Genomic DNA, 72,089 nt, shown 5'->3' with positions numbered 1-72,089 from the left:
TGCTCCACTCCTTATGAACAACTGCTAGAAGGAAACTTGTGAAAGCAAGAGACAGAGTTTTCCTGGCTACTGGTCCACATTGTGATAGTTGCTTCTGGAACACATCAGCAATGTAAACCTCAGCACTTTCAGAACAAAATGTAAAACATTCTTCCATTGACCTCGCTTTCCCACAATAACACCACATAAAATAACAGAGCAAGGAAAAAAAGTACAGGGAGCTTTATGAGTGCACTTTAATAAATCAATAGGGGGTTTAGATACCACAGTGGTAGCTGCTGTATAAATATCCAGACAGGAAAATCCTGTCCTGGAAAATTAGAATAGGCAATTCCTGAACCTGTTATTGTCCAGTTTCACTTGATGTAGGAGAAAGTCAGTGTTACTTTTTCCCCACTGGCAGAAAAAGTCCTGATGTCTAGCTCTCAACTGTTATAAATAAATATATCTCTGTGTCACTGGTGCTAGCTTGATCTATACCACCCAAGGTGTTGCCTCTGTGATCCAGCCAAGGGAAGAACCACAAGTTGCTTGTATTTCTGATCATGAACAGATATAGAAAGAGCACAGTAGAGTTGAAACAATCTTTCATGTCTCGATGTAAGTGAAGAAATCATAGGAAAATAGGCAAATGGTGTGAAAGATAGACAAGGATTATTTCTGAGTTCCATAGAAACATTCCGAGTTGTTTTACAGAGTTGATGAGTTCTCCTTTTTTACCGTTTTTTTTTTTTTTTTTTTTTTTTGTTGTTGTTGTTGTTGTGTTGGTTTTTTGTTTGTTTTTTTGTTTATTTGTTGGTTTGGTTTTTTTTTGGTTGGTTGGTTGGTTTGGTTGTTTTGGGTTTTTTTTTAACATCTTACACTGATGTTCTTCATTATCCTCTTCTGGGAGCATACTGCATATGTAGCTAAATTAACTGGTTATGGGCTAAGACCTAAGGACTGATTATCACATAAGGTCTACAAAACCCATCTCAGGCAGAGTACAGCAAAACTACTGCATTTCTAATGCATCTTCTCATTACTGTACAATGCCCTCTTTCAACTTTGTGAAGGAGAGGTGAAATGAATGCATCTACATATGCAAACTCAGAAAAACAGCCTTTCCTTATAAAAAGGGGTCAAGATTAAGATGAGGAGAGGGGATTCTAGGAAGGCAATGTGATAAGGAAGACCACTGAAGTGAGGGAAAACAGAATGTGAAACATGGAGCATAGAATGGTGTAGGGAAGATAAGGCTGCAAACAGGCAAGACAAAGTGGTGTGGGAATGACAAAAGCCAGTTACAGTGTGATGGAGCAAGGACAAGGATTCTTACAACCAAGTGGGTTATAATGTCAGGAAGGCACTAAGAGAATCACACTAGAAAACAGAACAGCAATAGTAGTTGCCAGTAAAGGAAGCTGTGAAGAATTAAATATAATTGAAAGTAGAAATAGAGCTGCAATGAATGAAAGGGGGAAAGAAATTAAAATTATACAGAAGGTCTCAGGCTATTTGTTAGCCAAAGTCCATCTTTTCAGGCTGAAAGATGGAAGGACAGAAAGATCTAATCTTGGGCTTAATTACCATTGTCATAGCTAATGAATTATTAACAAGTAAATTAAGAAATGGAGTAAATCCTTTCTCTGTTTCAGCCAGCTCCCACTTCTGACAGTCATCAGTGAAATTTAAACTTGTTTTTACAATTCCTTTCCCTTCCCTTATGCAGTGGCACACTGTGGTTTAATGGTTTTCTTAAATTTGTTCAAAACTCTCCCATGGGTCCTTCTGGGTGGAATTCTCCCACCACAATCTTTCACTTAACGAAGGACTTGTGGGAAAGCTGTGCTGATGATATACCCACAGCAGCTGCTCCAGTCCTTCCAGAGACCAGCCCAGGCTTAAAGATCATCATTGTTACTATGAATTTATTTGAAGCTAGTGCCCTAAAGGCGAGCTTAATGATGTCAATAAGTGGGTGTTACCCACAGATCACAATGAATTTTGTTTTCTTGCTCGGAGCATGTCCCATCCAGTTTATTCTGGAACATGGAAGGGACACTCAACTAGGACCCTACTTTCAAAACTTCTGCCATAAGTTCATCTAAAACTGCCAAAAGTCAACAAACTAGTGCAATACCCTTATCACATTTTGAAACACAACTGTTCATAACATTGTTCTAATCTCAGCTGTGGGCACCACATAACCCTCTGTCTTTTGGGTGATGTTTCTACATAATTTTCCAGTCAGAGGACACAATGACAGTCCCTTTCTTCATGCCTCTAAGAAAAAAGTAGATGACATCTTTCAGGGTCTCAGGAGATAAGAGGGGAGCATACAATTATTTTCTTCTCCCACATTTCTATTGCATGATGGACAAAGTCTCAGTCACATGACATAAGACTGAGAAATCCCATCCCATCCCCTGCATCTCCAGCCACAATCTGGTTATTGATCCTGCAGAAGGTAAGGAAACAGATTATAATTTTTATTTTTTTTAAATAGAGAAAAATAAATAAAGCAGAAAAAACCCCACAGACTCCACTGATCTTTTTAGAAGTTTCCCAGAAGAGAACTTTTTATCTAAACACCAAAAATGTTCAACTGAAATAAATATTTTCTGTCTACATTTCATTCTGCTCATTTTAGTTAAAACCACTTTTCAACTGGTGTTTTCAACAAACATTTACTGATTATTTTTGGCTTATCTGTAGGGCTGCATATTCCTGCTGCCATAAGCCTGGTATATACATTATGTGTGCTTGGCAAATGTTTTTCATTGAAAAAATACACAGAAGATATCATTCAACTGGTCCTTGAGGTAATTCAGGCAGAAAAAAAGAGAAATCTGCAGAGTCTACTACACAAAGGCAACCAGAATAGACCACAAAGAAAAAGAAGATGCACAGCCAGATTTAGGAAAGATGTTAAACATGAGGAGCTTCTGGTGGATGCATAAATATGACATAATTAACCCAGAATAAGATCAGCACTTATGGATCAGCAAACACCAAAGAGAAGAATCAGAGAGTCTGCTGCTTCTCTGTTTAGCCTGCTGGGATCTGTTGCAGCTTGTGAATGCTATGTGTTTACTTCAAAAGGGGAGAACACAGCCCTGGAGCAGTCACTATCTGATTATGCTGACCTGAAACAAAGCATTGCTGTTGTCAGCTCCAACTGTTTTGTATTTTGCTTTTCTCCTTGCCAGCTTTGAGAGCAGCTGTTTTCTCTCTTCCCTGGTGTAAATCAGGAGCAGCATCAGTCAACATAATGCCATTTCTCCGTCCATCATGTGGTAAAGATCTAATACATTCTTCCTCCTGGGATAGCAAAATGCAGCCAAGAGTATATGTTGGCCTTGTTTTCCTTGCTTTTATACTAGCGTATGACTGTTAACATAAGAATTATTCTTTTTATGAGTAGCAGCTCCCATCTAGATGAAAATAAAGAAGAATCAGCCCTGTATGGTGCATCTTTTACGTAAGCACTCTCATGTGAAAGTAATTGAGAAATAGAGTAGGCAGACATGGATTTAGGGATTCAGGATCTAGGAATATGTTTCTTGGGTATCAATGAGACTGCTGATATTGATAGCAGCTACGGGGGCTAGCTTAATCTGGGATTGAGGAGGAGACTTCTCTGCTGAAAGCCAAGCAGAGCTGACCGTGTCCTCAGGCCCTCCTGCAAATTGGCTAATCAGTGAAATCTCATAGCTTACTCAAATGCATACATTCTGCAGCCCAGGTAAAGCTCTCTCAGACAACTGGCACTAGTCTGCAGCTCTAGTACAAAATTAACACCATATTAAACACCTCTGCATACTGCCATAATGCATAAGAATGCGTCTTCTGGCTTGGAAGACTTGAAAAATCTAAAGCTTGAAATTTATCCTTTCTGAACTGATTTCACATCATGGTATCAAGTCCAATCTGATCTTTGTCAGTTTCTCCAGTGCGACTTGAGAACTTTTCAGGGGCAGCCAATTTCTGTCCAGCTTCAATACTCATTTACAGCTGGCTGAGGGAGGTCAGCCCATCTCCTATGCATTAGCTAGTATACATATACATATACAGCTAAGAGTAAGGATATAAAATGAAAAGACAAGTATTGACCAACTCAGCTAACCTTCCTGCCATCCATCTTGTATCAGGGTGACAGAAGACCTAGTGTGCACCAGAAGACCCAACACTGGATGATGCGAGCTGTCTCCTGCTCTGTCACACATATTCTGCTCTTGCTTTTGTCTCTTTCCTGACCCCTTCTCATGGGATGAGGCCCTGCTGCTTGCATCACCTCCATCGCAGGTGGGTTGGCAGCTTGCTGTGCGGAGCAGACACGAGAGGGCAGCGCTGCTTAAGGCATGGGCGCATTATGTTATTGTGGGCAGCTTGGGCAGAATGGGCAGCATGAGTAGAATGGGCAGAATGCACAGAATGGGCAGCAGGCACTGATGGAGAGAGACCTCAGCTCTCCCTGTAGCGGGGACACTTGCTGCTCTCCCCAGGCAGAATCATGAGGTGTATACACTGCACCAAATTGCAACACCATAATTTCTTTGCACATCAAAGAGCTGCTCTTGCAAGGAACCTGTTGTACGCGATCTGATGTGGTACAGAAAAGATCTCATTTTAGGGATGGCTGAGATAAAGAAACCAGTAATGGGAGCACATCACTTATTTTTGCAGTGAGGGGAAGCTAGCAGATGGTTTCTCCGTGAGCCACACACTGATCCCGCTATTCTTCATGGTATCCACGTAATCTGAAAAGGGAACAACATTCGTAAGTGTTAAAAGATATTCAGTATAGTCAAATTTAATACTGGCTGCAAAGAGTAATGCAATTATCTTGCACTACTGTCTGACTGGGTAATAGAATGGCTGAGAAAATTTAATTTCTACTAATAAAGAGTAATGCACATGTGCAAAAATAACACTAATTGAACATACTGATGGCTTCAAATAATCTTTGTATAACTGTACTTCATTCACGCATTCTGAATAGTATGTTCAATTCTGATCACACTGTCTTGGAAAGGATATACTAGAACTGGAAGTAGAGAGAAGGTGGTAAAGATAAAGACATGAAACACCCTCTAGAAAATGAAAAGAAACAGTTATGTTAGATATAACAGAGATCTATGGAATCAGGAATGGTGTGAAGAAAGTGAGGAGGGCAAATAATTCAACTTTTCCTGGTACAGTATCTGCAAAAACCCAAGGAAATGATCAGACAGGAAATGTAAAAGTTGGGGAATTTTATTGCTTGTTCTGGTTGGCTGGTTTTGGTTTATATTTGTTTGGGTCTTCTTTTTCTATACTGCACTTTGAACTATGAAGCTCTGCCACAGGATTTTCCAGCAGTCAAGAACTATACATGAGTTCAAAGAGTAGATTAGACATCCATGGAAGTCTGCACATCAAGAAGCTATTAAACATAGCAGCCCATATGTGGTTGCCAGCCCAGCATCCTTACAATATTTATTGCTGGAAAGTGGAAGGTTGTCCCAGGGAATCACGATGCCCTCTTCTCACACCCATAGGTTGTTCTTACACTCTTCTGGGCATCTGCTGTAGCCACTATTGGAAACAATGTCCCGATAAATGTTTGTCCTGATCCATATCTTACATCTCTGTGTTATGGGGACAAAAAATCTGACTAGACTAGTATATTAATTTATCCTGGATCCTGCTGTTTTGCTTCCCACAGAAATCATCTGGTCCTGCAAAATCCTATGACCAACTATAACTATAATTTGCATAAATGATCATAGTAATTTGCATACAGTTGCTTCCTTTGCTTCCTTCTCTCAGGGACTGACAATCTGTTCCCACTGCAGTAAGTTTGGGATTGGCTTAACACCTCGCTCTCTGAATTATATAATTTCACTTCTCTTCTGTATCATTTATTTCTTACATTATATCATACTTCTTTTAAGGCTGAGCCTAGTCCCCACCTTACCGCAGCTTCAAGTCTTGTTTTATAGGTATTTCAATAGTCCTTACAAGGTGTAGTAACATCAGCAGAAAGGATTAAGAACTGTTTATCCTTCTGATATAAATCAAAGCTTTCTTTAACTCAAAACTGTAAAATACTTACAAACAAGATGTGAAAATGTTGGGTATGAGGCAAATATTCTCTTGCTTAATCTACCCTTTTGTTTTTTAAATTGCCTTAAAATTACTCAAATGAAATTTTTAGGAAAATGAACATGGCAGGCATATTAGGTCTTTTAAGCCACTTCTCTCCATAAAAAATACAACTTCCCAGTTCAAGTGGAAAATATATGCAAACTAGATCTAGACCCTATTTCAGTTTATATTTAACTGCCAGTAAAACAAAACAAAGAATTTTTTAATGGAGCACTACCAAGATTACTGCAAACAAACAGACCATTATTGGTCTGTTCTTTAAGGTCCATAGAAGGTTGAGGAGGATCAGATCACAGATCTGTCTTTACATCAAGATGTGGCTAGTCTTTCCTCTGTGACTGCTGTCTTTTACTCAGCATGATTTTAGACCTCTAATACCAAGATTACAGAACTTGTCCCAAACAATCTGATAAAATCCTATAATAGGCTGAATTCCAAACTGAAAACTCTATGATTAGAGCTACCTGTGTTTTCTTGCTGCACACCACTATTAAGAAGACTTTACCAGGAACATGGATACCAACACTCAACTGAAGATTAAAAGCTCCTGTCATAGAAGACTGCTCTGGATCACTGCAGCTATTTTCTGGTCATCAAACACCCATCATAGAGAAGATAAAGTCATTTACAGGGGTAGGTAAAATTAAACAGCATTTCAACAATAGCAATAGAACTTTTCTGGCTTCTTTCCTGATGAGAGGAGATTATGTAGTTCATGTGACTTCCATGCACCATAAATATTTGTCTGAGCGATATTATGTGAAGTTGTAATTGAGGGATGTACTTTTATTAAATCGCTGTTTCTGTGTTCCCATTCATTCCCTCCCAAAAACACCAGATTTGGGACTTCTGGACTGATTTTTCATTGTTTCAGAGCACACGCAATTGTCTTCAGTGGGACTTCCTTCTATGAATAAGAATATTGTGGATTATATACCCCAAATCCCTCCTCTGCATTCAAGCACCAGTATTGAGACGTGTGCTGGCATAAACCATGCAAAAGAACAGAGCGAGGCTGGATCCACTTCACCAGCAGCATGAGTGAGGCATGAAGTCACTGGTCACACAAGCCTATGAAAATGTATGCAGCAAATACGATTTGGTTAATAGCCAGCTGTATATTTTAACCACCAGGCAACCACTCTCTTCCATTAGAATGTACAGTCATCACCTCTGCAGAGCTAGAGTATCACTAAAAAGAGACCAGCTGAGCTTCCCTTCTGTTTCCTCGAGATGTGTGATGCTGTGAAAATACTACAGGCAGTGTGAGCTGGTGCACGAACAGCGCTCACAGTGCCATGAATTAAAACGTGGCATACATTTGAGCTCATGTCCTACAAGCCATTGCATATAGAAGAAACCCACAATGATAAATGGACTCCCTCTGTGGAAATTTCTGTGGCGAGGGAGAGAATATTAAAACGTAGTAGCACTTTGGGATAGCATGGTCAAAATGGGACAATGATTGGTCAAGAGCAGTATTAGCCACATGAACTGTAGTCTCATTTTAGGTCATCTCCAATCTGTGCTGCATATCTTCTATAGGGTGTTTTTAGTTCATGATAATCACACTCTCTACAGTTCCTTTACTGCTATTATAAAATGCTTTTATGTTGGGTAGATGTGTTATTTATTATGTGCTAGGAGGAAATGAAGTTGGTAGTTCTAAATGTTGAACAGCAGTTGGAGCTGAGCTGCACAGTTCCAGGTCCCAAGAACTCTGTCTCCTGTTTCATAATAATAATAGTGATTTATCCTCTGTGCTATTAAGCTGTTTGAATGACTCCATGCAGATCTTGAGGCCAGCATTTCATTTCTGTCATGTAAGCTGAAGCTATAATAACAAGGGCTGCCTTTCTCCCTTTCTTCTTTCTTTCCTTCTTCTTTCTTTCTTTCTTTCTTTCTTTCTTCTTTCTTTTCTTCTTTCTTTCTTTCTTTCTTCTTTCTTTCTTCTTTCTTTCTTTCTTTCTTTCTTTTCTTTCTTTCTTTCTTTCTTTCTTTCTTTCTTTCTTTCTTCTTTCCTTCTTTCTTTCCTTCTTTCTTTCTTTCTTTCTTTCTTTCTTTCTTTCTTTCTTTCTTTCTTTCTTTCTTCTTTCTTTCTTTCTTTCTTTCTTTCTTTCTCTTTCTTTCTCTTCTTTCTTTCTTTCTTTCTTTCTTTCTTCTTCCTTCCTTCCTTCCTTCCTTCCTTCTTCCTTCCTTCCTTCCTTCCTTCCTTCCTTCCTTCCCTCCTTCCTTCCCTCCTTCCTTCCCTCCTTCCCTCCTTCCTCCTTCCTTCCTCCTTCCTTCCTTCCTTCTTCCTTCCTTCCTTCCTTCCTTCCTTCCTTCCTTCCTTCCTTCCTTCCTTCCTTCCTTCCCTTTCCTTCCTTCTCTTCCTTCCTTCCTTCCTTCCTTCCTTCCTTCCTTCCTTTTTCTTCTTTCTTCTTTCTTTCTCTCTTCCTTTTTCTTTCTTCTTTCTTTCTCTCTTCCTTTTTCTTTCTTCTTTCTTTCTCTCTTTTTCTTTCTTCTTTCTTTTTTTCTCTCTCTCTCTTTCTTCCTTCTCCTTCTTTTTCTTCCTTTCTTTCTTCCTTCCTTCCTTTCCTTGCCTTGCCTTGCTTGCCTTGCCTTGCCTTTCCTCTTCCCTTCCCTTCCCTTCCCTTCCCTTCCCTTCCCTTCCCTTCCCTTCCCTTCCCTTCCCTTCCCTTCTTTTCTTTTCTCTCTTCCCTTCCCTTCTTTTCTTTTCTTTTTCTCCTCTTCTCTTTTCTCTTCTCTTCTCTTCTCTTCTCTTCTCTTCTCTTCTCTTCTCTTCTCTTCTCTTCTCTTCTCTTCTCTTCTCTTCTTCTCTTCTTTTCTTCTCTTCTCTTCTCTTCTTTTCTTCTCTTCTCTTCTCTCTTTTCTTTTCTTTTCTTTTCTTTTCTTTTCTTTTCTTTTCTTTTCTTTTCTTTTCTTTTCTCTTTTCTTTTCTTTTCTTTTCTTTTATTTTATTCTTTTCTTTTCTTTTCTTTTTTTTCTTTTCCTTCTCTTTCTCTTTTCTTTTCTTTTCTTTCTCTTTTCTTTTCTTTTCTTTTCTTTTCTTTTTCTTTTCTTTTTCTTTTCTTTTTCTTCTCTTCATTTTTTTCTTTCTTTTCTTTTTTCTTCTCTTTCTTTTTTTTCTTTAATTATTCTTTCTTTGCTTCCTTCCTTGCTTTCTTCCTTCCTCTCTTTCTCTCCCTCTCCCCCCATGTTAAATGATTCAATATGTCTCATTGTTATATGAAACAATTGCCATATTTGTAGTTCACTGAAACCAATCAAGTTTTAGGCTGCCTCTAACCACACTGCACTGAATTTTTCATGTATATTTGTACCACACTGATGTGATCCTGCCCATCATTTAAACTCCACCTTCTTTTTTTCTCTTTTGGGGACGTATGTTTACCTCAAAAATACAACAAAATTAGCATCTTTCTACAACATTTCTGTGCAAAATTTAGAAAATTTACATAACTCTGAAGTTTTCCAGGGATGCTTCAGACTGTTGTAGTTTTGCCTTGTCTGCCCCAGTAATTTACCGCATTTTACTTTAATAATTTTACTTTAAAATTTAAATTTTAATTTAAACCTCCTTCAGGAAAGTGTCCTTAGTTGGGCACTTGTTACAGCTACATATTTGTTGGCTCATGCCCCTCTTCTAGTGACCCTTTTGAAATTATTATTATGCGTCAATTGAAAACTTATTTTAAAATTGTTTGGGTATATTTAAAATAATAAAACAACCTGGTATAAATTGCGTTCATTTTTGGCAGTACACTAATGCAGCCTCACTGAAATGGGACTTCTTCCTGAATGGCATTTTTTCAGATTGAAATTTTTTAACATATATGTTACACCTATGGTCCCATTCATTTTCTGAGTATTGAAAATCTGTGATGAGGTCAATGGTTTCAAATACAAAATAAGAAATATAAGACAAGACTGCAACTTTAAACTTACCAGTGAAATATTTTGAGTTTAAATTTCCGAATTCACTGAAAAGAAGTTGAAAATTATTAAGTAAGAATAAACCTGGCAGGTTCCCTTCATATTAAGTCTTCTTTAGAATTTAATTATGAAGTGTCCACAGATAATTTATAAACATATCAAGAAAATATGAATAGGTAGGTTAATAAATATTTAACTGCACCAGAGTCAAACTGATTATTGTTATCTATGGTACTAACCAGATCTGGGTGGTGTTTTCTGCATTAGTCCTTTTTATTTTCTGTTTTCTTTTTTTCCCCAGAAAAAGATGAAACTGCTGAACATTGTAAATGTATGATGACATTACAGGGTTTGGTTTTTTTTCTTAAACTATAAAAATGAAGTTCTTAAACAGACCTGAACACAGCATTTTTTACATTTTCCAATGGCTAGAGAAATTTTTTGGTTTCAACATTTATGTATTTCTAAGTCTTTTAAGGTAAAAGATGCTCACATTTGAGCATCAATCAACTCCGTGTACATTGGGTGGGTTTCATCCTAACTTCAGAAGCAGGATTCAGCTGAGATCTAAACAAATCTATATCTCTGTACAAAAGTAAGTTCCTGTTTCAGTAAGGAGAGGTCTGGGGTTTCATTTGGTTGCCCAGACTCCACGAGAAAGATCTCATGGTGATGTCTGGAGATGTGAGTGAGACAGTTTCCCCTTTTGTAAAGATTGTTTTCTCCATAGCTGAGCAATACAGATTACTTCATTCTTTCAATGTATATGCCACCAACTGTGCAATGAAATTCCTTAAATTATGATAAAATTGCTCATTTCCTGAAGTGAACACAACAAACTAACAGACACAGTAATTTTTAGTAGATCTGGATTCAATTCAATTTTCCAGATGTTCGCCTGTAATCAGCTTAGGAACTCAAATCTCAGAACGGTGCTATTCACACAACAGCTGTTGCAAATTTTTCTTTTGAATCACACCAATCTAGGAGTGGATTTGTTTACAGGCAGCCTCAGTGTTACACGAGAAACTGAATGATTACATTAGAAAAAAAATAAATTTCAGAAATTTTCTTCTGACCATTTACGCACTTTTATCATATTATAGCTCCATTTTTAAGGAATTTTTCTCATTAATTGGTAAATCTAGTTTTTTTACCAGTCATTGAATTTTGCCCTTGAATTTAATTTTAAAAAGATTTTTTTTTTTCAGTCAGCTTCCTAATACGAATGTATTGGAAGGAAACAGAAGACTAGTCATTGAAGCTGCATTTGGATTCCATTTTTGTAAGTATTTGCTTAAGCTATCCTGCTTCAAAGAGTATAATTAAGAGACTTGCTCAGTCCAGCAAAGACTAGGACGACCTTTAGTCTGACCCTGTATAGTTCTGACCCTTAAATTATCCCCCTATACATGTATACATATATATACATATATATGTTTGGTTTTATGCAAGCAATTTGTCTAACATTTGCTGCCTAAAAGTGCTTCATCTGAACTCCATCTATAGTCAATGGAGAGAAAGGTAAGATGACTTCTCTTCAGTTTTAAACATATTCTTTGATTCCTTTTGATTCACCTGCATCTGTATAGTGGGTATAGGAGTCTAAAAGCTTAGCTTCAGCTGTCTTCAGACAACTACATCTGGATCAGGTTAATTCCCACTTGGGTTTGTATGACTCAGACTTGCATTTTCTAAAACTTCAATTCCTGCTGCAGCCAGAAATTACTCCCCTCGGGTTTCCAAATCTAGGCTGTCATGTATGAGCAGATGTAGACACCTCAAAATAGTACACAGAAAAACTACTGCTGAACACATATCATGCATGGAAATATGGAGATTATTGTATTTGAGGGATTGTCATGTTTGGTACCAACCCCTGATTTACAGTCATCTCACAACTAAGGATTTACAACTAAAAGTCTAGCTAAATGTGTAGCTAAATGATCAAAGCTTTTTTGTAAGGCAGAAGAATGTTAAGTTTTTGGACATACAAGGAGAATAACACATGGCCCCTGTTAATGGTATAATCCAAGCGATTAACCATGCAAATTCACTTTATCTAGGTATGCAATCTTTGTATGAAGTAATGAAAAAGTTTTACTATCAAGTGTTCTTATCAGAGATTAATGAAGTTAGGTGTATTTTCCAAGCTTCCTGCAAAGTTGGTGCTTGACAACATTGTGTGTCTGGTGATATTCTAATGCAACTGTCATACTAATTCATAGACAAAAGTAAATTAAGTAGAATGTGAAGTGCAGAATCAGGGGAGTTATTGGAAAGGGCTGTATGCAGAGTGAAAAGATAAAGCTATCTGAGCTATAAAGTATCTTTAATTTATCTAAGTCAAAGGTATATGGAATATGACAGTGAATTACTCACATTTGTTAAGATTCTTACTATTTACACTACTAAAACTGTGTGAAATGTAATAACAAAGAAGGTTATTTTAGCATCGTGTGGGTTTTGCTATGTCAGTGTTGAGTATTTCCTCTAGTATTTTTCTAAATTTTTGTGTGACTGGCTGGAAGGTTGAATCTCCTTAAGAGCAAACAATTAATTGACTCATCCCATCTACTTAAACAAGACCATTCTTTTCTCACATTTCAAAGCAGTGAGAACTCTGTTTTTCTAATACATTCAAGCATAATAGTGGCTTTTCCTAAAGGTTAGTAGGGTTTGGGTTTTTTTTTCCGGGACATTTTTCCTGTTTGACAAATTGTGTTATTCAATGTCTTACCTGTTGACCACTTCCTTCTGCTATGTGGAACTACCTAGACTTTTCTAGATTCTTTGTTTCTTCTGTCCTTCAGACCTACGGTTCATTTAGACAGCAATTTTTTGTTCTGTCATATGAGACCACAGAAATTTGGTAAAGGACAAAGACTTCCTGCTTTTTGAATGGATGCTCCTGAATAATCTTCACATGTGGGATTATATATACACACAAGCTTCTACATAGATGTGTGTTACACTGAGAAAAATACAGAAAAATCTGCAGCTGATAATAAGATTCCTCCCATGTCTGCAGAATAAGGCTGAGACTAGAGAAGAAATACACTGCAATTAAATAGACCTGATTAATTTTCACATGGAGAGGTTTTCACCATTGAGGATTTTGGTTACTATTGTTGTGGCTTTAATTTTTAACACATGAAAGTATATAGAAATAACTGGAGCCTGCTTTAAAAAACACTGGAGTAATTAAATGAGACTAACTTGATGAAAGTTATCATAAGCATCGTGGTTTCTGGGTACTGAAGTTCTATCTTACTTTAATAAATCGGTGAGATAAAGGGATGTTAAGCAGAATATGATGCATTCAGTTCAGCAGGCAGTAACTGGAGCAATCAAAACTCATCCAGCATATAAAGAAAACTGTATGGTGTGTGTAATACACATGTTGAACTCACATCATATTCGCTCCATTCAATGAAAGTTGCCTGGAGACATCATCAGTGAAGTAGCTTAGTGTCATTCAGATGTGACATAGCTGACACACATAACCATTTGTGGTTACTGGCAAAGACTCATTACGGCTGCTAGGATGTGCCTATGCCTCACAAGAAGAGGTATTTCTGTCTTCTGTTTTTTTAACTCTTTTCCCCGTTCTTCTACTTCTCTAATTCTCTTCCTATATTTCCATCATCAGATCTCTTCATTTTTTATTATGCTCAAAATCAATCATTTTCGATTTTACCCCATATATTCTGCCTAATATGTTTCCTAAAGAATGTTCCCACATTTTCTTTCTTTCCTTGCATTCTGACCCTGAAGCTGCTTTTCCCACTCCACATCCTGACTTGTTCACAGCCCCACCCCTGACTTCATACGTTTGCTTTTGTGCTGTAGAATGACCATTACAGTATAAACAAACTGTATTATTTGTACAACAGAAATGTTGCTTAGATAGTGAATACAGCTAAGTACAGCAAACTGTGATTACAGTCAGTATCTTCCCTTCCCCTGATTAAATGTTGGAAATGAATGGAGCCAAATGAACCCTTTTTGTCTAAATAAAGCCATGTTAAAAGCACTGATTTATTGAGCATCAGAGTGCCTTGTTTGTAAGATTTAGGGATTGACAGACTTTTGCTGTATCCCACATACTGTTTCTGCCAACTGTGCAAACTCCTGGTTGAAAGCTACAAAACCTAGAATCCTTTTTCTCTGACAGGTCTGCTGAAGGATGGCATACCCTGGAACCCAATTTTTTCAACATGGGATGAACCCATGGCAATGCACTGAGCCTGAAGGGTCTTCATCCTGTTTTTAATTATGAAGTCAAGTCATCAAATAGATAAACTGGCTGAGGTCTCAAATCCTGGAGAATCCCCATCAAGACTGTTCAGCACCTAAAATTTAGTTTGGGTCATTGTCAAAATCCAAATAGTCAAAACTTGCATCAAAGTAGAAATATTGCCACCTGTGGTGTACCCTCATTTAAGATGGCTTGTATTATGTGTGCAAAATGGTTATTTTGTCCATATGGTTGATGTGTGCAGTTACCATCTACAATAACAACTAAGTGGTTAGTGGGTGTAATTTAAGGGCTGAATTGAAAAGTCTCTGACATGAATGAAAACCAAATTCTGACAGGAATCAGCAGTTTTGTATTTTTCTACAAAACAAAACAAAAAAAAAAAAAAAACAAACAAATTAATGTCCTGTTTTTTCATTGAAGAAAGCTGGCAAAATTTTTCGGGATTCCATAGTGCACAAGTTCATTTGAAAATCACAGGGTAAAAGGCATTTAATGAGCATCTAGCCTAATGTTATAGACTCCCTCTCTTCCTTGAATAACCATTAAATAATTCAACGTCTCAGTTTCCCCTTGTGAAACAGAGATAGTAATGCTTCCCTTACTAAGATATAGGGAATTGCAGTTAGAAAATACATGTTATTCTTAAAATGCTAAGGAGGTTTAAAGAAATATTTTGGGTAAGCTAAAACCCTGTCCCCAGCTATAAATCTAGTGCTTCATCCTTAAGTGGCATTGTTCCAGTGGAAGACTATTCCTTTGCACAAAATGACCACCAGAAATACCTTAGACAATTGATGATTCTCTAATCTAGTGGTAAAAAAATACAACTAAATCATAATGTTATTCCAGAAAAACCTACTGTTTTTTCTATAGGAGTGACTTTCATGAGAAATCAAAGCAAAGGGAGATATTTGTTATATATTTCTCAGTATTAATAACTGCTTCTTCTGCTTACACATAACAAAAGAGATTTTAATCACTGTGGTAATCTCCTTCTTTGAAATGAACATCTTACATTAATCCTTGGACGAAATTGTAGCAATTATTCTAAAAATCTAGAATATAAAAGTGCTATTAAAATTATTATTGAAAACAATATGAATCCTTATTGAAACCATCATATTAAAGTTTCCATTTGTTTATTTCTTTTTACAGGAGCTCCTTATTTTATATCTGGAATAGTATTTCCCTAAATAAAATTGCACCATGCAAAGTGCCATTATGATTTCCTACATTCATTTCCAGAGGGGCTCCTGCTAGTCCATAGCTATAACTATGATGAAAAGGGCCTGTGGACAGCCTGTTGCAATAATGCCATCTCCTCATCTATCAACCCAGCAGATTATATGAGTAGCATCTCCTTTAGAATAGAAACTCAGGGATGTAATAATCAATGAGATCTGGCATGCTGAGTGCCCACACGAAACCACAGCTATAAAGGATGCCAAATTGTTATTGCTGTACAAAATCTATGGAATTGTAGTCAGCAGGCTGAGGAAGAAAGGCATTAAGTGTTGACTGATTATTTCATTGATGGTCTCTGTTTTTAGAGTAATATATGACATTATAGTGTATGTTTCAGAATTTCCTGCTAGTTTTATGCTGTGATTTCATAATGCAAAAGCTTTAGGGGCCAAATCAGGGACAGAATCAACCTTGTCCTTTCCACATTGCTTTTTCCTCTCTCGATACCAGCCAACTGTTGACAGTACAGTTGTGTGCGAGGTGGATCAGGAAACTCATCTTTCTTCCTCTGGATCTGAAGGCATGTCTTCCTATTGTGTTAGAGTTGTTTGTAGTACTGGGGTTTTTAACCCAGACCAGTTTCTTCCTGCAGTGTGAGTGTAAAAACAAGCAGTCAAAGGTGGAAAGGAGCAGCTGTAACTCCTTAGTCTGATATTTCCTCCAGATGTCTCAGATTGAAACCCTACAGAATGTAGAATTTGATCTGTTCTTAATCAGCCTAAGATCAGACTCATTCTCAATAGGCTCATGTCACTCTTTAGTGATTTTGGAAGGGACAAAGGACAAATAAGATCTTAATTTAACAATGGCTTTTGAGGGCCTTAATGAGGTGAGATGAGATGAATCTGGCCCTTAGTTGCTGATGTTAGAGATACCAAAGCTTTCCAGCTACCCAAATTCTAGAAACAGGATCACAAAAGCTGGACAGAGCTAGCTAATCAGCAGTATAATAAAAATAACAACATTCACACATTGGAAGGTTATAGCCTCTTCAGCTTACTATATTGTTTTTATAGAGAAGACAGTTGAATACTTATTAGCTAGCTTACAATTAATAACTTCTTATAAGTATGAGCTCAGGTCTTTGGCCAGCTGCAGTGTATTCGTTGTTGTAGGTGTGCCTTATATTTTGTCCCAGTGTTATTGTAAACTTAGATCTGTTTCAATTATCTAAACAAAGCAAGTGAAAGAGGTTTCAAAATTATACCCAAGAGTGCTAAGATCTGTGAAAAAAATTTCTCTTACATATTAACTGCATTGTTGACTTCTATGTATTCTAAAGTATTTCTTACCTTTCAGCACATGAAATAATACTAGAAGTAAGTCAGATGATGATCCAAGATTCAGTCCTATCCCAGTCTTTAACTTGAATATGTCTGAAGATACCGTAATTTCCTGAATGGACTGATCCAGCCCCCTGTTGCAGGAGGAACTACAGTACATGCCCCACAGAAATGACCATCATTGTTGAAAGCCGTTAGCATGGCACCTACTATTTGTATCCTCAGAGATACAAATACAACCTTCAGTGTTTTGTCTGTAAAGTGGTTTTTGGACCAATAGTTCATTCACTGACCCACATTGGCTTTTATAAAGAGCAAACTATTAGAAGACATTTCAGTTCCAGCTTCACAGTCTAATATTAGATAAGAATACTTAAAATGGCTAGGAAAGGCTTTTGTTCATAGTCTGAGGTTGGGTTTTGAAATCTTTACAAACTCTCTCTCTGGGGAGGCTGTGTAGAGAGCACCATCCTTTCAGCTCACCCTTGAATGCACTTTGAGCAAGCACCTGCTTTTACTGTAAGCATGTTATTAATGGCCTCTTTTTCAAAAGCAGAGATAGTACCATGGAAAATGTCCTATTGATTTTTTCCCTTTCCCGCTCCCTGTTTCAATCACACTTGTTTGAATGGCTTTCATTTTCAGCAACAACAAGAGGTTCTTCGAAGAAATGTGGTGTCTAGGTGCAGCTTTAAATAAAATCAGTGCTCAATTTAAGCTCTGAAAAATACTATTGATATTTTAATAGAAGATTGAAGAACCAATTGCTAGTTCACTAGTAGCTACAAGGAGTTTATACATAGGAATCCTGCACAAGGATCATTTTATTTCTCTTGTTGTACATTTTAACAGAAAACAGCAGTCTAAATCTTGACTCACTTATTACATGTCAAGGATCTCAGGAACATGGAAATATTTCATTGTAATTCTCTAAAGTGGAAATATACACTGAGATACATGTGCACAGAGTGCAGAATATAGAACTGCAAATAGTATTCAACCATATATTTCAATGTAATAATATTCATGCAGAAGAATCTGCAAGTCATAGAATGTGCATATCTGGAAATACGATTTCTTTTCTGACTTTGGTTACCATTGCTATCAATTACTTACATCTTGACTTGAAGTCAAACATATGTTTTCTAAACATTTTTGCTTATGACCAAAAAAGAAGTCATGCCCACTCGTTTGGAAGCCTCTAAACTGAGGATCCAAGTGACACAAACGCCACACTAAATTTAGTGCTACATCAACATGTAATAAGAGCTTAGTAATGTCAGCCATGAATGAGTCTCACAGTGATTGATATTTCAGGAGACAGAGCTCCAGGAACTACGGAGTGGTGTGAGAGGTTCTGCAGAAAGGAAAGATGTACAGACATGAACAGAAAGGCAAGATAAGGCAAGGTGGGTTTGCATTTGTGGAAAAGAATGTGAGAATATATCGTGAATGCACTTGCTTTTTCTTTGCATATATATATATATATATATATTTTTAAAAATAACTCCTGACTTCTAAGAATTCATCATCTTTTCGTGGTGGTAACTAAAAGACTTTAAATAAGTGGTATAATTTTTCATAGACTGTGAATAGAAAAAATGACTGTAATACATACTAGAAGCTGTAATATAAGCCAGAAGAGCAAATTTAACCAACTGAGCCAGAAGCACAATTATATTATGCATAAAGTTTACCCAGTATTGCTCATATATACCCATTTGACAAATTCTATGATTTCTAACACCAAACAGTTGTGTTGCACTGAACACTGAAAATTTAAGTCTTAGTTGGAAGCCAAGACACAAATTGAGGTAAGGGTAATTATGCTGGCTTGACTTTCCAAATTGTTTTCAACCAAGAATATTGATTTTTCCTTTCATTTCTAAGAAAATCATCAACTAACTGAAAAAAAAAAAACAAAACAAAACAAAAAAATCAAATCCTCCATGAAGTGCAGTCTTTATGTTTTCAACCTTTTGCCTATAAAGACATAGATTTATCTGATGGCTGCTTGCCTTCTTTAACTGCCTATGGTTACCAGTGTGAGCTTCAACCAAAGAGCTGCTACATTTTTATTTCAACACTATGTCCTATATTAAAGTTGGCCATAAGAGAAAGAGCTGTATAGGATACAACTCCCACATGGACTCCTCCTTCACACAATGGCATTTTTTACATGTCAACAATGCTCAAGTGAATGTATCTTATTAAAAAAGAGTCAACACCTTCTTCCCAAACCCCAGAAAGACAAAGAGGAAGGGAAAAGATGGCAGAAAAGGGGATGGAAGGCAAATAAAACAAGCTCATGCCTCTTCTGGTCACAGTAGGTGATTCAGATGTTCTTCATGGCTTTAACTTAAAGATCAGTTTATGAGAAATTGATTTAGGTGTAATATTCAAAGCAAATATATGTGAGTAAGGAAGCCTGATGCAGGTATGAAAATTCAGTTCCTTAGCAACACTCACTGCTTAAAACCCCTTTCCTTTGCCTTGAATATGCTCTTGCCAACCTGATCATGCCCCAGATTTGTTCCCTTACTTCACTCATGATCATATGGATGTTTATAATCATAGCTGTACACTGCCTCCCTTCTCACTACTTCCTTGGCATGATGAAGCTCTAGCACGGATGACCAAGAGATAGGTTTCAAGTAAAAATGCTTCTTTTTCCCTTTTTCTAACCTAGTTTCCAATTTTACAATCCAAAATCTTATTTTGCACTCTACTACAACAGGTTCAATTTCCCCTGTGCCTTAAATCATGTTCAGTTGTTTCAAGAACATATGGTAGGAACTGTCCTGTGTCTCCTCAGAAAGCAGTGAATTAATGCACAGTGCAGAGCAGTCAGTGCTGAACCTCTGCTATTCAAAATATATTTCAAAACTCTCAAATTAGGATGACAAGTCACAGCTGAAAGGATCAACTTGAGAACTGGTGGCAACAAGTGCCAAATCTGTAGGGAGCTGCTGCCTTCAGCAGATGAGTACAATTCTCTGTAGAAGTCAAGACTATTCAGATATGTTACAGTAACTTATTCCATGCTCCTAATGAGAACTTTTTTTCTTGCCTTTCATTGGCAAATGACTTTTGGCCTGTTAGCCCTATTTACTTCACATAACTGCAATTTCTCACGTCATACCGTTCGACAGTTTATCTTTGCTGAAAAGCATGTTCAGGTCTTCAGAAAACTTGTCTTTTCCTTTTTTTTTTTTTTTTTGTTTTGTTTTGTTTTACATTTTTTAAGAGAAATCTTGATCTCTTTGGTTCTGCTTAGATTTTGTTCACCTACACTTTAAGGGACATTTACTCAGCTGTAAATTGCTCAGTGTAACTGTAGTCTGTGGGCAGACTAATCTAAATTAGAGTGACTGTATTGACTACAGTGCAATGATGTTTCCTTACTTCTCCTGAGTGTCTGCCTGAATATTTCAAGCAGACAGTGTTAAACTGGTTTATGTGAGCTGAGGCATTTATCACCTGGGAAATGCATTCCATAGCTGCCCCAGATTTATGGCTTTCACCTTCCTTACTGTAAATTCCCAATGTGCTCCATGTTCCTTACATTGTTCGTATCTATTCTCTTGATGCAAGAGACTAAAAGACAACTTCTTACTCAAGCTGGCAAATATTCTAGTAACATCCCTTTATTGAATTCTATTAAATAACATGGCACTTTGGACCTGTGGAAGTGTTTTCCTTTTCCCTTCATATTCTTTTCCAGGTCCCTTCATGTGTTTGAACAATACATAAATGAGATACAGTTTTTCTAAACCTAGGCACCATTAGTGTGTGCTGCTCAACTCCTTTTGAGTGCAACCACCTAGGAATAGTGAGTCTCTGAAAAAATATATGATTCTTGGTTGGGCTTCCACAAAATCAGCACTGGGTCCATGCTCCATGTAAATACCAGAAAAAACAGTTCTGTAGTTTTATGACCACTTTTTGCTGCAAGTTGTCAGGAACCTGAGGATACCAATAGATCTCAATTGTCCTGACCAGGCTCACAGAGGGCTCCCACTTATCCCAGCCTCCAACCCTTCTTCCTTTAGTAAACTCAGACCTGCACTGTAGTTAGCTCATCTCTTCCATGAACGTTTTGTACATACACCATGGCTTGCCTCCAGCCCCAGGCCAGTCCTTTCTCCTTTACTCTTGATGAACCCTGGCTGAACTCTTGACATGGTTCATCTCCTCTCCATCTCAACAGTTGCTGACAGACTCTGTCACTGGTCCCCAGTTCTGCTTGCTATGAGGGAGCCCACGAGTCTCCCTTATCTTCCACTAGAAGGGATTGCTCAAAGTCTCATGCAGTCTGGACTTGAATACTGTCAGAGGCGGAAATTAAGTTAGCAATTTAAACAAATTGTTCTGCTATGAGAAAACTGGATGTTTTCACATTATATCAGTTATTTCTTCAAGGCACTAAACCACCTTGAAATTTCTTCATGTCAGCCAGAATTTCTGAATCTTGTAGTTGTCATTGACAAAAAGACATTCTTTCACAGCTTTGAACAAAAAGGCCACCATCCAGTAAAGGATGTCTTTCTGTCCTCAAATGTAGAATCTACCACCTTGTTTGAAATGCAAGCATTTCATTTAACTTTTTACAATTGGCACTGAAAAAGTAGCTGGATCCAGCTACAATACAACAGCTACTAGCAGGGAGGGGAAGGCACCTCACTGCCAGAATGAGGGGAGGACATGAAGAAATACAGGAGCAAGGCTGGCCTTGCTTTGTCCACTAAGAAAGAAGTTGAGTAAAGTACGCAGCAGCTCTTGGGAAAGGTGAGGCAACTTGGGAGCTCTGAGAAATATCTAATACTGGACTCACTGGTAGATGTTGCATCACAGGGGTGAAGTGAGAGGTCACAGGAGCTGCTGAGGGCTTGTCAGTGCCTGGATAGTGAAGAAAGAGGATTGTTTCAGCGTTAAGGGTTAAAAAGCAAATGTAAGATTTGTTTTGCTGGCTTTGGCATTCCCTAATGAGAGACCTTTCATAACAAGAGTAAACAGTGTCAGTCACCACTGATAGCCATCTGTTTCTTTTCAGGTGCTTCACATTTAATTGCTGATAGAGGAGTCAGACTCTCGACCATTAGGCCAGAACTTGCTTTCATTTACGTCCGTTGAAAACTGGAGAAAGTCCACCAGGGTCAATATAAATTCCTTCAACTTTGCAAGAAGTATCTGCAAGGTGTATCTGGCTGTAGGGATTGGGGCACGGACGGGAGGTTGCCAGGAAGGACAGGAACCAGCTGACCCTGGGGAGGTGCTTAGGTGGCAAATATAAGGAATTCTAACTGCGCAATAAATTGTTGGTGACCCGCATTCCGTGAATGCTCTATGTCTCAGCCCTAGTTTGGAGGGAACTAGTGCTTCCATCCCTCACCACACGAGTAGCGAGAAACTACAAGTGGTGACCCCGACGTGATAGCGATGGATGGGAGCCACGTGGTACAGGTACTGGAGGCCCTTGCACAGCAAGCTGGGTTGCCGAAGGCGATATACTCGGGGCCAGCGGGACACTGCATCCAATGGTTGCGAGGCCGGGGGGCGGTGACGGCCCCCGTGGACGTATTAGATACCTCCCGATGGGGACGGATCCGCCAAGAGCTTTTGGAAGCGGTCTTGGCTGGAGAAAAGAAAGCAGGAGATCTAAGGTAGACGTGGGGTACCATCAAGAAAGTTATCTCCAGGAGAGGAGCTGCTGGAGCGGCTGCGGGACACGGAGGTGCTGCGAGTGGAGGAACAGCGGGTGCAAGCGCGGGAGCTGTGGAGGAAGGTGCCCTGGGAGGCGCGGCCGGAGTCCCTGGGCCGCGCAGCCGAGCGGGCAGCGCCGGAGCTGCAGCGCGACTGCCAGAAACCGCGGCCGCGGCAACAGCAACAACGGCAGCCACAGGAAAACGGGAAGTGGAGTGTTGTGAGCCCTGGCAACACTCCTCTTTGTGCGACAGGGCAGGGGACAGGGGGGTTCCCCACAACGAGCGACAACAACTCTCAAAGCCTACCCTGGGGGAATCTTCCTTACTAATGACATCGTCTTTATCCTTGGCTACCAGGCCGGAGTGTTCAGTTTGTTTCTGATTTTCTAGGAAAAAAAAAAAAAAAAAAAAAAAAGGTACCCTTACAGCCTTTTGAACACGGTGTGTGAGTGCTGTGGTGGGCTGTGGACTTGAAACCCCATATACGATTCATTTGATAGTCTCTCTGTGATCCACATGTACTAGAAGTTGGCAAATATATATCCATGTATATACATGTTTCTATTAGCCCTTGGAGACTTTTTATGGATATTGCTGACCACTTCTTCCAGTGTAGGCTGGCCACCTGCATTGGAATGAGTGTGCATTTCGGTCAGTGTAAAAGCCCAAGGCTCATGCGATGTGGGGGAGGCAGAGCCTCTGCGGGGACACCCGCTAAAGTTGAGCCTGCAACCTCACACTGCGATGATGCTGCTTGGAGCTGATTTTTTGATTGTCTTCACAGGGTCCTTATGCTACGTTCTGTATGAGGAACCGTATAGGGGGAGTAATGATTGTCTGGGTTTTGTGTTTCAAATATTGTAATTGTATGGAGTGTGCCTGTGGGATCCCATGCGTGTGTGCGTGAGTGTGTGTGCTGAGGGCAGGCAGTGTTCTGTATATTTCTTCTTGTTGGGTTTGTGTAAAAGTTTTAATGGGTAACAGATTAACATTTTGGACAAGAAAGGGTTAATGCAAAGTGCTGTTGCTAGCAGGTATTATGGCTGCTGATAAGAAGGCAGGCAGCTGTAGCTTCACATTCCTTTCCCACCAGAATGCCTTTGAATCACTCTAACCCAGCTTCTTCTCAGGAGCTGATAGCATGGGAGAGGGGGTATGTTTGTGTCCTCCTACCTACAGGTCCATGGCAGCTGCCTGCAAAGTTTGCCAAGCCTTGCCATGAGCTGGACAGACAAGTGGAGGAGCTCGATGCCTCAGCTACAGGAGCTGACAGTGAATACCCCAAGCAGAATGAGATAGAGGAGGAGAAATATAAATGATTACAGGACATCACTTGGGGGCAACTGAAAAGTAACAACTTGAATATGTGTGCTTGTAACGTAGCTATTATTAGAGGCTGTGATTCTGTGTATAAAACCACTTGTATTTACTAGCCAGTTGCTAATGAGAAACTATACCTTGTATTGTGTGCATTTGTTACTTGTAAAAGATGTTAGAGCATGCAAATTTGCAGCAGCTGCTAGAAAATGCTAAGGCAAAAGCTAGAAAGATTCTAATATGATGGTAGTGTTATAAAGCAGGTAATGGAACAAATTAAGAGGGTGGGAGAACTCCACTGGTAAGAAAGTTCTTTGGCTGGTTTCTCACTGCCATCAGCATTTTCAAGATGCTGTTGTAACCTGTAATAGTTACTCTGGTAATGTAAATCTGTGTATGCTTTGCCACAGTAGCAGCTTGTTACTGGATGAAGCAGGTGAAACTCTGCATTGACAACGAGGTACAAGAACTGAGGTTGACCAAATGCCTGCTGCCACAGTCAAGGGCAAGACTGGGTTGGCCTCTGTGTTTGCCACCAAGAAGAGCCTTTAGTTCCGCTGTTGGCTGCGACCCAGCAAGCGTGGAGCGATGGGGACACATGCCATGCCAGACCTTGATGTGAGGGGATGCCCTCCCCTGTTATCAGAGAGACATCCAGGAGAAAAAGGGCAGATCCAGCAGCCTGTGATTGACCTATGTTGAAGAAATATGGAAACATGCTAAGATCTTACACATGGTGTATGAGGATGGGCAAGCCTTTTGGCTGGACAATTTGTTAGGTGAATGGGGACTGGCAGGTTGGCTGGTTGCTCTAGTAAAAGGTGGACTAATGGTGTTTATTGTCATTTTAACGATTTTGATTTTATTGCTGGGTATTTTTAATGTATCCAATGAATGATTATGAGTGCTACAAAGCGTGTTTGGCTTGTATAAAAAGAAAAAGGCGGAGATGTGGATGATTTTCTGGCAAAGAACGCCCATGTACCCAGATCAGCAAGTGCCTACGTGGAGTCGGACATGAACCAAGGGACAACAAAAGCTGAAGGAATCCCAGCAAGATAAGAAGGAACTGACAAATGCTACTATGCTTGCACGAAGTGGGCTCTTGACTGGTGTTGATAGTGTTCATCATGCCACCTTACATATAGGGCAGCAATCGACTTTTTATTGTTGGCACAAGGGCATGGTTGTGCTGAATTTGAGGGGATGTGCTGCATGAATTTGTCAGATCATTTGGAATCAATTTATAAGAGTATACAACAATTGAAAGAGAGGGTTAAACGGCTAATGAAAGATGATGGATGGAGTAACTATATTATGTGTGTTAGTTTTATTTGTATTAGTAGCAAGTTATATGTTGTGGTGTATGATGTCTATGGTTAAGAAAAATGTAACATCCGTCTGGTTTGCTCAAAAACAAAAAGAGGGAATTGTGGAGTGGCTAAGGGACGGTGGACATTTCGTGACCAACCCAGACATCTTAGCCTTAGGAGATGGTGGTTATGAAGAATACAGCTGAACAATGGACATGTGAGCAATCCCAGCTGTTTGGTCTTAGCCAAACTCTGAGTTAAGTTGCAAGGTCTGAACTCAAGTTACCCAGGCTGCAAGGCCTAGCCTTAGGTTACTAAAGGACAGTTATGTGCAGTAGAATAAGGAACTTGCCATTTGCTCAAGGCTAACAAGATGTGGGAGCAGGATGGTGAAACTGCAAGTTATGTGAGAAAGGTAGCAAATGGTTAATTTTAGCTAGCTTGTTATCTGCTTCAAAATGTGTGGACTGCACTTCTGAGCCAATCACAATCTATATTGGTTACGTCTAGCCAATAGCAGTTCAATTTCTGGAAGCATATACTGTAGCTACTGTGCTACGACAGTGGTCTGCAGACGCCATTAGCCATTGAGGCTACAACGGAGTGTGCGCAAGTCCTTTTTCAGGATTTGTCTGAGTGAGCTGCTGAAATTTGCCCAAATCACTGTAATAGTCATTCGCACATCCCTGGACTCCTAACTGAAGGTAACAATAGTGCAGACTGTGTTGCACAAGGTCTGCCAGTCCCTGACTGTTGCGCTCCAGTTTTTATGCGCTATTTACATGTCACGGTTGATACCTGTAGCAGTGTCATCTTGGCTACGGCACAACGCAAGCAAGACATTAAGGCGGCCATTCTGCATTGGCGCGAGGTCATGGCGATTTTGGGAGTCCCTAGCCAGATCAAGACCAACAATGGCCCAGCATATTCAAGTCAACCGGTGGCTTCATTTTTACGACAGTGGGGCATTGAACATAAGACCGGTTGTCCTTATAACAGCACTGGCCAAGCTATCGTCGAATGCGCGCACCGGACTCTGAAAGCTCGCCTCATGTGTCTTGAGGCGGGGGAGTCTGTACCCGGAGAAACTCCCGCAGTCAGTGTGCGCCGACTTTTACTTTCTGCTCTGACTAGTTTAAATCAATTCTCGTGTGGATCAAGTGAACAATCCCCGATGAGCTCGCACTTTGCCCCACCTCTAAACAAACCCCCGTATCCACAGGTACGGGTGAAAGATCTGGAAAAGGGTAAGATAGGTCCATTTGCCCTACGTGCTCACGGGCGGGGCTATGCCTGTGTAGAGGGTGAGACTGGGCTACGCTGAGTACCGGCAAAATGGCTATTACCGTATTTGTAGTTGTGTCTGTCAGTTTGTATTTGAGCTATGTTTTGCAGGTGGTGATTGGTGCTTGGCTGTATCTGGGAGAGAGTGATGGAAAGAGGTGTGAAATGACATCCCTGGCTGTTATGTGTCCAGATGACTTCACTCGCGGATCCAGTCACGACGTGCCTTACGAACTTTGTAGCCTGCTGTTGAATACAACATCACTCAGGCCGGAAACACCTGCGTCTTAGGTCCCTTTAGGCTGACGCTCTGTGTTTATTAGTATTAGGATGTTTGTTTCCTTCTTGTTTGATTATGTAATACGCACCATGTTTGAATACTTAGTGACACAAACCTTTCTTACTTAGTTAATTAGAGTTATAAATTGTTATCTGGAATAGCTGTTAAAACCCTGAGTTTTCTGGCCTTGAGGCGGGGGAGATGTAGGGATTGGTGCACGGACAGGAGGTTGCCAGGAGGGACAGGAACCAGCTGACCCTGGAGAGGTGCTTAGGCGGCAAATATAAGGAATTCTAACTGCACAATAAATTGTTGGTGACCCGCATTCCGTGAATGCTCTATGTCTCAGCCCTAGTTCAGAGGGAACTAGTGCTTCCATCCCTCACCACACGAGTAGCGAGAAACTACATCTGGCTTACAAACACGGTACGAGAAGGACCAGAATTGTATTTTCACATGTGTTTTCATCCTGAATAGAATAAGCAGTTGAAATATTAAATATTTCATGGGATGAAAGCTTCTTAGAAATTATATGGAAGTGAAAATATTAATTCCTGGTAGTTTTGATGTTAGCTTTCATCTGTCCAAGCAGTACTGTTCTTCATGGGAGTTCTATACCAACAGCTGAACATCTCAAATACCATGAAGTCTGGGATCCTCCCCTGCACCATATCTGTCTGTAAGTAGGCACCCATTTATACTGCCTAATTAGAGCTGAAAAAGTGGAAGTCTGGGGATAAAACACATTAGTAACCAAAATTATCCACCTTTACTAGAGTTATAGGCTAGTAATTGTTTATGCTGAATTACATTCAGGCTGGAGAAATTTGTCAATGGCAATTTTTTCTCTGGACCAACCCTATTTGAAGTGGCAATCCCAGTGGCACAAAAGCACTTCATTCCCTTTCTCCTTCCAATCCATGCTCTGCTAACCTTTGTGAAGGTGGCATGAATCACTCTGTGGTTAGATACGGGAGCTGCTAATAGGGATGGCCATTAGGATGACACTGAAAAGCTACAGTATGGACAGATAACACCTCAGGACTGCAATCTCATCTGAGCTCATCAGCTCATTTCTGGGACAATTTCACTTTAATTAGGTGTGTGAGAAGAGTCTCAAAGCTTTTACATGTAATACTGGATGAAGGAAAAGCTTTTAATAATGGAAATTACAACACTTATTAGCTGAGCATGTTACATGAAGAAAGGAGTGATAACTGTTACTCACCATCTTACACTGTTTAATCCTCACCTGTGTAACTTAGTAACGCTGAGCTGAGATCAGGCTGGTGTTCAGGATGTCTGGTACTTTACTAGTCATCTTTGGAAGAATGTTTCAGGCCCATCAAGAAAAAACACCGGTCAGCTATATGAAGGGTGATAAAAATTCTGCCTCTCTAGTCAGTAACAAAACAGACTGTAATTTCAGCTGAGCCAGGATTTTGCCTGTTAGCTTTTAAATCTCTAGATATTAAGTTTGTTTCTGGGCCTACAAGCCCTATCAACACCAGTAGTGAGCCTAAGTTTTTGCAGTCAGAGGAGATGCTAATTTTCTTCAGTCACTCTTATCTGCTGCCAATACTTCCCAGAATAACAAAGAGCTCAGGACAATTTGTGTTTTACTTCTGTCCAGTTTCATTGGGAAAAATTGGTCTTATAAATTTTTTATATGCATGTGCAGCAATATCGACTTTGATTGGGTTTGCTCACTGCCACATGTTATAGCCTTGGAAGTAACTTCTCTCTGATTTTGCATGTGCTGCATATCACACCATGTCTGAGCTTTTCTGCATTTACCCTGCATCACAACCCCTTCACTTACACCTCTCACAAGGCTTTTGGAGGCTGCGCTTGTGCAAGGAAATTGCACAGGCCTATACTCCTCTGATCCAAAGTCCACAGAAAGTCTTCTAACTGTGTTAAAGTAAATCGATATAAATTTAGCAACTAAACAATTCTGGAGATATCAGTAGTGTGCAATAACATAGGAAACAAGGTGTCTTAGTGATCAGGATTTGAAGTGTGAGTATATGCTCTGACAAATAGAATGAACTGTTGGTGTTTAAGAGCCATCTTGCAAGGATGCTAAAAGACATGTGTAACCCTGTGGGTGAAAATGAATACTGTCTTATCGATCAAGAGTTTGGGACGGGTTCACAGACTGTTAGGTAAGTTTGGTTCCCTGAACAAAAAAAAAATAAATGCTGAGTTGTGCTACCTAGCATTCTGATTTCAGTGGCAGTGGCGATTTAAAATTTTTTCAGCTGAAATTCTTCGTGGAAGTGGAAGTGATAAAGAAAAAAATGGAGCAGAAGAAGATGGCCACTGGCCATCATATTTGAAAAATCATGGCAGTCAGGTGAAGTTCCCAACGACTGGAAAAAGGGAAATATAACCCCCATTTTCAAGAAAGGAAAAAGGGATGACCCAGGGAATTACAGACCAGTCAGTCTCACCTCTGTGCCTGGCAAAATCTTGGAGCAGATTCTCCTGGAAGACATGCTAAGGCACATGAAAAACAACAAGGTGCTTGGTGACAGCCAGCATGGCTTCACTAAGGGGAAATCCTGCCTGACCAATTTGGTGGCCTTCTATGATGGGGCTATGGAACTGATAGACAGGGGTAGAGCAGTTGATGTCATCTACCTGGGCTTGTGCAAAGCATTCGACACTGTCCCACACAACATCCTTGTCTTTGAATTGGAGAGACATCAATTTGATAGGAGGACCACTCGTGGATAAAGAACTAGCTGGATGGCAGCACATAAAGAGTTGTGGTCAATGACTCAATGTCCGACTGGAGACCGGTAACGAGTGGTGTCCCTCAGGGTTTGGTGTTGGGACCGGTCTTGTTCAACATCTTTGTTGAACATCTTTCATGTTGGTGACATGGACAGTGGGATTGAGTGCGCCCTCAGCAAGTTTGCCGATGACACCAAGCTGTGTGGTTTGGTTGATACGCCGGAGGGAAGGGATGCCATCCAGAGGGACTTCGATACGCTTGTGAGGTGGGGTGATGCCAACCTCATGAAGTTTAATCATGCTAAGTGCAAGGTCCTGCACCTGGGTCAGAGCAATCCCAGGTACAGCTACAGGTTGGGCAGAGAAGAGATTCAGAGCAGCCCTGCAGAGAAGGGCTTGGGGGTGTTGGTCAATGAGAAACTTAACATGAGCCGGCAGTGTGTGCTCGCAGCCCAGAAAGCCAACTGTATCCTGAGCTGCATCAAAAGGAGTGTGACCAGCAGGTCAAAGGAGGTGATCCTGCCCCTCTACTCTGCTCTCGTGAGACCTCACTTGGAGTATTGTGTGCAGTTCTGGTGTCCTCAACATAAAAAGGACATGGAACTGTTGGAACAAGTCCAGAGGAGGGCCACGAGGATGATCAGGGGACTGGAGCACCTCCTGTATGAAGACAGGCTGAGAAAGTTGGGGCTGTTCAGCCTGGAGAAGAGAAGTCCGCGTGGAGACCTCAGAGCAGCCTTCCAGTACCTGAAGGGCGCCTATAAGGATGCTGGGGATGGACTCTTCATCAGGGACTGTAGTGACAGGACAAAGGGTAATGGGTTCAAACTTAAACAGGGGAAGTTTAGATTGGATCTAAGGAAGAAATTCTTTACTGAGAGGCTGGTGAGGCACTGGAATGGGTTGCCCAGGGAAGTTGTGAATGCTCCATCCTTGGCGATGTTCAAGGCCAGGTTGGATGAGGCCTTGGGTGGCATGGTTTAGTGTGAGATGTCCCTGCCCATGGCAGGCAGGTTGGAACTAGATGATCTTAAGGTCCTTTCCAACCCTAACTGTTCTATGATTCTATAATTCTATGTGATACTATTTTTCAAGACTATTCTTTAGCAAGGACAAGTTAGTTGTCCTTGTGTTCTCCTTCAGTAAATGCTCTGAACCAAGCTACTACGTTGAATTTTTTCCAGCAAAGTCAAAGACAGAATTCTTAAAATAAGGAAAACAAGACTGACCCTGTGCCAAGGCCTGATTTTGTGTCTGAACACCAGAGAATTCTGCCCCATGGTCTTCATTAGATTCGAAAATACAAAAGTGCAACAACCTATGAGCTTCTGGCAGACTGACCAGAGGAGCTGTGGCTGCTTCATTCCTGGCAGTGTTCAGAGATAGGTTGGATGAGGCTTGGAGTAATTTGGTCTAGTGGAAGGTATCCCTGACCATGGCAGGAGTTTAGAACTGGATGAGATTTAAGGTCCCTTCTAACTCAAACCAGTCTGTGATTCTATGAAATATTGCTCACTTTTTTTCTCCTATATTCCTGAAAATTTTCCTTGAGTCACTGTAACTCTGGGGAATGGTAGATAGCGTATTTAAATGAAATTGCTGTCCATTTTAGTGAAGGCATCCAAGACTAACTGCTGAGCAAAAGCAGAAGATGGAAAGTGTGCATCTGGAAGACACGTTTTTTCCCATAAATGTCATTTTGATTGTGGTACAGTCAAAACTCATTCCTTACCAATAAGAATAACTGAAGTGAAAGTCACTTGGTCCTGCCAGATTTTAGAAAACTACTTGATGCTGCAATGTGTAAGTTCAAGCCACCCTAGAAACTCATATGGGAAAGCATCATTTCTTTTTTCCCCCAAAGGACCTAAATTCTAGATGACCAAGAATCTACGTGGCAAGTTTTCTTTTATGCAGGAAGACTGAAATCAAGGTGCATGGGAAAACCACAGTTCTTCATATCTGACAGCTGTTCAGTCTTAGGGGTACAGTGAATTACATATTTATACAAAGGGCCTGCAGCATCTCTGTGGAGTGCTCATATTATTGGAGCCACATTAAAGAGGATGAAGCATAGCACAGATAAAATTATTTTTGTTTGTTTGACTCTGTCCTGTAACTGTACCACTTGGGTGCAAAAGTAGTGTTTTAACATTACAGAAACTTGCTCTGGATCAAAATCAAAACTGGTCTTTCACCACTAGGAAACTCCAAGTGAAAAATGAAAAGAAGTGGGATTTACATTTAATCACTGTGATGTTCTTTAGTGTCTCTTGCTGTCAGGCCCAAATATCTGTAGTGTTAACTGGGGAACTGCCTGCATACCTATGTTTTTGATGTACTTTGCCTTAACGTTTTCTAAGTGCTGTGCTTGCCGAAGAACTAAGCAGCTAGTTTGGCCTCAGTTCAATGTGGCCATATGCACATATACTTTCCTTGTACCTTTTGCTTTCACAGCTTGTCTACATGGAGAAGTTAGATTAGCGTATGAATTTACAACACACTAGCTACTATGTGTGGTTGAAGCAAAGGCTACACCGAATCCCAAGTTCACTTTCCTGGCTGCCATGAGAAGCTAAAATTAGGGATAACTACAGAAAAACTGCTCCATTTTACATTTGGTATTGCTTAAGTCTGGTTTATCAAGATTGTATGGAAGATGGCTTTAGCTCCTGTTGAGATGTTCCCCTTTCTTGAGAAAACTCAAGTTACACCTGTAAATGTCTGCCAAGGCTTAAAGAGGGTTTTCAAATGATGTTGAGGACAGTGGCGGCAATAAACAGAAGTGCTGTTCTCACTTGCTATGCATAGAAAATGTGATAGTTGCATTACTCTGAGGCCTGTGTTGACTGTAACAACTACAGGGAAAGTACTACAAAGACTCAGGAGTGGCACTTTCAGAAAGGGTTATATGCCAGAATTATGTACTGAGACATTTTCTATTAGAAACAAACGGGAGTATCTCAGAGCTACATCTGAGTTTAATGATGCTAACATCACCAAAAGGTCCACTTGAGCAGTGTTAACAAACTAGCTTGGAATAAAATATTTTTCAATTTCCAGCCATTCTACAATATACATGGAAATTACCATCTTCCTCACTCAATTATGAAAAAAAAAAATCAGATCTCCATTTAAGGGACTTAAATAATAAAAATGTCAATTTTTATTGTTTTCTTTTAGTTCATTTCTATTGTCCCAGATGACAATTCAAAAGCCCTGTTAAGTCTTGTTTATGTTACAGCCCACCTAGGAAGATCTATGCAAGCACGGCTGCAGAATCAGTACAGTGTAGCACTTCGTTCTGGTGCACTTTCTGTAAAACCATGGAAGTGAGGAAGAGATGTAAGTCTCTATTTGTATGTTGTGCAACATTTCGGCTTCATTTCTTCAAGTGCTGATTCAGTGAAGCTCCAGGCTGGATGCATAGAGGCAGCTTAAATTCTTGTGTTTGTTATCACAGGCTGCCTTCTTGTTGAACTAGTGGTGTGGTTCCAAGTAGCCATGGATTTTCATGGCAGGATTGAGGACAGTTGCATTCTGATATTCTAGATTTTTACCTTTTTCATTATAACTTCCTGAAGTTTTCAGAAGCTTATGGCTTTGTCTCCAGGCCTTTCCCCTCTTTAGCTTTTGATTCTGTCACAGGGCAGGAAAATGACAATATTCTTTAGAACAGCTTAGGTGCCGTATACTCAAGAATTGGCAAAGTTCTTCATTCCTTGGCAATGAAGAAAGGGACAGTTGGAAGGAACTAGATGGTTTCTGACAAATCAAAAAAGGGCACTTCTCTACCAAAAACCACTTATTGAAAAAAAATCCAAAAACATCCAAGTTAGGTTCTGTAAAACACATGGTACTGTGGTTAGATGGCTTAAGGCCAGACAAAATGAATAGATGAGAGATGGGTTAGCTCTGCTGCTGCAGATGGGTTGTGTATTTTCTACCCCAGTAGTGGAGTGGACTGTCCCAGACACACAAATTCTGGAGAGCTACCAGTGATAGCCACTGAAAAGTTGGCTGAAGCAAATCTGTTCATACTCGAGAGCATTTACAAGCAGTTGAAGGACATTATAGTCAATTGATTTGCATAATGTAGACAACACCTGAAAATAGCCCTGGCTGTCTGGAGTGAGTCGTTCTGTGTTTGTTAGTTTTGTCTTTAGTTACTGCCTCTTTTATATGCCTTTTGTGTATTGTTCATCTGGAAGTTGAGTACTTTCTTGCTTACTCTGCCAGGTTTTTTTTACCCCATTACAGGGTCACCTAAGAAAAGCTTTGAAGGTTTGACTCACAGGCATGGAACAAAATTTGTTTCAGGCGATAATGTTTCCCAGTAGGAGAGTGTTTGGATTGTTGGAAAAGTAGTTTGTTATGAGAATATAAAACCAGTTTCCAGGATGAACAAGGGAATTGTTTGTTCCTTTGCAGTGCAGAGTTAGTGAGCAATAGCCTGAGAGCATCAACTCTAAATCAGGCTGGATAATTCCTTACTTTCATTTCAATATCCTCTTGTCTCCATCCAGCCCACCTCTGCAAAATTATTTTCCTTCTGATATATCTAGCTGGGGTCTGGAAAACTAAAATCAATATTGCAAGTGTGTGTCCTGGAGATTTAAAGTTGGGTAACCATGTTACATGAGTGTCTCCTGAAACTACAAGGATGGATCATACAGAAAGAGTACATGCTCACTGAGCACAGCATGATCAGGACCAAGTGGTAAGGGTGTGACAAACCTCCAAATGAGGGACAGTGAGCAGTGACTTCCCATACTTCCTACAGCTGGATGTGATAAATCTTATCTCTTGGATGGTTCCTTTAACTAGGCACCATGACTCTTCTACGTATACGGGTCTTATGTGAAGCATATGCCTCATGATGCGAAAAGCCACCGTTATTAGACTTATGCTAATGTTCTTTTTAAAAAACAACATATTGAAGTTGGGGTTATACTCAGCTAACTGAAGCTTAGCCTTTTCTACTTTGGGCATTAGAAATTTCACCTGCTTTTTTTCTTACTGACTTGACTGAAACACTGATTTGGTAAGCTTACTCACCTTCCAAACTTGCCAATATCTACTTCTGCTTGCCAGGTGAGATAGACTGATTTTTCCCAACATGCACAGCTCAGATCAAAAGCCTACTGCAATAACAACTGCTACTAGCCAATGAACTGAGGCCCCTGTGCAGAATCACTCATACTTCACTCACCTTCAAAGGTCAGAATTTCACCTCCTCCAGCCCTTGAGATTAAAAGCAGAGTCTGAATCTGCAACTAGCCTAAACTTTATTTATATCAACAGAATTTATTTGGGACCAATGCATGTAGTGAACTAGCTATCGTCTCTGGCATAGGTGCCTGAAATTGAGTAATAGTTTAACAGATGTAGTAGTAACTTGCCTGTGTCCTACCTGCCCCACTATAAGCACCTGACAGTTCCTTCAGCCAGAGCACTTGTGAAGAAAATATCTGAGATATTGAATCCATTTTACATATTTTTCAGAACAGAATTTCTGCCCTAGATATTGTTCAAAAGCAAATAGCCTCTTGTTAAGGAAAGAAATAGGAAAGAAGGTTGCAAATGTTGGCATTGCTGAGACAGCAAGTGGCATTGCCTATCAACCAATAGGAGAAATATTCACCTACCTTTCGAATTGTATGGTACAGCTGTTTATAGCTGAACTAATTACCTCTTGTCAAAGCAGAAATAAATATACTTATGGTATAATTCATCTCAGTGACCACCAAAAAGCCTAAGTCAAGTTAATTAGACCCTCAAATATTCCTTTGATGAAATGTCAAACACAAAACATACTGAGTCTGAAAAGCTCATTCAACTGCCAGTCTACCCTGCACACCTTTTCTATGCAACCTTTTACGTTCTTCCAGCAGAGATTCATAAAGCAACTTCTCCCCTTCTATTTGAGTTTCTAATGTATGACTAATTAATAACTACAAACACTGTTATCAACTTTGTAAATCACATAGCAACCATGTGCAAGACTGAGTTTGAGCAAATTGCTAGACTTTCAGGCAATATTGCAAAAAAAAGATGTATTATCAGGGCCCTATAATGAACTTACTTATAAAATATAAGGGATGAGCTGAAGTGCTGATTAGTCTTTATGGTCCTACTTGGACTCATTTAAGATATAGCTATCTTTCTTCACTTCTTCACATTTTCTAGGTCTGGATTCTTAGAACCTTCTTGGTTACTTAGACATGAGTCCTATATGTCTTGCCTGAGACAGACTTGATATTTGACCCTTCAGCAGACAGAAGGGAAAGGTCAAAATGTTAAATGATATTGTTAACCATGCAACGATTCTCTTTCTCAGAATCTACAGAGGTTTTTTTAACAGGACTGCTTAAACTGCAGTCCAAATCATTATAACTTTTCACAGCAAGATATGGCATGTGACACAGAAAAAATTTTGCGTTGGGTCCGTGTGGCAAGGTTTTAACAGCAGGAGCCTACAGGGGTGGCTGCTGTGAGAAACTGCTAGGAGATTCCCATGGGTCCTATGGAGCCAGTTTCAGCTATTTCCAAGAAGGACCTGCTGCTAGCCAAGGCCAAGCCCATCAGTGACAGTAGTAATGCCTCTGGGACAACATAGTTAAGAAGGGGAAATAAAATAAACCCCAACTGTGCAACATCAGTTACAGCCGGAAGAGAGGATTGAGAATACGTTAGAAATCAACTGTGCAGATACAAAGTTGCTCCAGGTTCTGGAGAAGAGATTCCCATGCAGCCCATGGTGCAGCCCACGGTGAGGCAGGCTGTCCTTCTGCCACACACGAAGGTCCATGGTGGAGCAGATATCCATCTGCAGGCCATAGAGTCTGTTTTGCCTGTAATAGTAACTGGTGAGTGACCTCTTACTGAACTTATCTTGAACTATGAGCCTATTGTCATATCATCTGATCATCTAAGGAACCTGAATGTGTGCAAGTCCATGGGACCTGAAGATCCTGAGGGAACTGGCAGATGAAGTCGCTAAGCCACTGTCCATCATATCTGAAAAATCACGGCGGTCAAGTGAAGTTCCCAGCAACTGGAAAAGGAAAACATAACCCACATTTTTAAAAAGGTAAAAGTGGTGACAGACGCTGTGAGGCACAGGCACATCATGCCCACAGAAGTCGTTGATGCCCCATCTCTGGAAGTGTTCAAGGCCAGGGTGGATGGGGCTTGCAGTAACCTGGTCTAGCGGAAGGTGCCCCTGTCTGTGGCAGGGGGAATGGAACTGGTTGATTCGATGGATGGACCACTTGGTAGATAAGGATTGGCTGGATGGCCACATGCAGACAGTTGTGGTCAACGGCTCAATCTCTATGTGGAAACCAATGCAAAGCAGCGTCCCTCAGTGGTCAGTGTTGAGACCGATCCTGTTCAACATCTTTGTCAGCGATATGGACAGTGGGATTGAGTGCATCCTCACTTGCGTGACTTTTTCTTGTACCCTATAAGAATAAATTTGACCTTGTTTCTGTTTAGTTCCATCAAGTATACCAACAAAGCACTTGAAAAGGACATTTTATAGTAAATACTTTGTACCTGCCAGATGTAATTGGTAATGAAAATGGAAATTATAGTAACAGATGTAAAATCCAGGATAAGTTTTACTAGGACATAGCCTAAAGTGTGTGTCTATGGACATAAACACACACTGTAAACAAAGCAATATATACACATAAAGTAGAGACTCACATAATTTATTGACATTAATGCTGCTCCTAAACCATTGTATTGAGGATGCTGGTACATTTATGTTTCTTTACTGACTAAACTCATATTTCGGTATAGTTCTGTACAATAGAATCATAGAATAGTTAGGGTTGGAAAGGACCTTAAGATCATCTAGTTCCAACCTGCCTGCCATGGGCAGGGACATCTCACACTAAACCATGCCACCCAAGGCCTCATCCAACCTGGCCTTGAACACCACCAAGGATGGAGCATTCACAACTTCCCTGGGCAACCCATTCCAGTGCCTCACCAGCCTCTCAGTAAAGAATTTCTTCCTTAGATCCAATCTAAACTTCCCCTGTTTAAGTTTGAACCCATTACCCTTTGTCCTGTCACTACAGTCCCTGATGAAGAGTCCATCCCCAGCATCCTTATAGGCGCCCTTCAGGTACTGGAAGGCTGCTCTGAGGTCTCCATGCGGACTTCTCTTCTCCAGGCTGAACAGCCCCAACTTTCTCAGCCTGTCTCCATACGGGAGGTGCTCCAGTCCCCTGATCATCCTCGTGGCCCTCCTCTGGATTTGTTCCAACAGTTCCATGTCCTTTTTATGTTGAGGACACCAGAACTGCACACAATACTCCAAGTGAGGTCTCACGAGAGCAGAGTAGAGGGGCAGGATCACCTCCTTTGACCTGCTGGTCACACTCCTTTTGATGCAGCTCAGGATACAGTTGGCTTTCTGTGCTGCGAGCACACACTGAAGCCGGCTCATGTTCATTTTTTCATTGACCAACACCCCCAAGCCCTTCTCTGCAGGGCTGCTCTGAATCTCTTCTCTGCCCAACCTGTAGCTGTACCTGGGATTGCTCTGACCCAGGTGTGGGACCTTGCACTTAGCATGATTAAACTTCATGAGGTTGGCATTAGCCCATCTCACAAGCGTGTCGAAGTCCCTCTGGATGGCATCCCTTCCCTCCGGCGTATCAACCGAACCACACAGCTTGGTGTCATCAGCAAACTTGCTGAGGGCGCGCTCAATCCCACTGTCCATGTCACCGACAAAGATGTTGAACAAGAGCGGTCCCAACACCAAACCCTGAGGGAAACCACTCGTTACCGGTCTCCAGTCGGACATCGAGCCATTGACCACAACTCTTTGCATGCGGCCATCCAGCTAGTTCTTTATCCACTGAGTGGTCCACCCATCAAATTGATGTCTCTCCAATTCAAAGACAAGGATGTTGTGTGGGACAGTGTCGAACGCTTTGCACAAGCCCAGGTAGATGACGTCAACTGCTCTACCCCTGTCCATCAGTTTCATAGCCCCATCATAGAAGGCCACCAAATTGGTCAGGCAGGATTTCCCCTTAGTGAAGCCATGCTGGCTGTCACCAAGCACCTTGTTGTTTTTCATGTGCCTTAGCATGCCTTCCAGGAGAATCTGCTCCAAGATTTTGCCAGGCACAGAGGTGAGACTGACTGGTCTGTAATTCCCTGGATCATCCATTTTCCCCTTCTTGAAAATGGGGGTTATATTTCCCTTTTTCCAGTCGTTGGGAACTTCACCTGACTGCCATGATTTTTCAAATATGATGGCCAGTGTCTTAGCTGTATATATATATAGACTACATAGACTGTCCGTTCAGGTGGATGTTAATTGGATTGTTAATTGGATGCTAATACAGATTTCAGTAATTTCCATTGTGCCACTTAGATGTGACCTTGTTAACTGTGTTCACCAATAAATTCATTACAGGCCAAGCCCATATTTGTTAGTCCTCTGGGGAGATGCAGCTGTAATATTTTTTGTGGAAAGACACTGGATTTCTGATATAATATCTGTAGAACTTGACACATATAAAACTTCTTGAGCCTTGTTCATCATTTCAAGGGGGAAAAACACTAATCAAATCTCACAGCATTTGCATATATAATCCAGTAATTAGATCAAAGATTTCTCTTTGTAATTCTAGAGGGCAATAAGACAAATTTTTAAAGAGATTTGAGAGCTATCTGAGTAAACCATCACCAAGATAAACAGCAACCCTACTATTCAGAGATTTAATTTACATATATAAATGGCTATGAAATAACTTCTCAAAAAAATCAAGATTTAAATTAAGAAACCTTTTATTCCGGGCTTGAGCCAGAGCTTACAGGAATCAGTGGATTTTTTAAATTGACTATAATGGGCTTTGATTCAGGCTATAATAAAAATTTTCTCCAAAAGAGAATGAAATGACTGCAAATTTGTCCTGGGTTCAGCAGTAGCAGTCAGTTTTTCTCCTTTTTAGTAGCTGTTGCAGCACTGTGTTTTTGACTTTCAGCCTCGGAACAAAGCTGATAACAGTGATGTTTAGACTGACCAAAGACTTTGTGAGTCTCATGCTCTGCCAGGGAGGAGGAGGGGCCGGGAGGAAGCAGGGACAGGACGCCTGACCCAAACTAGCCAAAGAGGTATTCCATACCACAGCACGTCATGCCCGGGGATGTAACTGGGAGCTACCCGGAAGGGCACGCTCTCTTTTCGGTCGGGCTCTTTTCCGGCGAGCGGTATCATATTTTCTTCCCTTGTTATTTCTCTTATCATTATTATTATTGGTGGCAGCAGTAGTGATTTGTGTTATACCTGAGTTACTGGACTGTTCTTATCTCAACCCGTGGGAGTTACATTCTTTCGATTCTCCTCCCCATCCCTCTGGGGAGTGGGGGGGGGGAAGTAGACTGCGTGGTTCTAATTTACAGCCGGGGCTTAAACCACGACAAAATTGTAAAAGCTCCTTATAATTTTTCTAGAAAGGCCTCCAATATTTACACATTTCAACATCTTCATTCAAAGAGAATATCTCATTACTGCTTTTCTTCTAGACTTTTTTCATTAAGGTGATTAAAGTATGGCAAACATCCGATTTCTAAGAAAAGCAAGTCACAATTTCATTTTGGCTTGGGACTCTACTGTTGCAGGAATCTTCCTGATGGCAAACCAGAAGAGGCATGAATAGACCCTCAATTAACGTATCTCTACAGTGGAAGAAGAGCAATGCTGTAGCAAAGAGATTACACATACGTACCATTATTTGCTTTGAAATCCTCTAAGCCTTGAAGTTTCTTCCAATAAATTGTTCTTTCATCAGGGCAATTATTCACCAAGTTTGTGTAACATCATAGTGCCTGAATAAAATACTGCACTATCACAAATTTTTCAAAGCACAACAATACATCAGTGGATAACAGTGACTGAAGATGATTTTTGACTTGTTATAAATTAATGCTGCTTTTCTAATGCTCCATACTGAATGGCATAACACGGAGATGTCTTACTGTTTACTTACTTCCTTACACTTTACAGTTCAAAGTCAGAATGACTATTTTTATCAGAAATCCTGACTGAAACTCCAAACGATGACATCCTTGCAGCAAACAGTGCAAAAAAAAACTGTGGGAATGCCAAACTAACACCTTTCTGCTGTGTGATGTGAGTGGATCTGAGTGATGTCTTAACACAGTGCCTGATGGTGGGTGTAATTACTCTAACCTTTTCCTACCTCAATTCACAGAGGGCCTAGCAGCAGTGATTCCAATGTGTCACAAGGTTCCACTAATGCATTGCAGTTACGTGTTGCAGCAATTGCAGCCATGAAAAACAACAGGGTGATGTTCCATCCATGCTATTGCACACTTCAGGTAGATTAATTTCAAGTATTTATATATAAACATTTTACTCCTTCTCAGCCATTGTGATTTAAATACAGTATAGAAGATAGATATAAAAATGTATGAAAATGAAAAGAAACAAAATGTTTTCCTGCCACTTCCCAGAAGGAATAGTGAGAACTTAAGCAAAAAGAATTCCTCATAAAAACTTCAGCAGAACAACATAGACTTAGAAATATAAGGTTGAGAAGCAAGAGCAATAAATCCTAGTACAGGTGTCAACCCAGGCAGTAAGACTGCTTCTGTCTATCTATCAGCTGTATATACAAGACTTTGATTTGGCTGAGGAGGAAGCAGCCTGTATTGTCTATCACCCTCTTGAACTGAGACTTAATAGGCAAGATTTGTCTGCTATTACTTAGGCTGTTACAAGTTAAGTGTTTAAAGTCAGTGAGTAGATCCCTCAGGTCCATTTACATTCTGTGGAGGAAAATAGGCATCTTCAGAAAACAATTCATTGCCATCTTACAAGATGAAGGATGAGTCACTCACTGAGTGTGCCAATTTCTCTCTATTCTATTCAAACACAGCCTGGACTGACTAGCTCAGACTTGCATTTCTAATACTCATACAATCAAATTTAGGTAAAGGGTTCTCTATCAAAGTAGACTACAACACCAACAGTGTCTAAGAACCATCAGGAGCCAGACTGAACTTACCCAATAATTACTAAAAATATTGCTCTCATCTGAGAATCTCCTTTTGTGCCACTACAACATCTGAAGTTATTAATAGCCAGAGGTTTTAAAAAATCACAGGATTTTAAACTCAGATTTTTACTTCAGTGCTGGTTGGGTTTAGGGCTGTTGCAGATCCAAGGTTTTTTTTTTCCACAGCCGACATCCTGAATCTTTATTTTTTTCATAGAATCATGGAACGGTTTGGATTTGAAAGGACTTTAAGAACACCCAGTTCCAAACCCCTGCCATGGGCAGGAACACCTTCCACTAGACCAGGTTGCTCCAAGCCCCGTCCAGCCTGGCCTTGAACACTGCCAGGGATGGGGCAGCCACAGCTTCTCTGGGCAACATGTTGCAGGGACTCACCACCCTCACAGGGAAGAATTTCTTCCTTATATCCAACAAACGTTTCTTTTTAAAATTACCTTCTTGGAGGTGAGATTCCGAAAAAAAAAAAAAAAAGGCACACAAAAAAAACCACTAAGAAAACCCCAAACCAACCCCGCCTGCATTTCATATGACACTCAGTGAAATGGTATGAATTAGCAATAAGAAAAATATCCACCTCCAGTATACATGAAGATTTCTATTTCCCCATCAGTTGTACTTGTTTTATGTGTGAGCATCACTATGCAAATCAATTAAGAATCTAGAATTTTACATCCAAACCCACATTTTTCAGGAAAAAGATGAGCTTACTACAACAAACAAACAAACAAAAAAAAACCCAGCAGTGGAGGTTTGCCAAAAGAAGGATTATTCCCATTTTCTGAAGATCTTAGTAATTAATCAAATTATAGTAAATGTTTACTTAGATACTCTGGTTACTATAATGCATCTAATATCTTCAAATTTGCCTTTAAGAATATGATTACTGTGTTTTAGTGTAATTATGAGTGCCTTGGAAACATAGTATTTTCACTACCTCTTCATCTTTCTGATCACATGCATACATTTTGGGATGCCTGTTAAGAAAATCTAAGCAATACCTTTCAAAAGCAATAACCTTTTGAACAAAAAAGTGCTCATGAAAAGGCACTTAAAAAGCCAACTTTGTAAGTACTCAAATCAAAGCCAGCTAAAAAAATTATGCTGAAGGAGCCTGGCAGGGTTTGAATAAAGCATCCTATTTGGGGGAACTATTTATTCCTCTGTACTTTTTCTACAAAATTAAAATCTTGGATTAAAATTTTACTTAATGAGAGAACAATTATAATTATTCTTCAGATTACTTCAAGCAAGCTTCATCTTCTTTCAATTTTAGGAGTTTTCCTTACGCAAGTTCTCAAGCTGCTGTAAAAATCAAGTATTATTTGATTCCGTAGCCCCATCATAGAAGGCCACCAAATTGGTCAGGCATGATTTCCCCTTAGTGAAGTCATGCTGCCTGTCTCCAACTACCTTGTTTTTTTTCATGTGCCTTAGCATGTCTTCCAGGAGAATCTGCTCCAAGATTTTGCCAGGCACAGAGGTGAGACTGACTGGTCTGTAATTCCCCGGGTCATCCATTTTCCCTTTCTTGAAAATGGGGTTTACATTACCTTTTTTTCTAGTTGTCATGAACTTCACCTGACTGCCATGATTTTTCAAGTATGATGGACATTGTCTTAGCAACTTCAATCACCAGCTCCTTCAGGACCCGCAAATTGATTTCATCAGGTCCCATGAACTTGTGCATGTTCAGGTTTTTAAGATGGTCTCGAACCAGATCCTCTCCTACAGAGGACCTAGGGTCTTCATTCTCACAGTCCCTGCATCTGCCTTTCAAGACTTGGGTGATGCGGTCAGAGCATTTGCCAGTGAAGACCGAGGCAAAGAAGTCATTCAGAACCTCAGCCTTCTTCAAACCCAGGGTAGCCAGTTCTCCTGATAGCTTCCGGAGGGGGCCTACATTGTCCCTAATTTGTCTTTTATTCGCTACATACCTATGGAATCCCTTCCTGCTATCCTATCATCCCTAGCCAAGTTTAGTTCTAACTGGGCCTTAGCTTTCCTAACCTGGTACCTAGCTTCCCGCACAACATCCCTGTATTCTTCCCAGGCCACCTGTCCTTGCTTCCACCTTTTATAAGCCTCTGCTTGCTGCACGCTCTTCTCACTGTCCTGAGGATCTCGAATTCGACCATCTCATGATTGCTGCATCCAAGGCTGCCCTGGAACATCACATTTCCAACGAGCCCTTCCCTGTTGGTGAGCACGAGGTCAAGCATGGCACCTTTCCTTCTCGGCTCCTCTATTACTTGCAGAAGGAAGTTGTCTTCCACGCAATCAAGGAACCTCCTGGGTTGCTTGTGACAGGCCGTACAGTCCCTCCAACAAATATCAGGGTGGTTGAAGTCCCCCATGAGAACAGGGGCCCGTGAGCGTGAGGCTGTTCCTATCTCTCTGTAGAGTGCTTCATCCACAGATTTCTCTTGATCAGGCGGTCTGTAACAGATCCCCACAGTAATGTCCCCCATAGCTCTTCTCCCTTTAACCCTGACTCACAAACTCTATTGTCTGCTCACCTGTCCCCAGACAGAGTTCCATACTCTCCTGCCTATCTCTAACGGGCCTGTCTTTTCTAGGACGTCCTAGAACTTCTGAAATAGTACAAGATGCCTGTCTGCATGCGCAACTGAGATGGTGCTCCGAGATCTGTGCAGCCCACTGGACTGTTGACCAGCCACTAGGGACAAGAGTAGTGCTCAAGAATTAGTGTCCAGTGTCATCTGATTCTTTCTTTAAGTTCTATTGGCTTTATTGGCTAGCTTTCCATCAACTCTAGGCATCTAAATAGATAGCACACAAATTTAAATCATCTAAATTTAGTTTCGTAAATCTGCTTTTGAAGCCTGCCCCATGAGTCTCTCTTCTGGAATGATCCAGAAGGAACACCTAGTGCAAACACTAACAAACTCATATTCCCATGATTTAGTATTTCACCCCTGTGAAAGCACCTAAGTAGCTCCTGCATCTGAGCAAGCTTGGAAAGCAAGGCAGCTCCATTTACACTGCACTGCATTTAGCAAAAATTCTGTCCGACCCCACCTTCACAGAGCCATCCCAGTCTCTGCTACTATGGTCTGATTAGTGTGACAAAGCCAACCAGGGTGTTCTTTCAAGGTCAATATAAGGTGAGGATAGGGTTGTCAGATATAATGGCCCTTCATATTTGCATTTCTGTAACTATGGTTCTGTCCCACCCATATTCTAAAAGTGAATTGTTGTTTCTTACCTGTTTGCATGAGCCTGGATGGATGACTCAAGATCCAGTAGCAGGGTCATATTATTAAGAGAAGAAAGAAAGCAAAGGATAGGAGTGACAAAAGGAGACAGACTGAGACTCAGGAAACAGTCTATTAAAACTTTGGATATTTTTTTCTTTTCTAGAACTCTAGGCCAAGGTTCTAACATCAATTTTCTTTTATATTGCATTTATTATCTTTCTGGAAGTACCTGAAAATAAAATCTTATATATATATAGTCACTAAAATAGGGTTAGAGTTGTTTTTAAAGAATGCTTTATACCTTCCAACACTAGTCAAGTACGAGCTATGCTTCCCCCCATGATTCATGGTTAATAGCATACTTGCTTCAGACAGCTTTATTTATCCTACAATAACATGAAAAATATGCCCCAACTGGCTTTATTTTTAGCCAGTTTTATGTTGGCATTTCTTTAACAGCACATAGAAGGAGGGGTACAGGGGGAGTCAATAAAGAAGAATGTGAAAATATGTCCCTCTATAAAAACCAAGCCTGAAGTAGCAGTTGGACTTTGGCATATGTGTGGCCTATTATTGCCTTCTATCGTAATCAGCCTTCTGGCAGAGCAATAACATCAAGGTGTTGTTTATACACTATAAAATTCTAAAACGGCATTGTAAAGATTAGCTGGAAGGTGAGGATTGTTTTGAGGGCTTTCTTTTTTCCCTTTTCCTTTCTATTCTTGCAACAAAGAAATACTGCACATGAAAATTGTTTTCCTCAGTACTTTCAATTGCTCTTTAATGGAAAAACTATTACTTGCAGAGAGGCAGTATGGCCCATGGCCTAAAGGGACTAAAAAGAAAAAGACTTTGGTTGAATCCTCAGTTCTGCCACAAATATGTTTTGTGATCCAGGTTCACATCACCTCTGTGTGTTTCTTACCTCAGGCAACGTTTGATGCAATCAAGAGTTCCAGCACTGAGAATCCCAACAGCATTCTTAAGACCCAGTGCTACAAACAGTTGAAGGTAAGAGAAGTATTTCCATTTTGTGACTTCTATTTTGACCTGGTTTTACCTAAGGGGCAGCAACATAAGGCCATTGAGTACTGTTACCAAAGTCACCAGTGTAAACTTCCTAAATTGGAAATAAGTTCAATGTCTCTGAGTAAGTTCAGTCCCTTGTGTACACAAGGTATGTAGGTGTTCTTTACAACAAATTAAACTGACAGTGTTCAGTACCTCCTTCAATTAACAAAATCACCATGATCACAGGGACAGGAAGATCATTACTCATGAGCATGGAAAAGATATTTACTCTGTGCTTACCTCAGCTGCCTACAGATTAATTCTATGATGCCACTTTAGATAAATTATAGAGCTTAGGACTTTGCAGAGCTCACAAATACAATGCAGAAATTATGGGAATTCTTCACCCTCCTAGTGTGACCATGATACAGACATAAAATAACATGAAATTAAATATCTATGAGTCAAGTCCCCCACTTCTTCTCCAGCATTTCATACATAGTGCCTGCTGCCTCTATCGTTAAGAACGCTTCTTAAGATGAAGACATGAAGCTCACTTCAAATTCAGCACTAGAATTTTTAAATTGACAGGTTGAAGGGTCTGACTTATGTCTTCCAGATCGCTTCACCAAAATCTAGAACTGGGTGGAAGAAATAGAGTTGGAAAGTCACAATTTTTATTTTCTTAACACTGACTACCATTTTCCCAGACTTCCTCAATATTTTCACTCATCCCTAAAATACTTCCTGGGTTCCAGCTGGCTTCTGAAGAGTATTAGAGTGCGAATGTATTGAAAACCTTAGTTGCTTTGATGTAAAAGAAATTAATGATACCTTTAAATAATCTTACAAGAAAAGATGGCTTATTAATTCTGTTACATTAATTGTCATTCTTACACTTTCCTGTGTTAAACATATAAAATGATTTATAGCACATGGTGCAAAGACACTGGTTTCAAACTCTAGGTGCTTCCCTTGCCTCTAAAAATCCCTCAGCTGCAGACAGCTGAGTGCTGGGAAGATGTACCAGTCAAGCAACCATTCAGCATTTGTTCTGTGTATGATATTCTCTCCCAGAACAATTGTTACTGATCACTGTCAGATGCAAGATACTGGGTTAAAATGAATTTTGATTTGGCCTAATGATTTTGTCCTTGTGCAATAAATAAATATTTCCATGACACAAAGTACATTCACATGAGCAGGTTTTATTCCTACCACCTTCTTCTAACCAGGTTAGCAACTAAGCACCTTGCAGCTTCTTGCTTACTCCCCAGTCGTGGTGGGATGGGGAGGAGAATCAGAAGAAAAAAAAAGGGAAAATCCTTAGATTGAGATAAGAACAGTTTAATAATTGAAATACATAGCAACAACAATAAAAATAACAACAATAACAATTTTTTTTTTTATTCAAAAAAAGAGAGATAAAGCAAAGTGACAGAGAAATAAAACCTAAGGAGCACAAGTCATACACAACATACTGGGCATGATGTGCTATGGTATGGAATACCCTTTTGGTTAGTTCAGGTCAGGTGTCCTGCCTCTGCTCCCTCCCTGCTTCATGTGCCCTTCCTCACTGGCAGAGCATGAGGAGACTGAAAAGGCCTCAATCATGGTAAGTGCTGCTGAGCAACAACTACAACGCTGGTGTGTTATCAGCATTGTTCTCAGACTGAAGCCAAAACACAGCACTGCACCAGCTACTAGGAAGAAAATTAACTCTATCCCAGACAAACCCAAGACACAGAGGAAGGCATGGGATAGAAGGAGTCTCAAGGGGTTATTTAGTTAGGTCCTATTATATCTAAACCATTCGTGGTAGCAGTTTGTCTAACCAGTTTGTAACAATCTTCAGCAACGGATGCTTATAGTCGTCCTGGTATTTGTTGCCCTAGCAGCTGGAAACATTTTCCTCATCACAGAGCTATATCTCCTTACCTACAATTTAGGACCAGACTAGCTCTCCTATCCTCAGTAGACATGGAAAATGGCTTATTCCTGACTTCTTTCCAGATGCTTTCTTTCATGTTTTAAAGTTTTACAATTCTTTCTTGTAATTCCCTGTATTATCCAACACTCTCATGCGCATTCATCTTTTCTGCTAGTCATACCTATAGCTCTTTTCCTGGTTTTCTATGAGGAGCTGCTTCACTCTTCACTCGATATCTGAAGCCCCAAAATGGTGAGAGTACCATGGGCAAAGATTTATGCCATTTGAAGGTTGTAGGGGAAGATGCCACTGTTTGCATATTTGAGAATCGGGGTTGCTTTTTTTTTTGAGTAGATCTGATTGAGCCACTAATTTCTGCGGGACTCTTTCCTTGAGCAAAATCATATCATGCTAATGTTTTTAGATGAGAAAAGCCAAGTAAACAATAGCCAGATCAAAAAAATGGACTAAAACATTAAAGAAATTACAAGACATCTTATATTTTATTATCAAAACCATCACAGGCATTAGATTTCAGCTCACACATCCATGTTGCAATGGGTGAGTTATGTTTTGCAGCTTACATGCAGTCCAAGCAGAAAACACCAAGAGAGATGGCAGCATTTTAATTAAAATTGATAAAGCCTCTCTGAAAATTAGTCCGGGGAAAACACAGCTTGTAGAATACAGAGCTGCCAAGTTTTGGCTGGAGGCTGAGGCAGGGTTTGCAGGGACTGGAAAAAGCCTGCACAGGGCCAGTGGGAGGCTGGAAGCAGAATCACACTGGTACAATCAGTTCTGTTTTATGAAAAAGCACTCAAGGAGAGAAAACATCTTTAATTACCAAACTGCCATCATGTGCAAACAAAAAAGCATTGAAGAGCTGGCTCCCATGTCATATGTACAAGGTACAAAATTCCTTAGCTCATTCTGCCTGATGATGAAAGGTAGCTTGGCTTCCTATCCCTTCTGTCTTCTGAATGCTGGCCAGTGTGTTCCCTAGAGCAGAAATAATGCCCCGTATAATATTAATGTGTTGATGTCATCTACCTGGACTTGTGCAAAACCTTTGACACTGTTCCACATGACATCCTTGTCTCTAAATTGGAGAGACATTAATTTGATAAGTGGACCACTCGGTGGATAAAGAACTGGCTGGATGGCTGCACGCAAAGAGTTATGGTCAATGGCTCGATGTCTGACTGGAGACCGGTAATGAGTGGTGTCTCTCAGGGATCAGTGTTGGGACCGCTCTTGTTCAACATCTTTGTCGGTGACATGGACAGTGGGATTGAGTGCGCCCTCAGCAAGTTTGCCGATGACACCAAGCTGTGTGGTTCAGTTGATACGCTGGAGGGAAGGGATGCCATCCAGAGGGACTTCGATACGCTTGTGAGGTGGGCTGATGCCAACCGTATGAAGTTTAACCATGCTAAGTGCAAGGTCCCACACCTGGGTCAGAGCAATCCCAGGTACAGCTACAGGTTGGGCAGAGAAGAGATTCAGAGCAGCCCTGCAGAGAAGGGCTTGGGGGTGTTGGTCAATGAAAAAATGAACATGAGCCGGCTTCAGTGTGTGCTCGCAGCCCAGAAAGCAACTGTATCCTGGGCTGCATCAAAAGGAGCATGACCAGCAGGTCAAAGGAGGTGATCCTTCCCCTCTACTCTGCTCTCATGAGACCTCACTTGGAGTATTGTGTGCAGTTCTGGTGTCCTCAACATCAAAAGGACATGGAACTGTTGGGACAAGTCCAGAGGAGGGCCACGAGGATGATCAGGGGACTGGAGCACCTCCCGTATGGAGACAGGCTGAGAAAGTTGGGGCTGTTCAGCCTGGAGAAGAGAAGTCCGCGTGGAGACCTCAGAGCAGCCTTCCAGTACCTGAAGGTGGCCTACAAGGATGCTGGGGATGGACTCTTCATCAGGGACTGTAGTGACAGGACAAAGGGTAATGGGTTCAAACTTAAACAGGGGAAGTTTAGATTGGATCTAAGGAAGAAATTCTTTACTGAGAGGCTGGTGAGGCACTGGAATGGGTTGCCCAGGGAAGTTGTGAATGCTCCATCCTTGGCGGTGTTTTCAAGGCCAGGTTGAATGAGGCCTTGGGTGACATGGTTTAGTGTGGGTGTCCCTGCCCATGGCAGGGGGGTTAGAACTAGATGATCTCAAGGTCCTTTCCAACCCTAACTATTCTATGATTCTATGATTCTATGATTCTAAACTGTAACTCGTGTCTACTTGCTCCATGTCCTAATAATAAGTGGTGAGGTTTGAACCTAGTGGGGAAGAATGAGATGTCATGGGATAGGACTGTAATGAAAAGGAGTTATAGAATCATAGAATCATGGAACAGTTTAGGTTGGAAGGGGCCTTAAATCTCATCCAGTTCCAACCCCCTGCCATGGGCAGGGACACCTTCCACTATAGCAAGTTGCTCCAAGCCCCATCCAACCTGGCCTTGAACACTGTCAGGGATGGGGCAGCCTCAGCTTCTCTAGGGACCCTGTGCCAGTGCCTCAGCACCCTCACAGGGAAGAACTTCTGCCTAAGAGCTCATCTCAATCTTCTCTCTGGCAGGTTAAAGCCATTCCCCCTTGTCCTGTCACTACAGTCCCTTGTAGTGACAGCTTTCTTGTAGGCTCCCTTTAGGCATTAGGAGCTGCTCTAAGATCTTCCTGGAGCTTTCTCTTACCCAGGCTGAACAAGTTGTGTAGGAAGGTCTCATGGCATGGATTAATTTACTCAGTCCTGGACATAGCATCATAGTCTGGAGATTTTCCCAGCCATGTGGCAGTCTCGTCTCTTCTCATCCTCAGTGTTGGCTGCTCTGAAGATATTTCCCTGTCGTAAACATCCTCTAAACTTACTTCAACTCTCATCAGTGGGAAAGGACAGTTTTGTTATCTTCTGCAAATGGAAAGCTTAAGGACAGGAAGAAATTTACAGCTGTATGTACAATGTCACCTCCCACCTTTTGTCAAAGTTGGTCCAATAGTTGTGGTACACACCAGGAGAAATGTAGGGACTGGGGTGGGAAGCAAGGAGAGAGATGTTTTGCCATCCCTACTGCCTCCCCATTTCCACACATGTAAAACATCTCTTTGGCAGAAGCTCACAGTTGCTGTGCAGGAGTTTAAGGCAGGAGATGTGTGCAGGAGGCAAGAAGATTGGCAGTCCAGAAGCATCAGCTGTGCTATAAAACTTATGCTAATGTGCTAAAATGGCATTTATTTGGAAATAACTTCATCATGTAATGGAGGACTGAATTTCTTGGACTCTTTAGCTTTTTGGGTGTGTGGGTCTCTTTCACTCACCCAGCTCCATCTTGACCTAGTTCTCAGCCTTCACATACAAACATCCAGAGCCAAGTGCAGAAGATGGGAGTTGCGTTAACAGCAGCCACCAGTTGGCAGGAATAAACTACCTACCTCATTAAAAGCCTGTCACCTTTGCCGTCAGCTTTACAGAAACTATAAATCCCAGTAAAATGAAACACTAACAGCCGCCTGTTATTGCATATAGTGTCCTGTATTAATCCATCTGTGCTGTGGTGAAGTTTACCGGGGAAAAAAAATAATCACACTTTGCTCCCTTGCCAGAAGCAACATGTGCATCTGGAGAAGTTTTCCCAGTGAGCAAAAATTGGATATAAAGCCGTATTATGAGGAAATTGCATTTTATCTCATGTTTCCCATTCTGGACGAGCAATTATTCATGTGTATGTATGGGTTCTTTAGACAGCATGTGCCTGTGTGCTTGACTGCTTGTGACTTCAGACCAGTGCAGGTTTTGCGCAGAAATTGCTTGTAGAAAAAAACTCTAAATAAATAAACAAATGAAAACACGTTCACCCAGAAAAACTACACGATCACCAAAAGAAAAGCGCCTTTTGTCATTACATACACAGTAGCTCTGCAGAGAATAGCCCATTCGTTGTTGCTATCCAAAGCAACATTATTTTATTCGACACCCATGGAGCTGCACAAATGAGAGTCAGCAGGCATCAAGCAGTCCTCTTGGAAAAAGTGTTGGCATCTCCCTCCCTGGCACATCTGGTGAGTTTGAATGGCATTCGTTGGCACAGCTTTGAAAAATTAATTACATTGCAAAGCCTTGTCACAAACAATAAACCCTTGTGCCAAACGCTGATCTTTTGCTTTCTGCCAGATGTAATGCATCTGCTTCTCTTTATCAGGTTTAATCCTATTTGGCATCAACAGTGCAGTAAACAGTGCTGTGGAAGTTGGAAATTAAAAGTAGAAGAATGCAGGAAGGCGCTGAACAGAAGTAGAGGCAGAAATGCTATGTGGTTAAGACACTTGGCCTGGAGCATCTGGAAACATGACTGCATGAGAGCCATTCCTCCTTAACTGTCTTTCATCAAGCGGCAATGTGGGATAGACCTACAGCAAACTGTTACAAATCCGACTGAATGGACTTGGTGTTGAGTGTCCTCATTTCCATACCTAGTTCTCTCATTGATTTTACTATATAATCTGGCATCTTTACTATATAATGCTGTCCCACAAACCCAAGGAGGGCTTAGATCTGAAGGAGAAATGAGGTGCAGTAAACTCCCATTCCATTTTCCTTATTCTATGCTTGTGGCTAGCAGACACTGAAAAATCCCTCAGTGAAGCCAACAGTGGCTCAGACTGTGCTCAGGCATTTGTCTCAAAGCACTACCACTACTACTGCTGCTGCTTAATGACCAGCCAGGATCAGGATCTCACCTTCAACACAAACCTGAGGTGCCTCATTTTGTCCTCATCCAATAGAATGCCCAAGTGATCCTCTAAGATGAAAAAAAGAAAAAGAAGAAACCAAAAGCAAAAGTGAGAGCCAATTCAAGCCATTATTTTTTGGCACATCAGAACTCTATTGGAGCAATTATTTAAATTATTTGTTAAACCTAAGCCAGAACTTGATGGGCTCAAAACCAAATTGGATCTCCCTGCCACTACCACAAGCAGTAATCTTGAAAAGAGCTGTGATTATGCCATGCTGAAGGACTCAGTGTTGTTATTGCTGTTACTCCCCTGCAGCTCACCAGGGTTCTTATTACATAGAAATGTACCTTACTATAGAAAAGTGCTTCTATGCTAAGTGTATTTTCAGTGGTGTGCATGAGAAAGCCTGTGACCCCACTTAGTTATTAAGCTTCATCTCTCACTATCTTTGCTTTTGCTCTAGTGCAACTGAGATTTGAGGTCAACAGCTCAGTTTCTCTTAAATTCCTTAAATTAAGCAGCAGTAGTATGGTTGGCACTACTGAGAACACAGAAACATCGGTTGGATTTTGACAGTGTACCAGGAAAAGTAGCCTAAAGTCCCTTCCTGGTGGGCTTTGTGGTTTCTAGTGATGTCTTTGTCATATGGACTTTTCACTTTCATATATATTTTTCAAGAGGTAAATTTGTAACCAATTCAAGGTTAGCAGTTTGTGACTGGTGTGAATTGGAGCTAAACCAAAATAGTTTCTGTCACAGATGAACTGGAACTGAAGTAAAATTTGCTGGTTCAATGGTCTTCCCTCCAGGTGTATTGAAATCGAACCTGTATGACTGACTGAAAAAGCAGAAAGAAGAAGAAATGAGGAAGCAGGAGACTGGATTTTAATTTGCCTGCCTAGTCTGAAATGCTTCCTCTATCTCAATTCAAGGACATTAATAGCCTCAACTGCATGATGTATTTAGAGCTCTCTCTCTCCCACCTGAGTCAAAACTGTCTGTAGGACTTCAGTGTATAGACAGCAGTTTGGACTCATAACTGCTATGTAACATCACAATCTTAGCTTTATTTAAGCTTTAACAACTACAGGACATTTAGGAAGTTGATAATTGTTTGAGATCTCCTTCTTCTATTCTCATGTTTGAGTTTCAGGGATCAGTCACACCTTGGGGGTATCTACAACAGTTGTTTCTGGTAAGCCAATCCAGACTTCACCTTGGGAACAACCCAGGCTGAACTCTGTGCCCCAGAGGACAAATAGGGCTGAATAAAATATCCCTAAGCGCCTGCATCTTTGTTGTCAAAAGGAAAGTGCCAAGTTAAGGGACAGCAGAAATTGGAAATGAGAAGTTTCCAGAAGCTGCAAGAAGCAGCTTGTCTTATTATAAGCATCTTAAAAAGGACATAAGAGTGTCTTTAACTTTGAAAAGTTTAGTTTTGGAAGTTAGCCAGAAGTATTATTGCAAATCAACTTCTTTGCTCACTGTATACAATTCACTACCACCTGAATCCTCTATTACCTTGACAATTTATGTTTGGTTTGGAGTAAAAGAGTTGGTAGTCTTCAAGGCCCAGTCTAAGCCTCCAAAATCTGAACTCTACTGTCACCTGTGTGACAAAGTCAGCAAGGACAAGTCACTTGTAGCAGTCATGGTCATGACCTATGAGGGTTACCCAGCACATGGGTGTATAAAGATCTTGACTGTAGGGGTTTGAGATTCTGCAATAAATACACAAGACACTGAAATTTCCGTGAATTTGTTTATTATAAATTATCACAAAACTACTATTAGTAAAACCATATATATATATATAAATATATGTGTGTGTCTGTATTGTAAGCAACTACAAAATTACTACTAGGAAAGCAAGTATATATATTGCAATCATAAAGGAAATGTAAGTATATTGCAAGTTATTACAGAACTCAACTAGTAAAGCAACTATATGGCTATGAACCTTTGCCTGTGTGCATGCCTATAAATATATGATGTACAGTGTTACTGGTACAACATGCACCAAACAACTCCCAGAATATGGGCTAATCAACAACAGAAAAGTCTCACTTCAAAGATGACCTGCATCATGGAGCCTGGAGTCTGCCAGGTATCCCCATTGGGGGTCAGGTCTGTCTGAGAGATCTCATGCAGAGAAGCTCTTGCAGAGAAGCTGATTATGGGTAGGTAGCAAGTGGATTTTTATATCTTTTGGTGTAGATATACATGCTGGTGTAGGACATTAGCTGCTAGAAGAGTTGTTGCTGAATCTTGTTTTCCTGGAAGGTCAATTTGTTGTTAGTTTCTTTGGTCCTGTACCTATCAAGGCTTCTTTGTCCTGCCAACAACTCCCACATCAAGGAGGTTTCTGCTGAGCTTAGCAGGCAGGGGGCCTGGCTAAGGATACATCTTTGTTTGTCAGTATATTTACCTGCTGGTCTTTGTAGTGGTTCCATCAGCACTCTTCTGAGGCTGTGGCACACAGTAAAAACCACTTTGATCTCTTTCATGTTAAGGAAGTGTTTTCTGGGCCTACTCTTCTTTCCCCTGACTTTCATGAGTTTTGGATATAATCCTGAACAACTTCCTAAAGTCTTTTTGAAAGCCCAGCTTCTTGCTTCAGAACTCTGTGGTAACTGTGTTCAAGGATTATGTGCACAAATAGAATTTGGGATGGTTCATATTTTCTCTCTCACTGGCCTTCCATAAGGAATGAGCAGTCATGAGTTTCTGGAGGCAAGGTTAGATTTTTCAGTCTAAATACATATTGTGTCTACAACTGTGAGTTCATGGACTACCACCAGAACTGATAAAGGTTAATGAAACTTCAAAGAGAAATCCTTCATACTTCTACTGATGTTATTAAACAGATAGATGAGGAAGCTGCAACCCACTTTGTGACTTTTTTATTTGACTTGTGTTAATGTGCATGCACATTGATTATGGCAATTGCACAAAAATATTAACTCATCCTAAAACAACAGGGTCGTTAAAAACAACAGACACCCTCACATGAGATCTGCTTCCAAGGAGAGAAAGTGAAACATCTTCTGCATAATCTGAAGAGTCATAGTCCCAGTTCTTCACACTTCCATTTTTTCTAACACAGTGTGTTCTTATTATGTATTTTTAAATGATTGCATCTGTACCCAACTGAACTGTGGCCTTTTCCTCTTCATTAAGTATTTTCTGACATTAGCCAGGGCAAGATAATGAAGAAAATGAACACAAAATAATTGCAAATAATTAATATATTCAGAGCACTGGAACAGCTTGCCCAGGGGGGCTGTGGAATCTCCTACGTTGGAAATATTCAACGCCCGGCTGGACAAGTTCCTGTGTGATGTACTCTAGGTTACCCTGCTCTTGCAGGGGGGTTGGACTAGATGATCTTTTGAGGTCCCTTCCAACCCTTAATATTCTGTGATTCTGTAATATATTTTGTCAGTGGCTTTCTTCCGTCTGCCATTCCCTTCATGGGCTCTGTTTGTTCTCTGATTATCGTTATTTTTCCACCTGCATTTCTAGAAGGTTTTGTCCAGGATAGCCTGTTGCAGTTGTCAGTTCTGTAAGCTAATGAAGAACATAATAAATAGTTTTTCTCTTCTTTTTTTTCAATTTTTTGTCTTCCACGTTTACCAAATATATCCTATTTTTGCACTAGAAGGAAAGAATTCTGAAGCATTCTTAATTTCATCAAATTTTTCTCTTTACCTTCATTTAAATTTTGATTCTAAATCCATTGAAGAACATGAGGATACAACTAAATCTCACTAAAGTCAGTAGATATTCATACTCTGTAAACTGCAGGTTGCAGTAAGCTGTATAACTCAATGTATCAATACTTGATTTCCCTATTGTCACTTTCAGACCTCTATATTTCACTCAACATTGTTAGCTATACAATTTTGTTGCAATAACCAAATACCTTTAGGAGCTACATGGCACAGCACTTATGAGGTTTAAAGATTTCCTCTTCCATTGCAGAAAATTTAATTGCACTGGGGCTCTGCTTTGCCAGCACCAATTAACACAGAAGCTGAAAATACAACTTAACATTCTGGTTCTGTACATGTAGTCTGATTTGTTGACACCTCTTCAAGTACCCGCTCTCCCACGTCCATTGTTCCTTCTTGAAGCGCTGTAAAGGTTGTTGCAACAGTTTGCAAACACCAGAGTTTTATTTTATTACTATGAAGCATTGCAAGTAGAAGGCAAATTTAGAGTTATAGAAACATGTTTACAACTGGGCAAACTCTACCTAGTTCAGTTATACTTGAGCAGCATTAAAACCCAAGCCTAATTCCTCAGCTTGCATAAACCTGCAGATGGGTATCAATTACTCTGCCTTGCAGAAAATGAATGAGCCTTTGACATTTGCATCTGTATAATCAAAATAGGACTTTGAGAAAATAACTTTCCTGTTATTGTGATATCCATCCACCAGTTTCTAAACAAGAGACTAAAGAAAGTTGCAGGAAGAAGAAAGGAAGAGTGTTGGGATCCCTTATTCTTGATAGTAAAAATAGAACTGATTTCTTTTTCAGCTCTAAACCAAAGAAATCTTTGACACAAATGGCATGGCAAAACCCCACAGCATTGCATCTGCCTTGGATAACCATTAGAATATACATCATACTGCTGTGATCAAATTCAGAGGAGAAATGGACAATACAATAAGATATCTTTGATGCTTTTTTTACTTGCTTACCAGAACACATAGTCTACTTTCCTAAATAGAGTTGATATAATCTTGCACTTTTGTACTCACAGAACAGCCTCTTTCAGGCAGTATCTGTATCTTTGTCTTCAAAACCTCTTGGAGAAAACGTCAATAATATTTACCCCATACTAGAGACAAGGAACTGTTGCATAAAGAAAACTAGGGATAGATTTACAAGGAAGGCACAGTTTTCGCCACTGTAGTAATTAATTTTAGGCCATCCTTATGCTCTTCCATCCTTTTGCAAAAGCAGAAGTTCACCAAATTAATCTAGCTTACCATGTTATCAGAGTAGGATGCTAGGCAGGTGCATAAAGAGACTCTCTACAATCCATACTCTCCTACAATCCATACTCATACGTTGGCCTTTATGCCTTGATCCTTGTTTTCACTTTTATGGAAAATTAAAAAAAAAGTGAAACACAGTGCCTGTGTTTTAAAAAAATTTACGTTATCTCTCAAAAATAAATACATATATGTATATATTCTTATTACTCTTGCTATTTGTGCAATAACTGCTACCTAGTTATCACAACAGCTATAGTCCTAACCCCAAGAACAAACATTAGCATTATCACACCACTTGCCTCTGTGGAAGTTTCACAGATTTTAACCTGTTCAATCTTTTCATATTGTTTAACTTACAGTTTTCTAGTCCAATATTTATGAAATATATGCCATAGATTCAGTTATAAATTTTCCAACTCCATAAGTGTTTGACTCCTTAACTCCTTTAACTCCTTATATTCCTAATGCTATGTGTCTGATTTCCTTTGTATTCAGCATCCAAAATCACTACCAGATAAACCTCAACTCAACAGTAAATTAAGAAAGTGTTACTTCTTTCTGAGAAATAGGTTAGTGATGTATGCTACTTCACAGAGCAAGTTAAAATGGCAGGAAAAATTGGGAAATTTGACTACAAAGTCTTTATTTAACTTATAAGAACATTCTTTAGGAAATGGTGAATAAAGTGAATTAGCTCCATGAAAATAAGAGCACAGCCTCGGCTGGCTGGAGTTAATAAGCAGTCAAGAAAATGCAGGACATTGAAATAACAAGTCAGCATTCAAATGTTGGTAAAATTCAATGGAATCAAGCTGCTAACTCTCACTTAAGCTTTTGTAAATATTCCCCGAAACTGCTCTGTAAGCAGCAACATGTCAGATAGCTTTTACGCAACACAGAGGCAAATTCAGGACAATGCCAACGCAATTGCAGGGTTTCGGTGGCATAAAACTGGGGTAAAATATAGAACCTGGTGTTCTGAGCTTAGGACAGGATGTAATATCAATATTTCCACTGAACAAGTCATAGTTTCACCATTTGCACCTAAAAATGTGAATGAAAATATAAGACTGCAGAAATAAAGGGATTCTGTGGGCAGAGGAGTGGGCTGTTGAGAACTCCTTGATGATTAATAATTGCTGGACAGACCCAAAGCCTGAAATGACCAGACAGATCAGTGTCCAGTAAGTGGCAGACCAGATAATTACCAAATTACAGAGCATAAAAATCACTGACTGCTTCCAATTGTAATGTGAAAGGGCAACTTCACAGTTGTGCCACTTAGTGCTGGGAGAGGCAAAGGAAAATGTGTTAAAGGCCTAATGAGGTGTGTGGGTGGAAGTTGCTGCCATAGTTTATGGCTGTTCAGGTTGTTAGTTCCTACAGTGTGTCACTATTTGAGAGAAAGAGGAAAAGGGAAGGAGGCATAGATGGGAGGATTTGTGTGGGAAGGCATTTTGTCACTGGGCTAACTGCAGGTAAAGATTTGTTTTCCCTTACTTCTTCCTGAGCAGATCTGACAATATATTTTAAAACAGCCATTTAAGTTTCCCAGACAGTTTCAGTAATTGATTCAGCATTTTTACAATCCAGAAGACATACTTGTTTATTTTAGCGAGCTTGGGGAATTGTTCCCTCGAAGCTCTTAAAAAGCACAACAGGGAAGAAAGAGATAGAGGTCTCAGTATACCAGCAGGAACAGATAGCACAGGAGGACTACTATATAACAAGCTAAATGAAACTCCAACTCCAATGACAAAATGTCTTCACAGAATGGTCAAATTTTATCCATTCAGTAGTGAGCTTGCACACCTGTCCATTTGCAAGCTTCCACATTCAGAGGGTATCTCATGCAATGGGGTGCTTTGGGACCACTCCCCTGCAGAGCTGGGGGGTACAATACCAACTGAATTCCTGTGTTTTAAGGAGCCATGCTGCTTGCAAGCTCCCAGGACACACTTAAACCATATAACCTCTCTTCTTGCATGGCCCACTGCATCCTCCATTTTACTGCAGCCCACAGCAACTAGTAATGCATAGTTTACATCTGAAATGGTAGGGAATTAACCATAGCATCCGTCTTATTTGACAGTCCTTAATGTGGAAGACAGACCACCTCCTGAGCAGACTCACTGGGCTTTCCAAGAGATACTTATTTGCAGTTTATTCTGTAGGCAACGGGACTCCCAGCATTGCTTTTGCGTCTACCCTCAAGAGGTGCAGAGGTCAGCAGCCTTACTCTGTGCAGAGGCTGTGCACTTTGTAGAAAATCAGTAATAAACATCTGTTTGGTAGTTCATGGGGACACCACAGTATTATCTGCTTGAGACACCTTTCAGCCCCACATGGGCTTCCAGGTCTAATATACTGCGAAGCCTCTAAACCCTGAGTCAATAAGAAGTATCTGGCATTAAAGAGAACAGCAGCTGTAAAAAAGCACATAGTTATTGTTGATATTTTCTTACTTTTCAAAAAAACTAAGACCCTGCAAACCCGTAACTGTATGTTGGATGGGGGGAAAAGCGTCTTGTTTTTACTGATGAGCAGTATTAGAAATTTTCTACTTTTTGTAGAAAAACAAAGAAGGTGATTTGTTTCTGGTCTGGACTTAAAATACTGCCCAAGGCAGGGGGGTTGGAACTAGATGATCTCAAGGTCCTTTCCAACCCTAACTATTCTATGATTCTATTCTATGATTCTACTCAAGTTTCTGCAAGATAAACCAAAAAGAGAAGTAAGCAACCTGCAAAGAATTTAGGTGACATTTTAATACAATACCAATTCAAAAAGCTCTTTCACAGCTAGCTTACAAGTTTTACAGCCAACCATCTCCTTGCCCTTTTGATCCTTACAGTCCATGTTCACCCCAAGGCAATTACTCATCAGGTTTTAAAAGTGAAATCCATGCACTAGACCTTCCCTTCACCTACAACACCAAAGTGCCAGGATCCAATAGCATTCTCAAATCAGCACTAACTGACAGGATCCGAGCTCCGGACACTACAATTATAGTCACTTTTCTTTGAGGGAGAGGTGGGAGAGCTGTTTGTGTGCATTGTGGACAAGGATTACAGCATTCAAATCCAAGGTACCCTACTGGATTCAGACATGTTTTTACCACTTTACACCAAAGTTTCTTAAATACATGATTATAAAGGGCAAACTCTTGCTCCCCTGCTTTCTGATGCATGGACAAGAGCACAAAAATCACTGGGTCCTCAACACCTTGGAGGAGTCTCACCCAAAGATGATCCAGGAGCCAGTGCCTGCTTCAAGAATATTTATTTTATCATGTGAGTATTATACGTACGATGCATTAAAAATTCCAGAATAAGAAAAGCTGATTTCCCCCACCTGCAGTGAGTATGTAAATCACTGTGCTGGACGACTGCACTCTTATTTATTTTCTGAACAGTGGAACAGCTCCAAATCCTTCCCTTGAGCTGCAAGAGGAATCATCATACAAAGCACAGTTCAGGAGTCCACCAAAGATGCTTAACCTGGATCTGCCAATGGCTCTTCTGCATCTCTCCACCAGTCAAGTATATTTTATTTTCCATGAATATAAATGGTAGATGTTTCCCTAATTAATACACAAACTGCATATTCTTTTCCTTGTTCTAAGTGTCACAGCCTAATTCCTACACAAACAAGAGATTTCTTGATCTAGAAAAATGAGATTTTCATTCAACAACAACTACGTTAATGCAAGCCTTTCCTGCTTATGTTATTTCACAGTATGCTATGGCATATCATTTTGCATACTATGGCTATCAATATGCCATGTTGTGACACCATGAACAACACTGGAACTAGTGTTTTCCTACCAAGAAATCATGTCAAAAGAAAAAAAAAAAATCATGAGAAAAAGTAAATTAAAGTGAATTTTTAAAGTTCTATTCTAATTCTTTCTCTAGGTTGTTGTACTATTGGAAAACTCTTTCCATGGAGACAGTGTGAAATTATTTTTATTCTTAATTTGATAAAATAATTATGTCTAACAGAAAATTATCAGAAAATACATTATCTGAGCTGCTCTCAACATAAAAAGGCCATCTCAGGAGAAACAGAGCATAAGTCATGGGCAAGTGGGAGGAACCATGCATTAAAGTCAGACAGAGCACACTGGTATCTCTGGAAGCCACCCTGGGCCATCTAGAGAAGAGAAGGAATAAATACTTACAGGACAGTTGCTAAGTATAATTCAAAGAAGCAAACAAGCTAAGGGAAATATTTTGCTTATGGAGTAAATTCTTCAGATATAGTTGAGTGTGGCTTGCTTTTAGACCCTGATGAAAAGTAGTCTGAGTCTTTTGTTTATCTTGGCTTTGGTGGCAGAGGTGAGGTAGACACTTCTATGTGTAGTGACATACACAGGTCTAAGAAATGTTTGTCTTGAGGAAAGGGTGCTTTGGAAACAGGTTTATGTTTAAGTCCTAGTTTCAGTTATAGCAGCTATACATGGTACTTTCTTCTTGTTTGACTGACCTTCTTATAGTACACGACATTGTGACTGTTCACTCTGCAGCTAGGGAAATGGTGCCATACCACACACTTGGAGAAAAGGTGTTTGAATTGCCTTCACGCACTTTCTGAGGAGAGAGGGGGCATTTTCTGTTGCCTGAAATCCCTGGAGAAGAATATGATCGGTTCTGCAAAGGTTTTGACATGGATCAGAATTCTGAGGTAAGGCACTGAAAAAGCAAAACCCATTACAGCCATGAAGGAATAATTTTGTCATGAGATTTGAATTACACAGGGATGCAGTATAAGTCATTCTTTCCACAGTCTTTTTTCCTTTCAAATGATATAATCTCAGAGAAGCAGTGGTGCAGGGAATGTAGGCAGCCTTCCAGTCATGAAAACTGTTTGACTGGATAAGGGAAGAAATTTTTATAAACGAGTGTCTTCAAGAGAAATTCTTCAGACCCTTTGAGCTACACCAAGCCATTATATTTTATTTTCCACAAGGAAAGAATGCAGTTGCATGTTCGAGTTAATCTGGAGTGACTTTTGCTTCTACAGGAAACTCTCCTGTTGGATGTTTGAAAAGGCTTGCATATGGTGATATTTCACACTAGTATTTCATAAAGGAATACAAGTACTTCTTTCGAACCAAAAGTCCAACAGAAAAATGGCCAGTTATTTCTTTTCTTTCTCTCTTACCCAAACTTCAGAAATATCACTTTGACAACACAGGAATATATCACAATTTGCACCTTCTAGGATCTATTGTTCTTCAGTAAACTAGTCTTTAAAATTTTCACACTACTGAAACACACATCACAGCTCACATGGCCTAATAAAACAGCATCACACTGAAGTTGAAATCATACCATAGTTATGTGTATGGAGGACAGGCTGTTCCTAGACCATAAGCCAGAACAAGAATTGGGGCTTGTAATTTACAATGAGTCCTGAGTGTCAAAGATGAAGCAATGTTGATCTCTTTAAAGTTAGAGAAAATGTTGCCTCTTGAAGTCTGTTTATCTTCCTCTTGTAGATTAAAATTGTATGTGTGCCTTTGAGACAGGCTATTATCTTATCTACTTTAAGCCACAGATAATAAGATTGTCTATAAAGTACATGTACAAACTCTCCTCTGGTACTTTTTGTTCTTAATTCAGTGATATGTCACATCCTTTCCAAAATAAATGCCGTGAGGTATCCTCACATTTCTTGCCTTCAACATATACATGTACCACAGTAATAGTCAGATATTTTGGCTCCAGTGTGCCAAGAAAGCTTTAGCATTCTTGCCAGAATAGATAAAATTAACTTTTCCACTTTTTCAATAGTCATACAGCTATGATGAAGCAAAAGATGCTCAACTCTTTTTTTTTTGAGACATATTTTTCCTAACATAGACAAAAGTATGATAAAAAATTTTTATTTATTTTCTCTTTGGCAGAGTATTGAACACTTTTTTCTTAATCTATTCAAAACACTGGGCAACATCTGCCATAGATCATAGACTCTTTAACTTATTCCTCTTTAACAAATCTGAACACTGGCTGGTCACCAGTCCTGTGGGCACAAGGGAAATTATAGACTCTGCTCATAATGCATATTTAGACAGGAGGGATTGTAATGTCATTTTTTCCTCCTATATGCAACTTCTCCTAATGACTCTCGGGAAGGCATTGCCTAAAATACAGGTATATCTAGGTTTATTACTGCATAGAGCTGAAGCAGCGACAAGTTAATGCTTAATTATTTTGGTGGGATGCAATTTTAATTTCATATGTGACATAAAAATTAGACCTGGAAAAGTCTTACTGAGCTATTCAGACACCCTTTTATTACAAGCAAGAAAAAGGAAAAGAAAGGAACCAAAACAAACTACATGAAGTTTCCACAGGAAGCAAAGAACAATCCAAAAGGCAGTAAGCCTGCCAGGAGAGACTCAAAACATTTGAAACAAAATAAAGATAAAACAAAAGGTGAAAATTCACTTAAAGACAAGTGCACCAATTAATTTCCAAGACGTCTAGAATTCTTCTGAAGCATACCAACGACTCAAATAAAAGGAGTGGCAAACACAAAGCAGTGCACTGTAGGTGGGCTTAGACAAAATGTGTTTGACTACTGCTTATGTCAAAGAATACATAAAACCAAACAAGCCCCAAGCATTTATTTTTAATAACATGCTTAGAAATTAAGGCATAAGAAAAACAAAGAGAGATAATCTTCAAATGGTATTAGGCTTAGACAAGGGAAAACTATCCTGTTTCCATCTCTGACAAGCAGCCTTTGAGCTTGTGGGTGAAGAATTAACCCTAACTGTGCCTCAGTTTCCCATATTACAAGCAGATAACAGAGGGTGTACCACCTGGATTTTAAAGATATGTCTCTGAGTCATTTGGAGTGATGGATGTTGTTTATGCTGCAACTGTACAGTGCCATGGACATTGAGGAATTCGATCATCATTATTGCATCTATGCAGTACCAAAAGAAAAGCAAAATGTATGTTCAAATTTCCTATATCCAAATCTCTACTATCAATATAGACCATTCTTTTCCTTAAGGCAACGCATTACTTTTACAGTCATCATCATATTGCATTTGAACTAAAACTCCCAGGAGAAAATAGTACCTCTGTGGCACTTGCTAGCATTGCTTTTCAGACTTCAAATAAAATTATCAGGAGTGCTGTCAGCAATTCTAAAAAAACCTTCAGCAAAGCTGGAAAAGAATGGTTAAAAAAATATTAAAACTTCATAACCTGCTGAATTTGAAATAATGTCATCACCTGCTACAAATATACACTTGCTCTAAATAGACTGGATTTGTTTCCTACAACACATTAGCATTTCTAATGGTGTATGCATATTTGCATAGATGATACTCCCCACCCTTTTCTTAGAAAAAGATCCCAATTTCACATTCTGGTCTGCTGGCAAAATGCATTCTGTAATAGATACACCTACCCAGCTTTCACTACCAGGCAGAAATCCATCTTATCCTAAACACTGGGCTCCATTTGGGGGTGCAATTTCTCTAACTTTCTACACTTTTTTCCCCACATCTCACTTCCAAGAACACATTAGAAAATAAGGTGGATGGGCAAGATGATAAATAAAGCAAACTCGCCTCAACATACTTATTCACGCTTGAGCTCCTCATCTCTCTCTAGCTTGACAGTTCCTACAGTCCTTTGCTGCACAGTTTCAGAAAAGGGTAGGTGATTGCTCCATCTTTAGCTAGCACCACAGCCTCTTAGCTGTTGCCTAGGTAAAGAAGTTGACAGTTTGGCTCTCCTCAGCTCACAGATACAAAACTGGACTTGTGCAAAGTGTTCTACACTGTCCCGCACGACATCCTTGTCTCTAAACTGGAGGGACATAAATCTGATGGATGGACCACTCTGTGGTTGAAGAATTGGCTGGACAGCCACACACAGAGAGTTGAGGTCAATGGCTCAATGTCCAACTGGAGACTAGTAACAAGTGCTCTCCCTCAGGGGCCAGTGTTGGGACCAATCCTATTCAACATTGTTGGTGACATGGACAGTCGGACTGATGCGCCCTGAGCAAGTTTGCCAATGACATCAAGCTTTGTGGTTCAGTTGGTTCGCTGGAGGGAAGGAATGCCATCCAAAGGGATCTTGACATGCTTGAGAGGTGGACAATACCAACCTCATGAAGTTCAACAAATTAAAGTGCAAAGTCTTTCACCTTGGTAGGGGCAAACCCAGGAGCAGCTACAGGTTGGGCAGAGTAGAGATTCGGAGCAGCCCTGGAGAGAAGGACTTGGGGGTGTTGGCTGAAGAGTAACTGAACATGAGCTGGCTTCGCAGCTCAGAAGGCCAACCGTATCCCAGGCTGCATCAAAAGAAGCATGACCAGCAGGTCGAAGGAGGTGATCCTGCCCCTCTACTCTTCTCTCATGAGACTCCACTTGGAATATTGTGTGCAGTTGTAGTGTCCTCAACATAAGAAAGACATGTAGCTGTTGAAGCAAGCCAGGGGAGGCCATGAGAATGATCAAGGGCTGGAGCACCTCCTGTATGAGGACAGGCTGAGAAAGTTGGGGATGTTCAGCCTCAAGAAGACAAGTTGTGTGGAGACCTAGTATCAACCTTCCAGTATTGGAAGGGGGCTACAAGGATGCTGAAGAGGGACTCTTCATCAAGGACTATAGAGATAGGACAAGGTGTAATGGGTTTAAATTTAAACAGGGAAAGTTTGTGTTAGATATAAGGAAGAAATTCTTAAGAAGTTCTTTACTGTGAGAGTGGCGAGGCACTGGAATGGGTTGCCTAAAGAAGTGATGAACGCCGCATCCCTGGCAGTGTTCAAAGCCAGGTTGAGCAGAGCTTTTGGTGACACGGTCTAGTGTGAGGCATCCCTGCCTGTAGCAGGGGGGTTGGAACTATATGATCTTAAGTTCCTTTCCAACCCAAACCATTCTATGATTCTATGATTCTATTCCTCTCCCAGGGATCTTTGATGCCAACATACAAGAGAGCTGTTTGCAGCACCTTCCCTAGAAGTCTTGTTTTAAAAGAAAAGCCATATCCTTATTCAGGTCTTTGGAAGAGACATAAATATCCATCACCGAAGAATGGACCTAAGCTTTGAACCAGGAGCAGAGGGAGATAGATGTCTGGCAGCCTAAGCAAGCATCCTCGACTTGAGCCTGGCATCAGGATGTTCCTGGCATCACAACACTGGCATCAAGTGGAGGTTGTTCCCCATTGTCTTGGGTTCAGCAGCAGCAGTCAGTTTTTCTCCTTCTTAGTAGCTGGTGCAGTGCTGTGGTTTTGACTTTCGGCCTGGGAATAATGCTGATAAAGCCAATGTTTTCAGTTGCTGGTCAGAATGTTTACCCTGACCAAGGACTTTGTGAGTCTCATGCTCTGCCAGGGAGGAGGAGAAGCCGGGATGAAGCAGGAACAGGACACCTGACCCAAACTAGCCAAAGAGGTATTCCATACCACAGCACGTCATGCCGGGCGATGTAACTGGGAGTTACCCAGAAGGGCACGTCCTCTTTTCTGTCGGGCTCTTTTCCGGTGGGCGGTATCATATTCTCTTCCCTTGTTATTTCTCTTATCATTATTCTTATTGGTGGCAGCAGCAGTGATTTGTGTTATACCTTAGTTACTGGACTGTTTTTATGTCAACCCATGGGAGTTACATTCTTTCGATTCTCCTCCCCATCCCTCTGGGGGCGGGGGGGGAGTAGAAACTGCGTGGTTCTAATTTACTGCCTGGGCTTAAACCGCGACACCCATTCTCTGGATGAAATCAATGTGTCAAAGGACCTACATCTGCCAGGCACTATGTAAGCTATTCATGATCTGTGGGGTGAGGATCAGGTTGCACGATGCTGATCATGTTAATTTATGGTCTGGGTATTGCATCTGTTCCCCCTGTAGATCTATGTTTACCTATGCACAGGTCTAATGCCAGGGTTTGAACTTTTCTCCAGGTGACCAGGGGCTGAAATGTGAGACTTACACAGCATCAAGAGTCTAATTCCACAAAATTGGAATTTGTCTCCTAAACTACTGAAAGGTAGCTGGCTTTGGCTTTTGGTTTATACACAAGATCCATTTGAAAAGGCTGGAAAGGTACATATACTTGAATTACATTCTCCTTCATGAGTTGTGCTGCTTGAGTTGCTTAGGTGAGCTACTTTTTTAAAAATAAATCTCTTTTACAGAAATCAAGATAACAACCAAGATCATGAAATAACAAAGGAGACTCTAAAGATACTTAGAAGTGATATATTGCTAATGGTATGAGGTACATAAACTTTTACAGAAGTGCTTTCACTCAGACATGAGTTATTGATACCTACTGTGTGCAAAGTGAAAAAAACAGATGTGATAAACAGTGAAACTACTGTGACAAAGAAGAGTTTTATTGTTTGTTATTTCATTGTTTACTATTTCCCCATTTACAAAGATGATGGAAACAGAGCTGCACCCACCTCTCAACTTCAGTAGAAATTAGCCTGAAAAATAATTAGAATAATTTAATCCTTGCAATGTTTACTGAAGCTATCTGTAGAAAACTGAGCTGAAACTAGGTCTCTGCAACCTACGTATATCTCCAAACTTTCCTAAATTCAAAAAATATCATTGGGTCATGAACCAGGAGTATGAACTGACAATTAAAATGTAGAAACCTCAATTAGAGCAAAAGCTGCATTCCTGAACATTCTGTAAACACGTAAATAAAGACAATTCAGGTGTTTGCCTGCATATCCTCTCTTCTTTCCTCTTTAACATGAGATTAAGGGGATACCCACTAAAGATGGACTTAGAATCTAAAACATGTTAAAGAAAGTGTATTTCCATACAGTGCTCTGAAAATGGTGGCAATAATCCCCTAGTCTATTATTAAAGTCAAGAATTTCAGAGGTTTGCAAAGGGTCTCTCATGTATTTATATAAAATATTCAGAGTTCTGAAGGGGTCAAAGCTCTTGTGCTCCTTGGTGTGCACCAACTTTTAAGTGCTGAGAATCAAGAAGAAACTTTCCCTGCTCTCTGAGCAGATTTTGCCTTAATTGCAAGGTCTCTGGCCTTTCAGAGCAGGTGGCCTTGGCCTCCACTGGATGATCATACAGCTGCTGCTTCTGCTGTTTTTCAGTTTTATCGTCCTTAGAGAATAAATTGTTTGCTTGATGAGCTTCAGCCTTTTAGAGCTGCATGTATAAAAATGCTTGGGTATAATATGTTCTTCTTTACTGCAAGAATTACACAGGCAAATGATCAGCTGGAGCACTGACAAGGTATTTGCATGCATAATTAGATCACTTGTATGCACAGTTTTATATGCGGCTTGAACCTGAGCCTGGCAACTATGAAATTCCAGGTAACACCATTTTGGTGAGTTCCTTAGGACTGTTATAAGCCTTTCTCTGTTTAAGATCACTATCTGCACATCAATCTTTTTAGGAAAGATCAATAAAGACACAAAGACATATTCAAAAGGCATGTCTGTATCCCAAATGATGGGGTCTGGGAGACTCTTAAATCAGGGACATTAATTAAATCTTTGAATTCTCAGATATGCCTGTATTCTCCTCTGCCTAAGCCTAAGGGTTAAAATGGACATTAAACTGTCTGACTAAGACCCTTTAAAGTATAACCTTTAGTGTTCTGCCATGATACAGACTGAACATATGTTCTGGACAGTCACACTCCATAGAAAAGATCTGGTCTTTGTAGGAAAGCTTGCACTTTACTGCAGTGTTAGGTTTTTCCAGTGTGCCTTTCAGGGAACTGGCCCTTTACATCTGGAAACAGCCTTTTAACAGCTGCTTTGCAAAGAGCTACAGTGTCTGATTGGTTTATTTATTGTAGTAATTATTTATACTTGCTTACCATCACTTTTTCCTTCTGATTTCTTGAAGAAATGGCACACATTGGCATGCTGAAGCAATGCAGCCTACAGGGCTGAACACTAACTGAATGAAACGGAAATCTTGATTTTCTTCCAAGGCTTCTGTGTGTTATGAGTCATTTCACTTCTCTGTGTCTCTACTTCTAGCAGTGGAACGGATGATGTTATATCATTTTTAAAGCACTTTTGAGATATCTTGATGAAAAGTGCTGTGCAAGAATTAGGTAATATTTCAGTTTGCATCTGCAAACACTTAATGGTGTAAGATGCAAGTTAACTGTAACTGTGTTTAGCAAAATCCATTCTTAGCAGTTGTTTCTCCTCCTCAATTAGGAAAACAATTAAAGAAAGTGATTAACCTCCCTTATGCCATTGACTTTATAATGTGCTCTAATGTTCTCCTTTCTTACTGAGCTGAATTATCCTAATAATGTTTAATTTCTTTTTATATGTGAACTGTACTTATGGGTCTAAGCATTTGTATTGAACCTTTAGAGGTCTGATACAAAACATGCTTAGATTAGTAAGAAGATTTCAAAGATTTCAGTGGGTTATTTTACTATCTCACTTTTTTTTTTTTTTTTTTTTTGGTGCTGGAGGAGGGATGTGGTGTTGAATTAGTTAAATTATCTAAATAGAGATAAATTCATACTGGAAATTCTAAGATTATTTTGGAAATTTTGGTCAATAACATTTGGGCAGAGCAACATCCTGCTTCTTCACATTCTATACATTACTTGAAAACTTTTCAAGAAGATTAAGAATTTCCTCCTGTAGATTAACAAGCAATTCAATGTGGGAAAGAGGGAAAGTCTGTTTTTGTATAAAGTATGAGATGTCTGTTAATAAAATTGCATAAATAACAGGCAATACTTCCTTTCTTTAACAAAAGTGTTCAACCAACTTTTAAACTTTCTTCTCAACTGTTTTCTTAGTCCTGCCCATCTCACTCCAAAATCCCTTCAAGTAATCTCTACATCAACAATTTACTTGGAGCTCAGTTAGAAGTGCAAATTGATTTTGTTGAATTCAACATTAACTTTCTATTTTCAGTGAAATATGTATTTATTTTTGTTATGGTTATCTATTAATATTTTGGGGGTTTGATCAACTTCATTCTATTTCCTAACATCCCAAAGTCACAGTGGTTGGAATAGATATAATCTTGTCGTGGTTTAAGCCCAGCCAGTAACTCAGAACCACTCAGCCATTTGCTCACTCCCTTCTCTTCTTACCCTCCCCGGCTCCCAGAGCGATGGAGAGGAGAATTAAAAGAGTGTAACTCCCACGAGTTGAGATAAGAACAGTCGAGTAACTAAGGTATAACACAAAACCACTACTGTTACCACCAATAATAATAATGATAAGGGAAATAACAAGGGGAGAGAATACAATTGCTCACCACTCGCTGACCGATACCCAGCCTGATCTGAGCAGCATTCTAGCCCTTCCGGGTAACTCCCTTCAGTTTCTATACTGGGCATGATGTGCTGTGGTATAGAATATCCGTTCGGCTAGTTTGGGTCAGATGTCCTTTCTCTGCTTCCTCGCAGTTTCCTGTGCCCCTCCTCACTACCTTTACCTGTGTGGGAATAAAATCTGTGAATGTAAATACAGAAATACACAAACACTCACTGTAAATTTACATATAAAATCAACAGTCCAACAGGACTAATTATTTATTAAAAGTATATAGAAATTTTCCATAGGACTTATATTAAAGGTGTATGCTCTCTTTATACTGGAGAGCAACAACAAAAAGCCTGTGAAAAATGAGAGTCCTTATGTCTGTGTTTCTTTCATATGGGTATGTTTTTAAGTTCCTAATAACAGTCACTTTAACAATTAACATGTATATAGACCCATGAGTTCCACAGGTTGGTACGTTGTAAAATAACCTTTTTTGAGATCCCCTTTCCTCTTTTATTGCCTCTATCCAATGAAGAAATAGGTATCACCTGCTACAAGCTCAGGAGTGTTATATCCCAACTAGAAGGAAGTGCAGCAGGAGGGCCAGGAGACCTCCTTGAATGGATAAGGAACTGCTCAGGAAAATTCAAAGGAAAAAAGAGGCTTATAAAAGGTGGAAGCAAGGACAAGCGGCCTGGGAAGAATACAGGGATGTTGTCTGGGAAGCTAGGGACCAGATTAGGAAGGCTAAGGCCCAGTTAAAACTAAACTTGGCTAGGGATGATAGGATAGCAGGAAGGGATTCCATAGGTATGTAGCGAATAGAATACAGATGATGGGCAATGTAGGTCCCCTCCGGAAGCTATCAAGAGAGATGGCTATCTTGGATTTGGAGAAGGCTGAGGTTCTGAATGACTTCTTTGCCTCGGTATTCACTGGCAAAGGCTCTGACCGCACCACCCAATTCTTGAAAGGCAGACGCAGGGACTGTGAGAATGAAGACCTTAGGCACACTGTAGAAGAGGATCCGGTTAGAGATCATCTTAAAAACCTAAATGTACACAAGTCCATGGGACCTGATGAAATCCATCTGCGGGTCCTGAAGGAGCTGGCAAATGAAGTTGCTAAGCCACTGGCCATCATATTTGAAAAATCATGGCAGTCAGGTGAAGTTCCCAACGACTGGAAAAAGGGAAATATAACCCCCATTTTCAAGAAAGGGAAAATGGATGACCCGGGGAATTACAGACCAGTCAGTCTCACCTCTGTGCCTGGCAAAATCTTGGAGCAGATTCTCCTGGAAGACATGCTAAGGCACATGAAAAACAAGGAGGTGGTTGGTGAC

The sequence above is a fragment of the Psittacula echo genome (genome assembly GCF_963264785.1).
Source record: "Psittacula echo genome assembly, chromosome: Z".
NCBI lineage: Eukaryota > Metazoa > Chordata > Aves > Psittaciformes > Psittacidae > Psittacula > Psittacula echo.
Note: the sequence above shows the minus strand (reverse complement) of the source record.